The 71865-nt window shown below is 42.8% G+C and overlaps 3 protein-coding genes across 5 annotated transcripts; 1 reads left to right on the top strand and 2 right to left on the bottom strand.

Annotated features, from left to right (window-relative positions):
• The first annotated feature begins 8809 nt into the window (after positions 1-8809).
• Positions 8810-10269, top strand: LRRC10 (leucine rich repeat containing 10). Its single transcript, XM_058673418.1, has one exon. It carries the CDS (start codon positions 8870-8872, stop codon positions 9707-9709), a length of 840 nt encoding a protein of 279 aa, XP_058529401.1. The 5' UTR covers positions 8810-8869; the 3' UTR covers positions 9710-10269.
• Positions 10270-13726: 3457 nt separating this feature from the next.
• Positions 13727-29456, bottom strand: CCT2 (chaperonin containing TCP1 subunit 2). The gene is made up of 16 exons (XM_004583019.3): positions 29304-29456; positions 28666-28740; positions 28502-28567; positions 28102-28213; positions 27204-27280; positions 26941-27053; positions 25516-25718; positions 22633-22733; positions 22344-22471; positions 21750-21853; positions 19038-19157; positions 18675-18803; positions 18392-18495; positions 17204-17303; positions 15271-15412; positions 13727-13972 (listed from the first exon to the last, which is right to left on the bottom strand). The coding sequence occupies exons 1-16, from the start codon at positions 29304-29306 to the stop codon at positions 13942-13944; spliced, it is 1608 nt and encodes a 535-aa protein (XP_004583076.3). The 5' UTR covers positions 29307-29456; the 3' UTR covers positions 13727-13941.
• A 3087-nt stretch (positions 29457-32543) lies between these two features.
• On the bottom strand, positions 32544-70245 carry FRS2 (fibroblast growth factor receptor substrate 2). 3 transcript variants are annotated; one of them, XM_058673255.1, is made up of 10 exons: positions 70103-70245; positions 69184-69226; positions 49980-50074; positions 48333-48561; positions 42976-43067; positions 41842-42028; positions 41077-41235; positions 40571-40734; positions 37377-38280; positions 32544-32726 (listed from the first exon to the last, which is right to left on the bottom strand). In XM_058673255.1, the coding sequence occupies exons 4-10, from the start codon at positions 48340-48342 to the stop codon at positions 32665-32667; spliced, it is 1578 nt and encodes a 525-aa protein (XP_058529238.1). In that variant the 5' UTR covers positions 48343-48561; positions 49980-50074; positions 69184-69226; positions 70103-70245; the 3' UTR covers positions 32544-32664. The 3 variants fall into 3 exon arrangements, with proteins under 3 accessions (XP_058529238.1, XP_004583075.2, XP_058529239.1); XM_004583018.2 differs by lacking the exon at positions 48333-48561 and having other exon boundaries at positions 70103-70244; XM_058673256.1 differs by lacking the exon at positions 32544-32726 and having other exon boundaries at positions 37067-38280; positions 70103-70242.
• Positions 70246-71865: the final 1620 nt, after the last annotated feature.

Here is a 71865-nt window from a genome sequence, read left to right as displayed (position 1 = left end):
AGTGCCTATTTAGGATGTTGGTCCTTCAGGTGGAAGAATAGCCTATTGAGCCATTGCTCCAGGTCTTCATTCATATTCAGTTCAAACCAGCTACAAACACATGAAGCATGTCAGCAGGAGACAGGGAAGCCACTAGAAAGGGATCAATTGTCTGGACTTTGCAAGTCCAGCACTTGGAGTCATATTTGTGTGGGAAAGTGGCCTCCTGGGGCATCCTGGAGACATTGTCAGACAAGACTAGAGAAAGCAGATGGACGCTCACTGGTGCTGGCTGCAGTGCCCGTGCCCAGTTCCCTAGCCCACACATGTGTCCATGGGCCTCCTATCCACCTTATAACAATTTACTTTTCATTCAAACATCCAAAAGTTGTCATTTGTACTGTATTTAAGGCTCGCATCTTGAGAGCTTCACGTCAAAGCAGGCGAAGACCCAGTATGCTCATTGTAAAGCATCGCTCAAGCAAGCACTTGGTTGGAGGAGTCAGGTCCAAGCCAACAGCAGCAGATGGTCAGCCCCAGGCACTACAGGGCAGAACTGTGGCCAGGCTGTCCTGGGCAAGGTGCAGGTCGCTGCCTAGGGACACAAATCCCAGTCTGATTGGATGGATGGGACAGGACAGGGAGGTTCCTCTTCCCACAACAGACTTGAGCCCAGGGCATGAGGAGCACTGGGGAATCACTCCCCAGTGACATTTAAGATGCGGGTGATGGCTTAACCTGCTACACCACAAAATTGGCCTCTCTAGTTCTTTATCATCTGACATGGTTATACAGCATCCACACCTGCTTGAGCAATAGCATAGAGTCCCACACGTCCGTTGGGGTCACTCAAAGCTTGGGACCCTGATGGCTCCCTTTAAGTAATATGAACATCAATTCCCTCATAAGCACAACCTAAATTTGACATTATTTTATAAACTTATAATGCATTTTTACAATGCATTTTTTAGCGATTTGGCTAAAAATCCATTAAGATTCAGCTTTCAAGGCTCAGTTCTGGCAACAGAAAGCCACATGGATCCTTTACATAGGATACACACATTCTCTCTCTCTCTCTCTCTCTTCCATCAGCATATGATGTCAGCATCGTATAGCCAAGATATGCAGACTCAGCTTCTCCAGCTATTTGCACTTCCAAGATCCAACCTCATCTTACACAGTATTTAACTTCCACACGCTTTCTTTTTTATATACAATTTATTATTTTTAAAAATAATGATTACATGATTGATCAGGGTGGGAAGGATTAAGGTTTAGGGAAAATTGGGTAAATTCATTGCTTCCAAATTTGCCATTTCTTCTTGTTGTTCCTGGGGGAAGGGGAGAAACAAAGGGGAAAACCGCTCACGACCATCCACACATGCCAGCACCCAGTACCATTGGCTCCATTCACCAAAATTATTTGCTGTCATTTGTTTGGGGCAGTTGTCCAGTTCTGTTCTTCTTCTGCTGCAGCACCAAATGCGCTGCCTTATTCTTTTACAGCAGGGCTTGTGTCCACTGCTCCACCTTTTTCAGTAAGTAGGACATGTTTTGACAGGCAAGTCCAAGAAGCTAGGCCAGGTGTCCCCAGCTTCCTCACACTTTCTATCAGAATCCTTCAACCTTTTTCTCATGACCTATAACTTTCCTATCAAAAATCCTAGAAATCCTAGCAAAACCTTTAAACCTAGAAGATATTTAACAGGGGTCATCTCTGTTCAGATTAAGAAAAAAAAAAGCTTGATTGACAGTATAAAATTAACAGTTTTGAGCTGAACAATTATAGGAAACCTCTCATCTTAACATGAATATCAAGCAATTTAGTCCCTTTGTTACTGGTTGAAAATCCTTTCTTAGCATATTTCCATTTGTCCCTCGTCTACTCCTAACCCTAGACCCAGTCTCATCATACTATTTTGGCCCAGGAGAATAATCCCTCTCCCAGGTGCCGATAAACAGCAGCCCTCCGTGTGTTCTGATCCAGTCTGATCGTCACTTCCCCTTCAGGTCCCTCTGCTAAGGTGACCAAAGGTTCCTACCAGAACTCACTCATCATCAGAAGTCCAGAAGGTGGTTACCTTTCCTTTTCCCCACTGACATTCTCTCCGGAAATGTCCCCTCTTCCCTCACCTGGAGCATCCACATGTGGTTTCCAGAGCTCCCTGCAGCATTTCTCTCATAATCATTTGTGGGGATTTGAGAGAGATTCTCACAACTGCCTCTTCCACAGCGGAAAACGTGCCTTTTTTTTTTCCCACAAAAACCTTCTGCGCTTCCTTATCAGCTCCTGCATTGGATCTCATCTGCGCATCAGTCTTATGTAATTCTTCTGTGATATCAGGCCAGCTCCTCATCATAAAATTAACTTTTAAAAGCCGTGGTCCCACTGAGACAGAGCATTTTCTCTTTTGACCCTAGGTCTCTGTAAGAAAACAGAGGGCATGTCTCCACTTGCTGCTGCTGAATTCCAAATGCTCTGAGTGCTGAGCTCTGTTTGGTCTGAGTCCCTGGCATCGTTATTTTTCCACTCAGGACCAGCATTGTTCACCCTCCAAGATGCCCTGCCCAGGGGGATGTTTGTTGTCCCCCAAACGGCCAGGGCTGCCCCCACAATCATTCCTCTCTCCTCCCCACAATGGGGGAAGGGGGGTTTCATAAGTCTTTTAAAGGGGCCACAGTCTTTATTTTCTCATAACCCCCAAGTCCTGAACCTCCCGGTTCTTGTTCTGCTGCCCTTGTCCTCCACTCTGAGGGCCACAAGGAGACGGTGGACATAAGGGGTATTACATAGGGACAAACATAAGGGCTTTTACGTAGTGGCCAACTTCTTCACCCAGCGGGTATAATCCTGTGGGGTTTTTTTTTTTCAAGATTTATTTACTTTTATTGGAAAGTCAGATATACAGAGAGGGGAAGAGACAGAGAGGAAGATATTCCATCCACTGATTCACTCCCCAAGTGACAGCAATGGCCAGAGCGGAGCTGATCCGAAGCCAGGAGCCAGAAGCTTCCTCTCAGTCTTCCACGCAGGTGCAGTGTCCCAAGGCTTTGGGCCGTCCTCCACTGCTCTCCCAGGCCACAAACAGGGAGCTAGATGGGAAGAAGGGATGCCGGGATTAGAACTGGCGCCCATATGAGATCCCAGTGTGTGCCAGGCAAGGACTTAAGAAGCCACTAGGCTACTGTGCTCTGTCCAATCCTGTGTTTTTGCATATAGGAAAGGAGCTCTGTGGTTCACATAAAGAAATTAGACTCTGCCACATCTGCTCTTCAGTGAGTCAAAACTTGAACACAAGACTGAGGGGTCACGAACTGGATCCTTTTGAAGATGTATCTGGTTGGAAAGCAGAATTACACAGAGTCAAATTCCCACTTTCAGGCCCGGTGCAGTGGCCTAGCGGCTTAAGTCCTCGCCTTGAACACCCCGGGATTCCATATGGGCGTCGGTTCTAATCCCAGCAGCTCCACTTCCATCCAGCTCCCTGCTTGTGGCCTGGGAAAGCAGTCAAGGACGGCCCAATGCATTGGGACCCTGCACCTGCGTGGGAGACCTGGAAGAGGTTCCTGGTTCCCGGCTTCGGATAGGCGCAGCACCGGCCATTGCGCTCACTTGGGGAGTGAATCATCGGATGGAAAATCTTCCTTTCTGTCTCTCCTCCTCTCTGTATATCTGACTTTGTAATAAAATAAATAAATCTTAAAGAAAAACAAAAACAAAAAGAAATTACCACTTTCAACCTGCCTGTCTGTGTGAGATCCCCCATCATGCCCCACCCTAGTCCCCTAGCTCTAGTCATGAAGGTCTCCTGCACCCCCAGGAGCCACTTGGTTCATCTCAGGTCATTTCCCTGGAAAGAGAAGAAAGCACAGACCTGCTCAGTGAGAGCATTTGGCATTTAAATCATGCACACTCGTTCCCAGTCTTACCCAACCACCAAGGTGCAACTGAGTGGGTGTTCCTTGCTGTGGCCCATGCACAGTTGCCTGCTGGCCACCGTCTCTGCTTCCCTGTGTGCCGCCTCTGCTGTCTTCTTCATGCCTTTTCTGGCAAGACAGGCACCTGCACAAGACTGTCCACCCAAGATCGGTCAATCAGAATCCCATTCCACATCCACACAGATGCTGGTTTCTGGTCAGCTCCCAGACTTTGAGTAACAGCCCCACCCGTCCACTCAAAGCCTGGACTCTACAAGTGTCATGAAAGCCAGAATCTATTAGTGATCTCAGGAGGCCAGTGCTTGCCTGATAGACCAGTATTCCCAGGGCAGGTTCCAGTACTCACAAAAGGCCCTGTTCTGGCCTCTTGTTGGCCAAGGACCCACAGGGTCACAGTCTTCTTGGTGTTTGTCCCATGAACAGCCTGTTTGCCTCAGAACCTACAGATGCCTGCAGCCTAGCAGTTATGCCAATCGCTTGTCTCCTCACAGCTAATGGGCTTATGTTGAAACTGTACTCACAAGCCTGGTACGAAGGCTCTGTGGCTAAATCTTGACCTTGCAAGTGCCAGGATCCTATATGGGCACTGGTTTGCTCTACTTCCCATCCAGCTCCCTGCTTAGGGCCTGGAAGAAGCTCCTGGTTCCTGGCTTCAGATCAGTTGCAGCCATTTGGGAAGTGAACCAATGAATGGGAGATCTTTCTCTCTGTCTCTCATTCACTATCCAAATCTGCCTTTCCAATAAAATAAATAAATCTTAAAAACAAAACAAAACAAAACAAAAACCGGTGTGCTCACTTCTTCCATCAGGAGCCAGAATCCGTGGCTGCCTCCCAGGTACACCAGCGGGAGGCTGGATTGAAAGTGGAGGAGCCAGGACTTGACACAGGCCCTTTGATGAGGGATGCAGGTCACACAGCTGCAGCTTAACGTGCCGTGCCACAACACCCCCTTCTATCATATCTTAATTCAACTGCTTTCATGTTTCTACTTCTCAGAATTCTTTCTTACCCTTAGCTGCTTGCTCTCCCTCTCGTGGCAATCTGATGCTTTCGCAGAAGAGGTGGCACAGTGTGTGGGTCACCTGTGACGCAGTTTCTGAGTTTAGATCTTGGCTTTGCTACCTACTGGCTTGTTCGATTGCTCACAATGTCCTCCTGTATTGGACGGGGACACTAACCATCAGTCACGTTGGAGTACTTAGCACAATCCAATGAGCTGTGCTCTGCCCGGCACACCAGTGTCAGCAAACCCTCTGAAGTGTCATAACTGGTTTTCTCTTACTCTCTCTGTTGCTTTTGTTCCAAGATTTATCTTGCTGTGCCTGTCATGTAAAAGCCCGCTTCACATGTTTGTTGATTGTTATCTTGCCTTAGTATTAAAGTATCCAATGAAAGCTGTTTACACATTTCTTGTTTATTTATCTGAAAGGCAGAATGACAGAGACAGAGAGAGGGAAAGAAAGAGATCTTCTATCCACTCATTTCACTCCCCAAAATCCCACAACAGCTGGTCGGTCCAGGCGAAAGACAGGAACTCAACCCAGGTCATTCAGAGTGAGCCCCCACCTACTTCAGCCCTCACCTCTTTCCTCCCACACTGCATACTAAGAGGAAGCTACAACTGGAAGTAGAGCTGGAGTCTGGCCCAGCAAATGTAGGTTTCGCCAGCAGCATCTTGGCCACAGACGGCTTGTGGGTGGGGCCAAGTCTGGCCATGGGTGGGGCCTTATGGGAGGAGCCTGCCCCTCCCCACCAGACCGCCCCTACCGAGAGTTGGCAGATTCACTGTTAATTGCCAGTTTCCTTCATAAATATTTTGTGCCGTCTTTAAGCCTCCATGAGCGGGTCTTATCATGGGAAACCAGGGACTGATAAGGCATTGAAGAGAATACAGGCAAGCCACCTGGCACAATGTGTGCTAACAGGCGCTTGATGAATAACCTGGGGGGTAGCAGCATCATTAGCATTTTCATTTCTTGGGAGAGCACCAGTGCAGCTGCCTCATGACCATCTGTGGTCATTTCTGACCCTCCTAAAAATAGAGGCCGTGCCTGGCACCCGCTGAGAGGCTCCGTGCTAGAGTAGGAGTTAGAGGGCGCAAGATAACTCACCAGCCATGGGCACAGAGGCCTGGACGTTGGCTTCAGGCAGGAATCCATGAGGTGCAGGCGGATCCTGACACTGCCTTCATCCCCAAAGCCCTTGCAGCATCGCTCTCACTGAGTCAGGCCCCCTGGTGAGTCTCCCTGGCTGTTCTGGGAAGAGGCAATTGGGCAGGATGAGCATGGCACGAGGTCCAGTAGGGGGGTCAGGCCACATGCCACTCAGGATTCTTTCAATTATGCTCTTTAAAATAACACATATAGGGCCCGGCAGCGTGGCCTAGCGGCTAAAGTCCTTGCCTTGAATGCCCCGGGATCCCACATGGGCGCCAATTCTAGTCCCAGCAGCTCCACTTCCCATCCAGCTCCCTGCTTGTGGCCTGGGAAAGCAGGGAGGACAGCTTTGGGACCTTGCACCCATGTGGGAGACCCGGAAGAGGTTCCTGGTTCCTGGCGTTGGATCGGCGCACAACTGGCCGTTGTGGCTCACTTGGGGAGTGAATCATCGGATGGAAGATCTTCCTCTCTGTCTCTCCTCTCTGTATATCTGACTTTGTAATAAAAATAAATAAATCTTTAAAAAAAATAACACATATCAAGCCTGGCATAGTAGCCTAACGGCTAAAGTCTTCGCTTTGCACACACCAGGATCCCTTGTGGACTCCGGTTCTAATTCTGACAGCCCCACTTCCCATGCAGCTCCCTGCTTGTGGCCTGGGAAAGCAGTGGAGGACAGCCCAAAGTCTTGGGACCCTGCACCTGCGTGGGAGACCTGGAAGAAGCTCCTGGCTCCTGGCTTTGATCTGGCCCAGCGCTGGCTGCTGCAATTGTTTGGAAAGTAAACCACCAGATGGAAAAGATCTTTGTCTCTCTCCCCTATCCGTGTAACTACACATTTCAAGTAAATTCTTAAAATCTTAGGAGAACCAAGCAGAACAAAGTGGTCATCAGCCCAATCTCCCCAAGATTCCAGGTGACTCCAGAGCTACTACCAGTGGACTCCTGTCCTCAAAGGCACATATCGGGGTGATGGGAATACTTCTTCACACTGGGGGTCACAGATACTGCTATGAGCCTTGCTCAATGTCTCCCCAGGCTCTTCATCCTTCAGACCTTTCCAAATCAGCCTTCTTACACAACTGCTCCAGCCATCATAGCATGACATGGAACACAGGCCCCAGATCTCAATGACATCACATGATTAAAGTCCATTGCTTCCTCACATGAGTCCACTTGATGGTGGGGTAAAGGGAAGGGGCTTTCTGCACCAACACTGAATCAGGAACCCAAATGCCTGGCCAGCCTCAACCTGTGGCTTCCACCTATTCGGACTTGAAAAATGACCATGGGTGACAGCATGCAGCTGGAGATAGGAGCCCAGAGCTAGCAAGTGATCAAGGGACTGGGGGCTTGATGACAAGTAGTAATGTCTGAAGGTGACAACCAGTGCTCCGGACCACCTCCTGTTGGTCCAACTTGAAGACCCGCCTCCTTCTGGACTGGTACTAAAAACGTGTTGCTTACATAGCTGCTTCACTGTCACCACCTATGTGACCCAAGGCAAATCCCAAGCTGTGCTGGGCAGGCAGGCACACCTGCCACAGCGGCACACTAGTGATGCAACCACATTTACTGATGTTTGGAGGGCTGGCTTTTCTCTTCCTCTTGCTTTTCTAGTGATACAGACACAGTTTTAAACTATGGAAAGAAGGGTGGCTGTGGTTACAGTAGGTTAAGCCACTACCTGGGACACCACACCTCCATCCCCGTGCTGGTTCAAGCCCCATGTGATATGCTAATGTGCCTGGGGGCAGCAGAAGATGACCCAAGTTCTGCTGCTCAGGTGGGAGACCCGCATGGATGTCCTAGCTCCTACCTTTGGTGTGGCCCACCCCTGGTTAGTGTGCCCATTTGAGGCCTGAACCAAGGGATGGAAGATCTCTCTTTCTCTGTTGCTCTGCCTTAAAAAAAAAAAAAAAAAAAAAATATATATATATATATATATATATATATATATATATATATAAAAATCTTTAAAGGGAATGCATAAACACCTGTAACACCATGCAACTATGTCAATTATCTGTTATATTTAAAAAAAACCTTTTGAAATGGGAATTCTTTTTTCAAAATAAATCATATATCTATAAACCACGGCTGGAGGAGCTCACTCTCAAATGTTCATAATTCACCTTTATACTGTCTCAAAATGTTCTTTTTTAAAGATATATTTACTTTTTATTGCAAAGTCAGATATACAGAGAGGAGGAGAAACAGAGTGGAAGATCTTCTGTCCAATGATTCACTCCCCAAGTGACCGCAATGGCCAGTGCTGTGCCGATCTGAAGCCAGGATCCCAGATCCTCTTCAGGTCTCCCACGTGGGTGCAGGATCCCATGGCCTTGGGCTGTCCTCGACTGCTTTCCCAGGCTACAAGCAGGGAGCTGGATGGGAAGTGGAGCTGCTGGGATTAGAACCAGCGCCCATGTGGGATCCCGGGGCATTCAAGGCGAGGACTTTAGCTGCTAGGCCACTGCACCGGGCCCTCAAAATTTCTTAGTAGGGAGAAAAAAAAGAGCGAGACTATTTTCAGGCTGAATGTTTTTTAAACATAGATGAAGGGAGTTGGGACTTGGGTGATGAAAGGCAAGTGTGTGACTCAGACAGACCTCCAAGACCCCGCCCGTCAGTGGGGCCCATCACCCAACACTACAGCCGCAATCAGGAGCACTTCTATCTGTCAAAGCGCCTGGCTTTTGTCACACGATTCCCAGGTTATAACAGGAAGGCGCGACGGGGCGCCAGGCAGTCAGTGGGCTAGGGCTCACCACGCCTCCGGCCTCCTCATGGGGAACGCCATCAGGGCCCTGGTGGCCCTCATCCCTGCTGACCGCTGCCAGAAGTTCGTGGCGGGTGAGCTCCAGGAGATGCCCCTGGACAGGACGGTGGACCTCAGCGGGTGCCAGCTGCGCCGCTTTCCCCTGCACGTGTGCGCCTTTACGGAGTTGGTCAAGCTGTACCTGAGTGACAACCACCTGCACAGCCTGCCCCCGGAGCTGGGCCGCCTGCAGAACCTGCAGATCCTGGCCTTGGATTTCAACCACTTCCAGGCCCTGCCCCGGGTGGTATGCACTCTCAACCAGCTCTGTATCCTCTACCTGGGCAACAACAAGCTCCGCGACCTCCCCTGGGAGCTCAGCCTTCTCCAGAACCTCCGGACCCTGTGGATTGAAGCCAACCGCCTCCCCCGGCTGCCGGAAGTAGTCTGCGAGCTGCGCCTCCTCAGGACCCTGCACGCAGGCTCCAACGCCCTGCGCGGGCTGCCGGGCCAGCTCCAGCGCCTCTCGGAGCTCCGGACCATCTGGCTGTCAGGCAACCTACTGAGTGACTTCCCGCCGGTGCTGCTGCACATGCCTTCCCTGGAGGTGATTGACGTGGACCGGAACCACATCCAGCACTTCCCCAGCCTGGCCCACCTGTCAGGCCTGAAGCTGGTCATTTATGACCACAACCCCTGCAGGAACGCACCCAAGGTGGCCAAGGGTGTGCGCCGCGTGGGGAGGTGGGCGGAGGAGACGCCAGAGCCCAACCCCAGGAAAGCCAGGCGCTATGCTCTGGCCCAGGAGGAAAGCCAGGAGCCGCAGACACCTGCTCTCCCTCCTCCTCTCCTTCCTCCCGGCTCTTGAAGATTTGTCTTCCCGGAGCGAACACCAACCTGTCCTGGAGTCCTTGTTATTGGTGACCTGCCACCAGGGTTGAGGGAGAGTCAAGTGGACTGCCACAAATCCACATGGAGAACAACAAAAATCCCAAAGGGAAGTTACATGCTCTTGTCAACCCCGAGTAATCACATCTTCGACAGAAAACAGCTTCTCCAAGCAGGTATTTTGATACTGAGGGAGAAGGAATGGGTCACTCTGGCCTCCTGCACTTCCCAGGGGTGGCTGGCGCGAGGCTTGTAGGCCCCTCCCATACAGCATCTGCATGTTCAGGGGACTTGGCCCCGGCCCTCTCCTTTACAGACTTACTCTCTTTGCATGACCATGAATGGTATGGATGTATTGTGACTAACCCAGGTCACCAAAAGGACCTTTCTAACCGGTCAGACTCATAGCAAAGAGCTTCTGCTGTTGGGAAAACTCAGCATGCAAGATCGTCCGGCAGCTTAGTGCCAGCTGAAGCCACTGGTACAGACCAGCTCAGTGGACTCCAGCTGTATCCTCAATCCCGATTTAGCTCAACGCCCCTCCCCCCCAAAGAAAGGTCTGCTCCATACTTTAAAGAGGAATTGCTGCCAGTGGGTGATTTAACAATCCATCATTGCTGTGAGTCTTTAACAGAAAGAGGCACCAATGTTACCTGAAAATACCCTGTTGCGCTGAGATGGTTCTTTTCCCCTGGAAGCGTGTGAATATAGCAGTACAGTTATTAAACAACCTCAAAGAGCAGAGTAATTTTGTTTTCCTACCAGAAATGCTTCTTCCAGAACTAGAGGAAGAGACCTTCTTCTTGTCACCATCTGCCTGAAGAGGAAGCCCACTGTTCAGATGGCCAGAGGACCCCTTTACCCATACAACCTAACAGGTTTACATCGCAAGGGTCAAACAGGCTTATTTCTTTGCTAATGAGGTCACAGTCCTCACAGGAGTCTGTCCATTTCCTCTTTGCTAATGACTGAACCCACTCCGCTGACACTAGAAGCTTCCGCCAACATGATTTGCCTTCTGAAGTTTACCTAGCACAAGCCTCAGGAGTGGCTTTGACCCCTCTCCCCTCCCAAGGTTCATTCATGGTCCCACTGCTTGTGCTGTACACCTACAGCTCACTCGACAAACAGCTGAAGTTCTCAAGTCTCACAAGCTAACTGCCCCAGTGTCAAATGACTGCTCAGTCTGCTTCTTCTAAACCAATACACATTTCCAACAGCGCGGTTAAGGGATTCCCTACTGACTTTACTGTCCAATTTCGTTCTCCTTGTCAGCATCTACATGCATGTTTAAGTTGCCATACCATTCAGATGTTTTCTGGACATGTTCACTTAATGAGAAAGTAAAATAAAGAGAAAATGTTGAAGCACCAAATGTCGTATTTTCACTCCGGATTGTAAGTCTTGAACAAGCCAGGGCTAATGTATCAAAATCTCTTCCCTAAGATTAGACAGGATTTTAACCTCTAGGAGTTAGATAACAGCTAAAAATCGAATCTGGGTTCTAGGCAAACTAAGCAGCAAACAAATTCATTCTCTTTTGTCCCAACAAGCAAACGTCACACTTAAAAAGTAGGCCTGGGTCCTAATCATCAACTGTGTGCAAACAACTAGAAGTACAGGATAGGGACACAGGCAGAGGGGTACGAGATGAGGGTGTGGCTCTTCACACACCAGGGTTCCTTCCAATCAGTTACCACTTCAGCATAAAATAATGACCTTTTCCCTCCTGGGCATTGACATATTAAACCAGTTACTGTGTACAGTTTGCAAAGAACAGTGGTTGGCAGGTAATAATGGATACTTATACAACATGCTCTTCTGTTTTTGTTTTTTTAAAGATTTATTTTATTTTTATTACAAAGTCAGATATACTGAGGAGGAGAGAGAGGAAGTAGAGCTGCCGGGATTAGAACCAGCGGCCATATGGGATCAAGGTGAGGACCTTAGCCACTAGGCCACGCTGCCGAGCCCACAACATGTGCTTTTACTAACACCATGTGTGTACTGTTAAGCCCATGTTTGAACTAAAACAAAACATGTCAATGAGTCTTTTCTCTCAAGACTTTTAACCAAAGTTTCTGTGCTCTTCAATGTAATTTCCGGTTTGGTCAACTGCTCCTTGGCTTACCCGAACACAGAAACCTGCAACAATCCGTTACTAAAATTCTAATTAGTGTATTTGGCCTCGTTAGAGTCAGCACCACTGAAGCACTTGAGAACATGAGATGGCTCTTTGCCCCCAAGCCCATCTTACACAGGGCAGGTGAAGGCATGCTACCTGCGGCATACCTCAGCAGCCTCTTCTCACAGCAGTCTAATGCTCACGGGGGTGCACATGCCCTGGCTCAGGGTCTGCAAATTACTGTTCCCATATTTAGCTCAGAGCTAGAATTTCCAGCCCACAGCTTTCAGGGATTGGACAGTCTAGGTTAGACTTGATCTTGAAATTCAAGATTTACACATTTTATTAACTTAGGATTTTTCCAGGCCTAAGTCATCAATACCTCGTAGGGGCTTCAAATGGTATGAGATCCAAGAAGCAAAGAAGCTTGTGTATACCCTCAGCTTCAAGAGGTCTGTCTCTCCATTCCTACCCCTTTTTAGGTTGTTTTAGTAATTTTTGCTGGACCTTTTTTAGTCCTTAGGAAAATACACAGAACTTTCAGAATAAAATTTAGGCAAGATGACATCAAGATAAACTCGCTTGTTGCACTGAAACCTTCAGTGTGACGTAATACTCTCACCTGCTCTACCTACCTCCAATGTGGGGATGATAACCGATGTAAAACATAAAACTAATGACAAAGCAGGTGACAGTGCTACTAATGAGGCTAGTGTCAAAGAGTACCAGTGCTCTCTCTGATAGAGAATTTATCTTATGTGAACATTTAAGGACAGTTTCAGATACACAAGAAATTCCTATTTCAAGCTTGTACAAGGTAGTATGTATTAAGACATGTCTAGCTTCATGGTGTAGTGGGGTAAGGAATGGCTCGCAGTATAGGATCAAACATCAGCGATGGTGCAAGTCCTGGGTCTTTGTTTCTGACAAAGTTCCCTGCTAGTATGTTTTGGAGAGCAGTGGAAGATGGCCCAAGTACCTGGGCCCCTGTGAAGATCTAGATCTCTATGTTGTATAAAGAAAATCTTTTTGAAAATTCGGAGGATGGACGCTAGGACATAATGGGTTAAAGCTGCACCCCATGCTGGGAGAGCAGGTTTCAGCGTGGCTACAGCTTCCCACTGAAGCATCCCAGGAAGCAGCTGGATCCTTGCCACACTCAATGGAGTTTGGGATTCCTGGCCCAGCTCTGGTTATTGCACTTTGAGAACGAACCTGCAGATCTGTCTCCCTGCCTTTCAAACAAAAGCATATTAAAACACACACACACACAGAAAACATACGCCAAATTGTAAGTGCTTTTAAAACACCCTGTTGCAAAAATAAAACACCCTACTGCTTCTTTAAAGGACTATCCCCAGCATTTCAGGAAAAAGAAGATTCAGTGAAAAACCCTTCTGGTTGGGCCTTCTGTGTCTGTTATCTATTAATAACATTCAAATCAAAGCTTATTTTCATACCATTGAACTCAGAAAACACTCAGGCCCTGATACATCCACCATCAAGGAGCAGGTGGTATCCTGCTGACGCACCTGAGGCTGGATCCTGGCTTCAGCCTGGCCTACAGGCAGCTATTGTTGACATCTGGGGAGTAAACCATTGGATGAAGATCGGATGTCAAATAATGAGATAAAAACCTAAAATCTGCCAACAAGTAGCAATGCTTAAGTCTAACCACGTTCTTACACACACTGAAAAAGAACTTGAGAGGATTCTCAGAGCAGTCTGTACAACCAGTTTGATTTAGGTTGACATGAACCAAGTAATTATCTCATAAATGTGGAAGCTCAATTACTAAGCTAGAACACTATACAGGAAATACTATTCATTTCATTTCCAGACAGAATCTACACAAATCAATGAAAAACTCTGTACGCTGTGCAAATTTTTATTTAAATGTACTGCACGAGAAATGAAACAAAATAAATTAGACCTATGTTAAAATAGGTCAGCTAAATATTCAAACCAAAAAATCTAATGGGCACAGATACACATTAATTCCACAGTCTTCTTTACGAGGCTGAAATCTATCAAATACAACTCAGCTATGAACTGGTCCAGAGCCACTGCATACAATCATGGAATGCTCAGCAGGGATGGTGATCAGGGACACGTTTCCTATAGGAAAAGCACACATTTAAGAAAGTCAATAGTGAAAAAACAAAGTGCAATTTTACCTAACATGTCACAATAAATACAAGAACAACTATAATTCTAGCTCTATGGATGGGTCTGGTGTGATATCCCAGTGGCTAAAGTCCTTGCTTTGCATTCACTGGGATCCCATATAGGTGCCGCTTTGTACCCAAGCGCTCCATTTCCCTTCCAACTCCCAGATTATGGCCTGGGAAAGCAGCCCAAAGCCATGGGATCCTGCACCCATGTGGGAGACCCGGAAGAAACTCCTGGCTGACAACACAGGGAAGCAGCATGTAGATACTGCCAGGGAAGAAGGGCTGAGTAAGGGTATTTGTTAGATTTCTTATTTAGCATTCAGTCAAGAAGCTAAGGAATGAGAAATGGCGCTTCCAGAAGCAGCAAGTGTAACAGTTACGCAGCTGACAAAGCACACTCCTACTGCAGCATCATACAGGGACCACATAAGTGGCTTCTTAAACTTTCCAATTTGTGGCTTATGGGTAGCCAGGTACTCATCACAGTTTAAACAAAATAAAAACATCTTTCACCAAAGGACATGATCCAAAATATAAGACTTCTAGAGATTAATAGTGAGTACGAAAAAAAGCTTACGGCACAGAACGGCTGAATTAAAATTATCGCTTCTTCAGTGTAAATTAATTTCTAATAATTGTAATCTACATTAAGCCAAGTGAAGCATAATCACATGCATGCTTCAAGTATCATTCAAAGCAGAATTGAAAGATCTGAAGGAATGTGACCTTGCCCAGTCGGAAACTTGCAGCACTGCTTACTGCAACAGAATTTGTCAGCTTTTCCCAATTTCAAAGTAAAGACCACCCTCCATTACTCCACCCTCCAGATACCATCACCAGACCCCTGAGTGGTCAGCACCACAGCAGATTTTAACATCTCCATTTTTTGTCTCCACAGCCAAACCACTACTTTCTCCTCATGCTTTCCCGACAGCAGAGGAAAGCCAATGACATGAGAGCTGGGAGGGTCCGCACCGAGAAATTCCTGCTAACTGAGTTTCTAACAATGCCCATGCTTGCTTGCAGCTCCTGTGCCATCTAAATCAACTAGCACTGTGGCTCGCAACACCAGCCCACTGCGCTTCGCAGCTCCTCGGGGGACTGCTGCCTCTCGGCGTGTCACCCTCCCACCTCAACATGCTCAGTTTTCACAGCAAACCCATGCCCTCTCTTACCCCTCTTTCCTACTCCACAGTTCCCTTTTGTGGTGAGTGTTAGCAACTTCTGAGAATCACACAGTACCTTGGTGCCGCCTTGATGATGTTGTCCACACGCAGAATCACCTCTGCTGCTTCAGCTGCACTCAGAAGAACCTGTCGCTTCACTTGGAAACTTTCTGTTATACCAAGTACTGCCATATCACCAATAGTGCCTTCTTTCATATCTAGAAAGAAAAAGTGCTTATGAGGGCCTCATTCTAGAGCCTAGTGGCAAAGTCCTCGCCTTCCATGCACCAGGATCCCATATGCGTGCTGGTTTTAATCTCGGAAGTCCCGCTTCCCATCCAGCTCCCTGCCTGTGGCCTGGGAAAGCAGTCGAGGACAGCCCAAAGCCTTGGGACCCTGCACCCGTGTGGGAGACCGGGAAGAGGCTTTGGGCTTCTGGCTTTGGATGGGCTCAACTCTGGCCGTTGCAACCGTGTGGGGAGTGAATCAACGGACAGAAGATCTTCCTCTCCGTATATCTGACTTTCCAATAAAATTAAAAAATAGACCTTTAAAAAAAAAGTACTTATGAATGCATTTCAATGTATCAAAATGTCTCTAATTTGTTACAAATCAAACACATTCTCACAAAAAGTAAGATTACAACATGCATTATGATTGACACAGTATCTCAGCCTATAAAAGCACTCAATGCACATGGGAGAGCTCATGCTAGCCCAAGTAAATGACAGCCAGTTGGAGTTCCTGGCAACGGCTGGGTCCAGGACATGGATGCTCTAAGTACATGCAGGAGAGAAATCAACGGGTGAAAACAATTTTTCCCCCTCCTGTCAGTCTGCTTTTGAAATAAATAAATCTTAACAGAAATAATGCTAAAGGCCAGGAGCTGGTGCTTGACCTAACAGCTGGGAGCTGAGATGCCGACAACCCATTTACCAGTGCCTGGAGGATCGGGTCCCACTCCTGACTAGCCAGCCTCCTGCTCATGCCCACCTGGGAGATAGCAGGTGATAGCTTAAGTAGTTGTGTCCCTGTCACCCACCCACGTGGGGGATCTGAGCTGATTTCCCAGTTCTGGTTTTGGTTTGACACACCCAGGCCAAAGCATGCATTTGGGGAGTGAAGCAGCACTCCTGCTCTCTGCCTCTCAAATAATACAAATTCTAAGAAATACACATTTGTATTTTAAAGACTGGCTAATCACGAACTACTACAGGATCTTAATATTTCTCAGATTACTGCTGCTCGTTATGCATTGACAGGCCATCTACTCAGACTGTTGCTATAACACCCCACAAGTCATAAATTTATCAGAACTAAATCCACCTTGTTGGTCACTTCATATGGACTGCAGATCTGTGCTCAATAGTTATACTTATTTCGGGCCCAGTGTGGTAGTCTAGCAGCTTAAGTCCTCGACTTCCATGCACCAGGATCTCATATGGGTGCTGGTTCTAATCCCGACAGCTCCACTTCCCATCCAGCTCCCTGCTTGTGGCCTGGAAAAGCAGTCAAGGATGGCCCAAGGCCTTGGGACCTTACACCCGTGTGGGAGACCTGGAGGAAGTTCCTGGCTCCTGGCTTCGGATCGGCTCAGCACCAGCCGTTGCAGTCACTTGGGGAGTGAATCATCAGAGTGAAGATCTTCCTCTCTGTCTCTCCTCCTCTCTGTATATGACTTTACAATAAAAATAAATAAATCTTAAAAAAAAAAAAGTTACACTTATTTCAGAGTGTAAGTATGGTTTATACACTTCAATCCTATGGTCATTAGCATTCAACTAGGTATAAATTTTTCAATCACTTTTACGCCTCCTTTGGAATAATATTTGGCAGTGTTGAGAGCATGAAGTTAAACACATTTTTCTACTACTGTGTACAATGGTTACAAAGGCAGGGGCCATAAGAGTCTTTTACACAACTAGTTTGAAAACTCTTACCTTCCCACCAAAAAAGAACACTAGTTGGGTAAGTTATTTTTTACTGCCAAGTTCCATTTCATTTCTTACCCAGTCCAGCAGTAACATTGCCTTCACTGTGAGCAGCTCGGAGCTGTGCAACCAGATCTGCGCTGTCATAGCCTGCATTGTCAGCTATGATGGTTGGCAGCTATGAAATAAGGATAACAAATAATGATTAACAAACTCTATACAGATCTCTCCATCCTGGACTGGAAGTGGACCAGCTAGGACTCAACCAGCCCTCGATTCCACTTCCTACTATGTATATTGGGAGGTAGCAAAATATGACCACTGTCACCCGTGTGAGAGATCTAGACAGCAGTCCAGGCTACTGGCTCCAGCCACCTCCAGGCTCTGGCTGCTGTGGCCACTGGGAGTGAACCAGCAGATGAAAGAATCTCTCTCTCCACCTCTCTTTAATAGCACTTAACAAACTTTTAAAAAGTGAAATTGAAGATTTTAAAATATATTTTATCTTAATCATTATCATTAAGAGAATAAACTCCAGGAGCCCAGTGCAATCGCCTAGTGGTTAAATAATTGCCTTGCATGCACCGGTAACCCATAAATTAGCACCAGTTCATATCCTGGCTGCTCTACTTTCCATCCAGCTCCCTGCTCTGGCCTGGGAAAGCAGTCAAAAATGGCCCAAAGCCACGGGACCCTGCACCTGTGTGGAAGACATTCCTGGTTTCAGATCGGCTCAGCTCCAGCTGTTGTGGTCACTTGGGGAGTGAAGCAGCAGAGGGGAGACCTTCCTCTCTCTGTGTCAACTTGTGTCTGTCTCTGTTAATCTGACTTTCCAATAAAAGCCTTTCTGCACAGAAAAGTAAAATCTTCTGGGACAGTGCTGTGGCACAGCCAGTCAATCCTAGCTCTGCAACACCAGCATGCCATATGGGCACCAGTCCATGCCCTGGCTCTTCTACTTTCCATACAGCTCCTGCTAACAGCCTGAGAAAGCAGAGGACGACAACTCAAGTCCTTGAGGCCCTGGACTCACTTGGGAGACCTGCAGAAGTTCCAGGCTCCTGGCTCAATTCTGGCCCATTTCTGGACATTTTGGCCACTTGGGGAGTGAAACAGTAGGTGAAAACCTTCTCTAATTCTGCCTTTCAAATATACATACATAAATCTTCCACTAACTTCGCCAAGTTACACAAAACAAAACAAAGCTAAACAAAATCAACCTTCTGTATGCAAAAAACCTGAAGCTCAGGTCTCTTGCTAGCTTACCATTCTCAGCGCTTTAGCGTAAGACTCCATTGCAACAGCTTCTTTGCCTGGTGTTCTGTTGGCAAGCTGTGTCACAGCATGAGCCATCAGCATCTCAGAGCAGCCTGCATATTAAAGCCCCACGAAAACATGGTTATGCCCATTATTTGCAAAACACTAAACCACCAACTTTACATTATGTCAAACATTTAAAATTAACAACAAAGGCAATAATTAAGAATTAAAGTAATTTGACTCATATTAAACATTAATAAATTACATTCAGTATGTTCCTAATGCTCACCTCCTCCATAAACCGTTCTAGAATCCTTTACAGTTTGGGCAAGAACACACAGAGCATCATGCAAAGATCTTTCTGCTTCATCTAGAATTTGCTGAGTGGCACCACGCAAAACAATAGTGCAAGCCTCACCTGAAATTAAAACAAGGTATCATATGTGACAGGAACCACCAAATCACAAAAGCAGCTTGTGTTTCTACTATTACAATTCTTCTTCTTAATATGTTCATAGCAGTTCTAAATTACAGAGGAAAAAAATCTAAAGATAGACTCACTATTCACAAATGCGTGAATAATCTAGTGAAAGCAGTTAACCTATTTAGCAAGCATTTAGGCACCTTACCCAAGGTCCGTGTAAGTACTAACCAAGGGCAACTCCAGAAAAGTGAATAAGCTTATCTTCTCCAATCATGACTTCCTCAATAAGTTTGCAGCTTCCAAGCTTAACCAGTTCTGGGTGATCAAAGGTAGAGGCAATTTCACCACCTATGAACAAAAATAAACATTAATGAAATGTACACAAAGCGAGAAATCACTCATCCTCGAGTTCCCTCCCCAAACCCCTACAACAGAGAAGGCTGGCCATGGCAAGCCCAGCACAGGCTGAAGCTCCCCAAGCAGCACACACTCTGCAGGACAGCTCCAAGCAGTTAACACAAATGTCAACCAATGCTGTGAAATGTGACTGCTTCCCATATGCCAGGTACTATTAATCACTTTTTGTGCATCCATTATTTAAACTTCACAGTAATCCTATATGACTTCCCATATGGGCACCGGTTCACATCCCAGCGGCCTCACTTCCCATCCAGCTCCCTGCTTTGGCCTGGGAAAGCCTTGGGACCATGCACCCACATGGGAGACCCGGAAGAAGTTCCTGACTCCTGAGTTCAGCTCAGCTCCCGGCAGCTGTGCCACTTGGGGAGTGAATCATCAAAGATCTTCCTCTCCGTCTCTTCTCTCTCTGTATATCTGACTTACCAATAAAAATTTAAAAATATTAAAAAAAAAAAAAAAAAAAAGACTAAACTCTTTCCCTATTGCAAAATCTTTTTCTTCTGATCAGTCTTCTGGCTTATAACTTTCAATCAACCCTTCTTTTCCTACTTCTTGTGGTCAATCTGAGTGATTAATACTTTTTATTTTCCTTTATCAAAATTTATATAGTTTTTATTAATTTATTTTTATTTAAAAAGCTAGATTTCACACAGCCAGGAGCCAGGAACTTCTGGGTCTCCCAATGTGGGTACAGCGTGTCAAGAACTTAGGCAACCCCCGGCTGCTTTCCTAGGCCAAGAGCAGAGAAGTGGAATCGGTGCACCGGCGTGCAGGGGTGCCGGCATCACAGGGTAGAGGATTAGCCTGTAGCCACCGTGCCACTCCTAAATTCTTATTTTCTAAATTCACTTAGTGTTCTAAATCATTAAATTTAAACTCCTAATCTGTACAGCTTTTCTTTTTTTAAATTTTGGATGAGGGGCCAGTGCTGTGGTATAGTAGGTAAACCTGCTGTCTGGAATGCTGGTATTCCATGTGGGTGTCAGTTGAAGTCCCAGCTGCTCTACTTCCAACTCAGCTTCTTGTTAAGGCACCCAGAAAAAGAGACCCTTATGAGGGAGACCCAGAATAAATTTTTGGTTCCTAGTTTTGGTTTGGCCCAGCCCCAGTCATTGAGGCCAGAAGTGAACCAGATCTAATTCATTCAAGTGAGTAAATACCTAAAAAATATCCCCCAACTGCAAACCACTGGAAGTTTCTGGGATAGCTTTGTGTTCTGAATGTCAGAAAACCTAGCCAATTAAAGGAGGACATCTTTTCAAAACCCTGCACAACATTTCCAATAAGAAATTAGAAATATCACACCTTGAGAGCTAAACTTTCCAAGGACACAGCCATGAAGGATCAATTCCACAGCCTACACAGTGCTGTCACTAAAACTTCTCTTTTGGTTACATGTGGTAATTTTATGTTAATAAGTTTTTATATCAATTTATTCCACTGATGTGACATTCATATTTGTCTTTATTTTCTTGCTTTAAAGAATGTATTTAGGGCCCGGCAGCGTGGCCTAGTGGCTAAGGTCCTCGTCTTGAACACACCGGGATCCCATATGGGCGCCGGTTCTAATCCCGGCAGCTCCACTTCCCATCCAGCTCCCTGCTTGTGGCCTGGGAAAGCAGTCGAGGACGGCCCAGAGCACTGGGACCCTGCACCCACGTGGGAGACCCGGAAGAGGTTCCTGGATCCTGGCGTTGGATTGGTGCAGCACTGATCGTTGTGGTCACTTGGGGAGTGAATCATTGGACAGAAGATCTTCCTCTCTGTCTCTCCTCCTCTGTGTACATCTGACTTTGTAATCAAAATAAATAAATCTTTAAAAAAAAAAAAAGAAGAGAAAAGAACGTATTTAAGCTTTTAAGGAACTTGAACAGGTAAACCCATGTCCAAGTAATAAAAGAAAATGATCTCCTTTAGATAAAAGTGTATGTATGCCTCTCAAAAATTTCAAAGTGATTTAAGAAATCATTTGGGACAAGACCATGCATGCTCTCCAAATGCTGGTGATTTTAATTTCTTCTATTATGGCAGTTCCTTCTTGAATATGACAGAAATCAAAGTATTATTACTAGTGACTTCCTGTCTCAAAATCCACCAATCTCTTCAATTTTCAGATCTCATATAACTATCCAATTAACTTAGTGATGCTCAAAAATCTGAAAATCAGACATATGTCTTTAGACTTAATTTGTTGAAAACTACTTAGAGATAATTCTAAAGCCATTACTGGGGCAGGAATGCAGCCTGTAGGACTTCACACCCCTGGGCTCAAAACAGAGCTCCACTCCTGACTCGTTTTCTGCCAATGTAACCCAGCTAGGCTTAAGCACTTGGGTTTCTGCCACCCACAAGGGAGATTTTAAAGTTGAGATGGACTCCCCAAATCAGCCCCAGAGCAGGGGGCTTTACATTTAAATGAGCTGAAGATGAGAGGGAGATTTCTGTCTCTAAGTCTCTCTGTGCCTTTCAAGTCAATAAAAACAGATGAATGAGGATAAGATACAACAACACTTTCTGTACCTGTGACAAGAGCTAGGCGTTCCACCCCAGCGAAATCTGCATGTTCAATAGCCATGACACCAGCGGCACCAAAGAGCTGCTCAGGATAATTATAAATCAACTGCCTGAAGACAGAACACACAGAAAGATTATGTTCCAAGCTGTTACCTAACATACACTGTATAAGAGCAAAAAAACATTTTGCCTCCACAATAATTAAACGCCGTTCAGGACCACACTGCATCCATGAAAACCCTGAGTGACACCTTCGTGACTCCACTGCCAAGGGCTGCATGAACTGGTCCCTTCATTATGGAAAGCCAGTGTAAAGCACCAGACTTTATCTATGCTCAGATGCTTTTAACCCTAGGAGTTACAGCAATCAAATCTAAACTAAAAATGTAACAAAGCCATTTGTAAAAATTTTTACAATAAACTTGCCACTGACCTAAATGTCCACTGGTAGCATGTGTGAATCACTTATTGAATAAAATAAGAAAAATCCATAATTCTAAGGAAAAATATTGTACAGATTCTAAACAAATCACTAATAAAAAACTCATTAATTTCCATAAGAAAAATCCTTTTTTAGGTTGTAAATAACACAGCACAAACCTGTTAATAAAGCAATTGATCCCATGCTTAAGAATACGGTCAACTTTCTCCTTCATTTTTTCCTTTTCGGCATGCTCTATTTCTGCAACCTTTGCTGTAGAATCAACCCTTACTCGGGAACCAAATATCTGAAAGAAACACAAACAAAACATTACTCCTTTTAAGAAAATCCCATAGTGTATTTGAAACATTTTAATCAACATAGACAAGCAAAAGCATATATACAAGTGTGTATAATCATAAATTCAAACTAACTATAGCAATCAATTTCAACAAATTAGTCACATACCTTTATTTTGTCTGTATCCATTCCAGTATTTGCAATAAGAATTTTAGCATTTTCAATCCGCTTTGGTTGATTCACTCCAATTTTTTTATCCAAAAGAAAGCCTTAAGCATAAACATAGGTATTACATACCTCATCAAGTCTCCATTATAAACCTTATAAAGCTGTGCGTTTTATCAAATTATGTAAAAACATTTTATCAAGCTCCTCAGACCTACAATATTCCATTAAAAGAGTATTTACAAAAATCAGCAACGCATCATTTAAAATATACATGAAACAGAAAATCAAGAGCACAGCAAACAATAGCAGTGCTCTAGAACTGTTCTTACCACACGCAGAGGTGTATACTGAAAATAATACTGTTATCTCTACTTACAATGAAGTCAGACAAACCTAGCTCACATTAAGCTCTGATGTTTGTTGGCTACTAACCTGGATACTCATCTGTTCAACTGGAACATAACTGGATGCTGGTTACCAGTCTAGACTTACTGACTGCCAAATAGCACACGAACTGCATACAGTCTACCTTACTGCTCCAGACTCAGATGCAAGGAATGTTAAGCCACAGTTATTAAGCATTTTCAGCTCAATTTAGGTGAGCCAAAAAAAACCCATTAAGATAATGACCCAACTGGACCATTATCTTAAATGATTAATTCCTACTATAACATCTGGCACATAACAGACATTCAAACACGGTAGCTGGTCACATTACAGTCACCCATTTTAACCTTCTTCCCCAGATGCTGCCATCGCCTGCTTAAAAAAACAAAAAACAAAAACAAACAAAAAAACCACCCTGCTATACAGGGATTGGTGCTATGGCACAGCCACTATATGCAATGCTGGCATCACATATGGGTGTCAATTCTACTCCCAGATGTTCTATTTCCAATCCAGCCCCTGCACACGTGGGAGACCAAGGAGCTTCTAGTTCTGGACAGACTCAGCCTTGGCCACTGTGGCCATTTGCAAAGTGAACCAGCGGTCACAAGATCTTTCTCCCTCTTTTCGTAATTCTTGGAAACAAAATTTCACTTAATTCTTTTTTTTCTCTGTAAAGGAATGTCTACTTTTTTACAGACCATTTTGCAAACACAAAATAAAGATGCTTGAAAAGTTTATTTTGGAACAACAAAAATAGCTGGTATAATCCACGCATTTGGGAGGAATCCTCAAAAAGTTCATGAAAACACCTATCGGGAAAAACATTCTTTGCTCTATAAATAAAACATAACATTAAGGTTGTTAAGATTCATTTATATTTCTGGGCCCGGCGGCGTGGCCTAGCAGCTAAAGTCCTCGCCTTGAAAGCCCCGGGATCCCATATGGGTGCCGGTTCTAGTCCCGGCAGCTCCACTTCCCATCCAGCTCCCTGCTTGTGGCCTGGGAAAGCAGTCGAGGACGGCCCAATGCATTGGGACCCTGCACCCGCGTGGGAGACCTGGAGGAGGTTCCTGGTTCCCGGCATCGGATCGGCGCGCATCGGCCCGTTGCGGCTCACTTGGGGAGTGAAACATCGGATGGAAGATCTTCCTCTCTGTCTCTCCTCCTCTGTGTATATCTGGCTGTAATAAAATGAATAAATCTTTAAAAAAAAAAAAAATTCATTTATATTTCTAAACCTTAAAACATACACCTACCAGTCTACTTTTTAAAAGTTTAGATAATCTGACTTTCCCAGAGGGAAGGGTACGTCTGAAAAGTCCCTGAAATACTAATCTGAAACCTATGCACAAATTTTCTAGATCTGTCATACATACATTTCAATGTTTTGTGCACTCACATAAGTTTACCTTCTAATCCCCTGTTCCCCTCCCCCCTTTTTAAAAGATTTTATTTTTACTGGAAAGTCAGATAGAGGGGGAGAAGACAGAGAGGAAGATCTTCCGTCTGATGATTCACTCCTCAAGCGGCAACAACGGCTGGAGTTGAGCCCATGAGAAGCCAGGAGCCCAAAGCTGCTTCCAGGTCTCCCACACAGGTGCAGGGTTCCAAGGTTGTGGGCCGTCCTCCACTGCTTTCCCAGGCTACAAGCAGGGAGCTGTGCCCACATGGGATCTTGGCACGTTCAAGGTGAGGACTTTAACCGTTAGGAAGCATGACATTCACGGGGAATTGTCTTTTGAGAACACTTTACTTTTAGCTAAACAAAACTAGGATTTCAAGGCTGCCATTATAACACAGCAGGTTAAGCTGGTATACTAGCACCCCATATAGAAGTACTACTATTGGTTCTGACAGCACAGCTTCCTAACGCAACTGCCAAAGCAGAAGGTATCATTCCCCACTCCACCAGGGGAAACACAGATGGAGTCCCTGGTACTCTGCAGCCCTGGGTACTGTGGCTACCTGGCGGAATGGACCAGCAAGTATCACTTGTCTCTCAAGTACATAAAAACAACTACTCTCTATGCTGAAATGGTGTGTAAAGATGAAACACATGGATAAAACTACAAAATCGGTTGCTATATGTTTGTATTTCTGAAGAAAAGTTTTCTAACTTTGAAAAAAATCAGCAGTAGCCCAACCAGTTCTAACCCTCGCTGCTTCACTTCCCATCCAGCTCCCTGCTTGTGGCCTATAAAAGCAGTCAAGGACAGCCCAAAGCCTTGGGACCCTGCACCTACATGGGAGACCTGGAAGAGGCTCTTGGCCCTTAGCTTTGGATTGGCTCAGCTCCTGGCTGTTGCAGCCACTTGGAGAGTGGATTGGACGCGTAAGATCGTCCTCTCTGTCTCTCCTCCTCTCTGTATACCTGACGTGCCAATAAAAATAAATCTAAAGTGAAAGTGTCATCACTTTCATTTAGCCAAAGACAATACTCACTCAGTTTTGGCCCTCAACATCTGAACACATCTTCCCACATCACCCACTCACCTTCATCCAAGTACGAATCAGCCAGACTCCCTCCAAGCTTCTTAATGATGTGAATTGCCTCCAGGTTACCAGAGCCCTTCAGCCTGAGAACAGCCTCTACAGCGAGCTTAGTGAAGTGATCTTTGTGATGAGTAAGAAGTTTTGAGGATAATGTTGTTCCTGCAATATTCATCAAATCTTGACGGAATTTAACTTCATCAGAACTAAAGGGGTGGAGGGAACCAGAAAAGTAACTCATATCTATTCTCTAAGTCTACTTTTGCTTTTTAAAATTCATTTCAGATAATATGACTTGACATTTCTACCTAACTGGTTAGGATAAGACATGTGAAAAGTACTACACCTCACAATAACTAAAATGTAGACTGCGGCAGAAGTCCAGCAGGTAGGTCACATCTGGATGACCACATCACACACCACAGTGCCTGGATTCAGGTCTCAGCTCCTTGTTCCTGCTAGTAAGCACCCTGGAGGCAATAGTCATGGCTGACCTTCCCATGGCCGTGCTGCTCACGTGGAAGACCAGGGATGCAGTTCCCAGCTACACACAATACCAGCCTTGGCCCAGCATCAGCTACTGCGGGCATCTGGCATATGACCTGACAGATGCTGCACATCTCAGATCTCCAAATACTAAACAAATATTTGCAAAATTTCATTACATAACAATCCGAAACACAAAAACAATCTTACTTTTTAAACTTAAGACAATCTTTAAAATGGAGGCTGAAAATACTTTGTATAAGTGAAAACTTCACAGCCTAACAAGACAGAGCTGGCACTGTCAACAAACTACTGTCCCACACCTTACTCGGCACACCCACACCCTGTTCAACAAAACTGCTACCTGAGTTCAATCTTCTCAAAAGGACCACCCCCCAAAAGACCACGAAACTGTCCCACTGCAAAGCATGAAAGAGGGAACACAAATATAATCCAATGCTGTCAGAAACGTTATAAACAAGCACTGATACAGAGCTAGAGAGAATAAAAATTGTTTTTAGAGGTAATACATATACTTATTTTTTGGACCAATTATGTTTCTGGGAGCATTTTTGGGGTTCTAGGTTTATTACAACATTATGAAACTAACGACTGTTCAAACCACCAATGTCCAACTACAGTCTAATATTCAAATGCGTAACTATTAACACTAATGCTACAGCGACTATCAACACTGAAAACATTTATTATGCAACCTAATTAATATAGATGTTACCAAAGCACAAACACACTTTTCTTGCATTGCATATTTATAATGATGATTTATGCACAAAGACTGGAAATCCAAACTAATTTCAGTGACCATTTCTTGTGTACCAAACAAGTCTATTTCAGGGCTGCAGAGGTTGATAAGATTATGTAGAATGAACTGTCCCGAAAATACGAGCAACATCCAAAACATTAGTGCTATGGTGTACTAACCCATGATCGACTGCAGAGTTCAACAGGGCCTCTCTCGCAGCCTTTGTGGCTTCTCTCCAACCAGCAATGATGGTCTGTGGGTGAATCTTTCTTGCAATTAAAGTTTCTGCTTCCTACAAAAGCCACATTAAAACAGCAAATAAACACTTCTCAAAGCAAAATAAAAACAATGATCAACAATTCGATTAACTGTTATTCAAAACCACAGCATCAAAGGAAAAACCCAACCAAAGCATGAGGTAATAAAAATCAGTATCTCTTACCCTGAGCAATTCTGCTGCCAAAACAGTGACGGAAGTAGTACCATCACCAACTTCATCATCTTGAACCCTTGACATATCTAGGGAAAATAATTAACTCCAAATTATTTTTTTCCAAGTTAATTCCTCCTAAATATTCACACCCAATCTCGATCTTATTCATCTGTGTTCTGACTTGATAAATTCTTTGAAACTCTTGAGATCTAAGACAGCTTCATTACTGCCACGGTTCAAATCTGTCTCCCACAGTTCCCAAGCCAGTGTAGTGGCTCAGTAGGTAGAACCAGCGCCTGTGACACCAGCATCCCATATGAGCACCAGGTTGTTTCAGGTCACTCCACTTCTGATCCAGTTCCTTGTTAAAGTAGCTGAGAAAGTAGAAGACAGTCCAAACGCACAGGGCCCTGCACTCACATGGCATACCCGGATGAAGGTCCTGGCTTCCCAACGTGGCCTGCTGGGCATTAAACCAGTGTAAGAAAGCTCTCTGCTCTTCACTTTCAGACAGACAGAGCCAAGCAACTGCCAATGGTAGCAATGTTGAGGTAGGCCTCACTGTGGTCATCTCGTTACTGGGGTCGACACAGGAGCTCAGGTGCCCTCCTCCGTCTCCCTCCGTCTCACCCATGTGATACTTCCCATCACGTTCTGACACAAGAACAGAACACTCTGTCCTTACCAAATGTGATCCATGAATCTTGGACTTCTCAGCCTAAATCCGTTACTGTGAGCCACACTAACTTCTGATGCTCTAAATTCCCTCCTCTTCTGCTACTGTCAGCAGCAGCACAAAGAGGGGAAGACACCCACCAGTAATACACAGGACACCCATAGTTTTAACCATAAACCAAAATGCGTTAACAGTCAACACAGCATATCAAACAGTCCACAACAGACTCACCAACTAAGACTTTAGCAGCTGGGTTGTCAACACCGATGTTTTTCAGAATAGTGGCCCCGTCATTGGTTACCATAAGAGAGGATTCCCGTCCACTGCTCAGAAGAATCTTATCCTGAAGAGAACACACTGAGTTCTAATCTAACTGTGAACGCGCCCTGCAGAGCACAGCGATCCTTGAGTATTGTGTAAACAGCCTGCAGGACTATTGGCAGTGCACATGCCACAGCACCGCTCGCGGCACAGGCAGACACGGCTGTCCAGGTAAGCCTTCCCAGGTAACGGGCACTGCTTCCCCACCGGCGAGTACCCCAGGACGCCCATCCATCTGATGTTTCTCACTGAAAACTCCTGGACGTGAAGAGGTAAAAGCTTGCAACAACACAGTGCCCGCTTCTCTTACCATGCCCTTGGGTCCTAAGGTGCTCTTCACCAGGTCTCCAATGGCGATGGCTCCGACGAAAGACGACTGTTTTAAAAGGCAAGGAGATGGTCCCCATTAACTTTAGTCTTCCAAGGTGCCATTTTACCTCTGTAAAGAGCAACGCGGCGGCGGTGGCGGCTTACCAGACGCGCGGTCTCCGCTCTCTCTTCATCCGCTCCAGCCTTGAAGATGTTCACGGGCGCCAGGGACAGGGAAGCCTTCACACGGGAACCAAGAGGCACACTGTCAGACTGGGGCGTGATCGATGGGTTGCACACGTGAATAACGGACGAGAGCCGCACCCCGGGAGCCACCGGCTGAGGGGCACAGCGGACCCGGGTCCCGGGGGCCGATCACCGAGGAGCCACCGGCCGAGGGGCACAGGGGACCCGGGTCCCGACAGCCGCCTCCTGAGGACCACGGGCGACCCGGGCCCCGGGGGCCGAACCGCCTCCATCTTCCCCCGCCGGCGGCTCCCGGCCAGACCCCGCCCCGCCGCCGAGGGCGGGGCCGCGACGCGCTAGAAGCTTCTCTGGCGGAGCTGAGGTCCCGGACCCGCGGCTACGGGACGGGCCCACCCGAGGAGGGAGACCCGGGACTCACGGGCCCTCCGGCCGGCCCCGTACAGGCCACACGCCGTAGCCCGCGCCATGTGCCCGGGAGGCCGGCACGACGAGCTCGCGGCGCCGGAGAAGCAGAGGCCTCCCGGGGGTCAGGAAGAAGCCGTGAGGGGGGTCGGCCCGCAGGGGCTGGGCACAGCCGGCATCCAGCTCGGACTCACCATGGTGTCGAGGCGTTCGTTCGGGACACACGCGAGGCCCACACCACTCGTGGCCGGAGCCAGCCGCAAAGAGGAAGCCGGAAGTGACGCCACGCGCTCCGCCGCAGAGGGCAGGGCCCCGGCCCTCCGAGGCCGGAAACGAGCCCTACGCGGAGGGGCGGGGCGTAGGCCCGGCGGATGGGCAGGGCCGACGAGGCTCCACCCCCTGGGGTTGTCATGGGAATGGGCCCTCCTCTCTGAGGGAGACACTGAGGAGTGTTCAGCCCCGGAGCCAGAGGCCAAGGATACACATCTGTGGAAATGAAATAAAAACCAGGGATCCCATCAGATGCAGCGTGTGGTATACAATAAGGCACGAGAAAAGGACAAAAGGATTGGTGGTTCCCAATGCCCAATGAACCTTGTTAAACACAAGATTAACACCCACATTTGGTGTTAATGTTTCTCACTGTTGTATAGCTTTTGGTTTAGCATACTTATCTTTTTGAACTACATAGGATTTCACTTTTAAAATCATATTGTATTTAGGTTTCTCTTAGTAGAAAGAAATTGTTCAAATGCATGACATTTTATTGTTTATGACATCTGACACAAAATGGAACTTAAAATTACTTCTTAAACTATGCGTGCAAGCAAAACCTAGAATCATCTGGGGATTTTGTGAAAAATGCAGATTCTTAGAGCCCTCTGAAATCCCAATTAAATCAATTATTTAGAAAAACATGTGAAAGACAAGAGGAAAGTGTTCTCCAGGCATCCTACATGGGCACGGGTTCATGTCCTGGCTGCTCCAGGTCTGCTCCAGCTCCCTGCTTATTACCTGGGAAAGCAGCAAAAGATGCCCCAAATTCCTGGGACCCTGCACCCACATGAGAGACGTGGAAGAAACTCCTGGCTCCTGGCTTCAAATCAGCTCAACTCTGGCCATTGTAGTCATCTGGGGAGTGAACCATTGGATAGAAGAGCTTTTTCCTCTGTAAATCTTCCTTTTAAGTGAACAAAATAAATATTACAAAGAAAAAAACAGTTTTCTGTTCTCTCTGATTTGGCCCTTTGAGATCTATAACTAAACTCGATGCTTTAAGAGACAACTCCCTAGTCTTCTATCATCCGCTGCTAAACGTTGGTCATTTTGCAGACTCCTGCGTGTTTGACAAATGCTCATGTTGACCACTATTTTCAACTTCCATACACATTCTAAGGTTGGCAAGCCTTGGATAGTCAAATCCAGCTGGCCGGGTCTGGCGCAGTAGCTGGCAGCTGAAGTTCTCACTTTGTATGTGCCAGGATCCCCTATGGGCGCCAACCCTGCTTCCCATTCAGTTCCCTGCTTGTGGCCTGAAAAAGCAGTTGAGGACGGCCCAGAACCTTGGGACCCTGCACCAGTGCTGGAGGCTTGGAAGAGGCTCCTGGCTTCTGATCAGACTGACTTAGCTCCTGCCGCTGGGGCCACTTGGGGAGTGAATCATCGGACGGAAGATCTTCCTCTGTCTCTCCTTCAGATATACAGAGAGGAGGAGACAGAGAGGAGAGACAGAGAGGAAGATCTTCCGTCCGATGATTCACTCCCCAAGTGAGAGCAACGGCTGGAGCTGAGCCCATCCGAAGCCAGGAGCCAGGAGCCAGGTGCAGGGAGCTTCTTCCAGGTTTCCCATATGGGTGCAGGGTCCCAAGGCTTTGGGCCGTCCTTGACTGCTTTCCCAGGCCACAGGCAGGGAGCTGGATGGGAAGTGGAGCTGCCGGGATTAGAACCGGGGCCCCTACACTATTGTGCCAGACCCTACAAAGATTGCAATCTTTATGACTAACAATAGGCCCAGCACATAATGATTCATTTTTAAAAAGTATGCTAACTCGGGACCGAAAACAGAACCAACACAGCAATTGAAACCACCAGCTGATCGGGGTGATGGACTGTGCCGGGCCCTGTGCTTGCTAGAACATACAAGAAACTAATCTGGGAATACCTCAAAGTTTCTTTGGAGATCTCCCCAATCGAACTGCTGGACTCAGAACTCTAACCAAGAAAAGACAGAAGACAGAACGGGTCAATCATTCATCTCAGCTATATGTTGGCAGCGAAATATGGGGCAAACAGAGACTTTATGATGGACCATATCAATCAGTGGACGACCTCATCGAGCGAAACTGGCAGCGATTCATAACTGGAGAACTATTAAAACCACTTGAGCAAATATCTCAGAGCATGCCCCACATCCGGGACTTGGGGTGGGTGGGAAACCGGGTGGGGCTTCTCCCTCAATATCCCCCTTTACCTCAGATACACGATGGAAACAATATGGACATAATAGTATTACATACTTCCCTATACCCCCTGAACCTTTTTTTGTTAACCATAATTAACTATGTAAAGATTGTCAACAATACAATAAAATAAATTTTTAAAAAAGTATGCTAAAAGCTACTGTCTTCAAAAGAGCCTCGAAGCAAAAATTCCTCAGTAACCTAAAAAAGTCTTCAAACTCAGAATAAATGCCCAGGTTTTCTAAGATTAGAATTTCACCCACCACATCTTAACCAATTTATGTTTTCTCTTGTGTCTGGCACCTGGTGAACACCCAGTCAATTGTGGAACTGTCTTTCCCCTTTATTGTCAAGGTAATTATATTTCGAGCCAAATTCAAACAGGCTTTGCAATATCACGCATTGGAAATCTGAGAGCTGAGAGCTCCTAGTTTGGATGACCCCCCGCCCCCCAACAAACTGTCGTAAAGACTGTGAAAGACTTAAACACATAATCTGTAACTCCCACGTTCTCCTAAAAAATGGAGGCCATTCGGTTTTATAGTGCATACTTAAGTCTGTGGACACATCGCAGTTGACACAGACTGCTAATGGGCCTTAGAAAGACCCTCTCACCTCTCAAGGAAGCCAACAACTTCTCGGAACAATCAAACCCATTCAGGGAAAATCCTGGGGACCCTAAGGTGATATCAAATGCCTGTCTCCGTCTGGTTAACTGATGGAGACTGGCCTCAAGGAGTGGTGCTCCCCCCTGCGACAAAGGAAGGAAAGCGGAAACATTTCACCCACCTTCCCCACACCACACCTGCTTGACTGTAAAAGCAGGTACACATGGGTCTGCAATCCCCTCACCTTTGTAATAAATACTATTAAAACTATCTTAACTAGGAGGCAATGATGTAAGACTAGGAAATGAAAGCTGTACCGTAAGGTTTCAGGTAACGTGTGGAATACAAATACAGTCAGAGTTTTAAGTATTTTTCAAAGAACTTTTATTGAGGTTTTATTGCAATCTACTTTTGGCAATACGAGGAAAGTGACCATAAGAAAAACTCAGATAAGATTTTATTCAACAGAGCAGTTTTTCATGAATGCTTCAGGTCAGTGTATAGTCAGCTTCCAGTATCAACTTGAGTACCTCATCACGGATATCTAGGCCTGAATGACAAGAGTAAGGCATTGCACAATGCTCAATCATCAATGATTAAACTGCATTTTACAAATCATAATTTTGAGGACAGTAAAGTATGCTAATACTCTACAATAAATAAGGATTTTAAAAAACGTGTTGCTTAGCCCTTGTTGAACAAAATTCAATTATTAGCTTATTCGTTGAGTACTCCAGTTAATAAAGGCTTGATTGTACTTCAAGAACTCTGACTTTTCCAAATATAAAAAAAAATCAGTTCTTACTTGTTATGACAAAAATTAAGCTTAAAAGCACATTCACACTTGTCCCTCAAAGCACATTTTCATCACGTATGAGACAACTTCTCATGCCTGATAACATGGCTTATATGGCAAAAAGAGTTGTATACAAAGGACAGCTAGAGTAATCTTCCCATCCCCACTTCCTCCAAAACGTCACACTCGGCCTCCGTGTAAAAGTCGTATTTTATTGCCATGCTACAAAATGTATGAAGTTGGCACTGATAGGGAGAAACAGAAAACAAAGGGCGGGAGGGACAGAGAGAGAACGATGCTGTTACATATACAATAAGGTTTTGTTTTAATTAACAGTGGTTAAGTTTTGCCAGTACCAAAAAATGCAAACCAAAATTTAAAATGCTGATATTAAACAGCATTAAAATACAATTTATGCATAGTACAGTATCACCTATTAGAGGAATATGGAATGTTTATAAAAGAAATTAACTATGGGGTAAAATTCATATTTCATATACAATTTGGCAATGGTAGTTCCACTGTTAGACAATTTTTTATAAAAGAAAAATTAAAATCTAATAAGCTACCTTTATACAAAGTTGCTATATTTATGCCTTTATGTAGGAAAGAAACATTTATAATGCAAATTAGGACATACAATAATCTTACAATATTATACAATGCAATGAAAAACATAACACAAAGTTTTTCCTTTATAAAATGTATAGTTTGCATTTACTAATGCAAATGTGGCACACTGGTGTCTACTGTACTATTAGTAACAGCCTGTTTCCATGCTATTTATTGTCCAATTATTATAGAGTTGCAATCATTTCAATGCTACCAAAAAATTATTATAATTCCCCAAAACTGAGGAAATAGGGCAATAGGTGTGTACAGAGCAGGGTAGATGGACAGGATGCTGTTTGGGCAGAATACACCGTGGGATGTTCTAAAATATTTGTTAACTTTTCAAGCCAAAACATTTCTATACATTCTATCATTTCGTACCAATGCCTTTATTCAAATTTGGCAAACATCAAGGAAAAGTTCATTAGTACCTTATACCTCACATATCAGAAATATGATTGGGATGGCAATACATCAGTTACTTGTGGATCACGTCTCTGATGGTATCTCTATTTTGAGAATATATATATATTTACAAACAAATACTACACATTGCACAAAATATTTGGGTATTAAGGGTTAGGAAAAGCAGAGAAGCAATGGGAAAGTACTTTTCAGCTTGCTAAAACCTTTATCTTAAGACAGATCTATGGCGGCACATTGTTGGGAAACTGAAAACATAAGGCCCCTGTCCCATTCGTAATAGAACATTACTGAGGTACATCTTTATATGCTGTGCCACAGATTTTGGTGGGGAATGAGGAGGGTGGAAAATGAAACAAATACCAGCTTGATTTATTTTTCTAACATTGAACTGGGCAGGAGGGGTTGACATTAATATCTACAAAAGTAAAGATCGCTTGGCAAATTTTCATCAGTCCCAAATGTGATCTCTTCTGGATATGCCGGGAAGTGAAAAGCTTTTTGCTGAGTCTTCAAGAGTAAAGTGCATATCTCATCACTCCACAGCAGCAGAAAATAAAAGGAACCATTTGCCAATCTTCCTGGAGCTAGGGAAGGCACCATATTTTCAGTTTTAAGGGAAGATGACACCGGGAAGCAAAACACACTATGAAAAACCATACCAGTTTCCAACCTTGGCCTTGGATAAATGTTGTTACGCTCTATGTGGATATGAGAGGATTATCTTTGGGGAAAAATATGTGAACAAGTGTATTTCTAAAATCTAAAAGTGAGATCACATGGTCTATCAAGAGAACTGAATATCTAAATTACGCCCGTCTCAGAAAACCTGAGACATATGGCCACAATTATATGCCAATAAAACATCTCACTGTATAACATACCTAGGAAAAGGTATATTCTTCCAGGACACAGCTTAATGCCCATTACTATACAACTGCAAAGGACAAGCTGGATTCTAAATGACTTTTTATTTAAACAGGATCACAGGTGATTTCCAGAAAACATCCAGAAATTAACACCAGTTCTATGAGTCTTCCCAATTTCTTTTAAGAGTACCTAAAACCAAATTCTTAGCAGACAAACTGGTCCCACTTTTCATTTTTAAAGCACAATGTATTTAAAGCGTAAACTGTAATGATTATGTTAGCATTACCTAAAATATATATATATGTATATATATTTATATATAAATGTAAAAACTAGTTAGAACCTGGAGGAAAGAAAATGACTAGGATGAGGGAAAGATTGAAGTACTTGATCCTTAGAATGAACAGACCGTTCAGCCCTTTCATCTGGAGAATAGTGTTCTGCTTTGATGGCCTGCTTCAAAGGAAGCAAGTCCACCGGCTCTATCATGATGCTTACTCCACATTACAGAGACCATTACAGAAATTTGGCACAATTAGCAACCTACTTAGCAGAAAGGATACATGGGATAATATATTAAAAATGGAAACTGCACACCTATACCACTGCTCTTTTGAAGAGAACAGTGAACACTTTAGTCAGCACCAAGTTCACAGGGAAAAAAAAAATAAATAAAACCAGAAACTCCTGCTATGCGCAAAAACCAGTGGCACTGAAAATAATAAAGACACCTGTTATAATTTATTTTCTTTACAGTGGCCCAACTCTATCATTCTGATCAGGTTATTTGTTGGAGAAGCTGAATGCCATGATACATGTTTTTCATGCTTAGTGAACCTTAGTTTTAACTGGCAGATCCAGAGCATAATTTCAAACTACCTGATTATTTAGAGAAAACAAAAATATTTTGTAAGGTTATCTAACCTTTCTACCTTCTCTCACATTCTCTAGCGCTGGGGAAACTGGAATGCTCTTGATTTTCCAAGAATTTTCACTTATGGACTCTCATCAGTTTATATATACACTTCAGCTCATTTTAAATCCTAAATTATGATGCAATTTCATTACTACACAATTTCTACTGTATCTGCTATGCTGGCAACAATATTAACACTCCATGAATCCAAAGGATAACCCAAGATCCGGCTGCAAGGAAAAGGCCAGCACAGCTGAGGAACACGGGAGGGGACACGGAGCAACTGCAGCCAGCTGTGTGCCAGGGGATCATGGCTAAAGTGCTGGGGGTGCCTGCTGAGAACACAGTACCTTTGGGGAACTTTGTATGTTAAAAGTTCTTATTTTTTCTCAGCTGCTAAAGGGATCACCTATGGACACAAGTGAAATTTTCAACTGAGACAATGTTTTTTCTTTTTATCAACTTAAAAAGTAAACAGCGTATAAATAAATACTGGACAAAGGCAACCCTGTTATAGAATAACAGTTAAATTCCACATGAACCTTCAAAACCATAATTTGACAAAAATGCAAACTAAGTAACAATGAAAACATAATCCAATTTCGAAACTATATACAAACTCAAACATTTTTTAAAACTGAAGAAGACATTAAGCAACGAAATAAGACGTCCCAAACACCAAGGGAAAAACTGAGGACACATGGGAATCCAATGGCACAAATGCCTCCAGAAAACAACGTGCTGTCACCAAGCTCTAGGAGAGAACTGCCAAGGTACCGTGGTTCAGATTTTCAAATGTTTCTGGGTGAAGTGACCTGAGACTGGTTCTTGAGCCTACTCTAATTCTGAACATGGTGTCTGGACACAGCCAGTAAATGACATCATGAGATGAGTAAACTAATCTCGTCTCCTTCTCACCTTTCAGTACACCAACAGCAAATCACATTCATGGACACAGACTCTGTCTAGTAACTCTGAGGGTGAGGGGCCTGACTCGCAGAAAAGGACGTGTGGTACATCTGTTCCTTTACACGTTCTGGCTCAAGGCAAAATGCCTTTATTGACTGAAATTCAGGACTCCTCAGGTTACATGTTAGAGGCCACGCACTGTGAACAGTGAATCAAAAGTTTTACTTCCGAAGCCTAGAGTTATCTGTTAGCAATGCACATTACCAAGAGGCTTTATAAAAATTTTTCAACGCCAACCATGGCTTACACATGAAAGCCATGTGTAAGTCTAGAATAATGAATAAAAAAAAAATCAACCAGCATATCATTCACCTCAACTCTCATTTTATATAGGCACTGTGAAAATGGGAATGCTGCTGTACAATGAGTAGTTAATAATGACATTAAGTGTTCTTTAAGGAGTACCTGCTCTACATTAATTCCCTTTAAAGATGTACATGAAAATTTCAGAAAAAAAATCTGTATCAGTCTATAAAAGGAGTTAGTGTTTAGAAGCAAAAATGAAGCACTTGCATCTTCATTTTTAAAAACTTCACCAAGGTGCAAACAACATAATGCTCTGCAGGCTCACATGGGCAGATCAGTACTGTTATGTCTGGTTTTTCTAGACGTACCATCGTCTCGGGGCAGTGCTTTCTGCAAATTTGACATAGCAGCAGTTCTCTCAATGTCTATGACAGCATACAGCTCTGTGCGCCTGGTAGGGGTTTGAGGCAGGGGGGTGGTGGGTGTTTTTGGAGTCTGAGGGTTGTCCGAGTCACTGCCACCTTCCAAGTCAACCTGTATGTAATTGAGCTGCCGGTGTTCTAGACTTGGGCGTCTGAGATCAAAGTTAAAGACTGTTGGCGTGCAGTCCCGACGCCTAGAATACTCTATTTTGTGAGCACTTGCCGGCACAGTTACATTCTCCGTATTTACATAGTTATGCATTGGATCGAGATTATTATGGTAGCCATTTAGAGATGGGGTCTTTGGTCCTAAACAGTCATCTTCATCCCTACTTAGCTTGCGCGCTTCCCAAACAGGAGGCAAAGATGGTAAATTTTCATAGTTCAATAATGCAGTTCTTCTCTGAGCTGAGTTGTTGATATTCTGGGTATCTGAGGTACTTGTGGATGTTAGACGACCTCTCCTGACCCCTGAGGCACTAGGGATGGACAGCCCATTTATATTTTCGTACACCAGTTTGTTAGCAGAGGGTGCATCTCTCCGTTCATCACTGTCATAGCCAGTGTCCCATTCTGTGGTATTCGCACCACTTCCACTAACTTGATCTCTTCCAAGTTGCTCCAGTTTCTCTTTTTCCATTAACTGCTTCTGAACAGGTGTTGGTCCTAAAACAAACTTCACTCCTTCAGGTTCCAGAAGAATCTGAGGGTCCCTGTCATCAATACCACTTGGCTCTTCTTTTGGTGTGTTGCTTTCAGCATTGGAAACTCTTGCCTCCAATGGGACATGCACACTGGTGCGGTTTTTCCGCTCTTCTTGCACACCCGTAGTGTTGACATAGGTGTGTACCTAAGGAAAAAACAGTCCATCAACAACATTTAAGGAACAAAGCAGAGTTGACTGACCATATCAATTAATGTTATTAACATTCTCTCTTAAAAAAAAAAAAAAAGACCCAACTTTCTTTAAACTTTTGTGTCTACAGCAGAGAATGTCAACTGCCTGATCAGCGGATGGAGAGCAGAACAGGCTGGACTACTCTCCTGGGTAGGCTTTCCAACCTGTTCCTGGGCCTGTGGATACACTAAGGTGGACTTGGTCAGCCTACAGACCTTGGAAAGATTTTCTTAACTCTGGTGCAATGAAGCTGACAACATCTCTGAACTATCAAAAGCACTCAAGTAACACCCTCAGAACATTCTTCCTCCACGTCAAGGTCTCTAAGGCTTTGTCAAGTGACTGTCCCCCATTCCTGGGTGCTGATGTAGTGTGACAGCAGGCAGTGATCCCCTTCATGTCCCCTGCTGTGAACACAGGAGTGAAAAAACACTGAACCATTTTTCCTGTCCACCCTTCTCCATCCCTTGATCCTTCCCACACCAATTGGAGACCTACATACATCTCTCTCAATTATGTGAACAATTAAAAAAAAAAGTTTGTATCGCTTCTCGGCCTTTTGGCTAAGATCAAGTGTAAAAAAAAAGTTTGTGCCTATTTTTTTTAACAAATAAAAAGATGGGGGAAGGGAGAGAAATAGATATCTTCCTAATTTGATTTAAAAATAGTTTAAAAAACACACAGCATTATACATGACAGTGAAATATAAAAAGCATTCTGTGGGGAAAAAAGGAAAACAATGAAAGATTTTTCATTTTGCTGTTGTTCTAGAAATCTTCAACAATACATAAAAATGTTATTCAAAAGAAATAACACAGGGTCAAGGGCTACAGAAAAGGGGGTATACGACCATTTAAAACAGAAACTTTTATCAGTACCTTCTATTCGCACTATACAAAGAGTCAAACCCCACTACAGTCATACAACACACGTAGATATAAAATAAGCATCACCAAGCATGAAATTACTTAGAAAAACTCAATGTTATTTTGAGAAGATAATAAAAATCTCTAAGTCTATACATAAAATTCTTTTTAAAGATTTAAAAATGAAATGCAGGGGTTGGTGCTATGGCATGGTACACTAAGGTCCTACCTGTGGTGTCAGGATCCCATATGGGCACTGGTTCTATCCCAGTATGTTCCACATCCAATCCAGCTCCCTGCTTATGACCCACAGGGCAGAAGAGGATGGCCCAAGTACTTGGGTCTCTTAACTCAAGTGGGAGACCAAGAGGTAGCTCCTGACTTCAGATCAGCCCAGTTCTGGCCACTGCAGCCATTTGGGGAATGAACCAGTGGATGTAACACCTCTCTCTCTCTCTGTCTTTCTCTCTCCCTCTCTCTAATTCTGTCTTTCAAACAAATAAATAAATCCTTAAAAACCCCACTGTAAATCTCTTAATGATAAATAAATGATTTACAAAGAAAAGCATGATTTAATATATACACTTAATATACACATAACCTGCAACTAGAAACTTCATTCTACTACTGAAAGCTAATCAGAAACACTACATAGATCTAGAACAATGGCAATAACAAAACCAATCTTTTGGCCAGGCACGACAGCCTAGCAGCTAAAGTCCTTGCTGTGCACACTCCAGGATCTCATATGGGCACCGGTTCTAATCCCAGCGGCCCAAATTCCCACCCAGCTCCCTGCTTGTGGCCTGGGAAAGCAGTCAAGGATGGTCCAAGGCCTTGGAACCCCTGCACCCGTGTGGGAGACCTGGAAGAAGCTCCTGGCTCCTGGCTTTGGATTGGCACAGTACCGGCCATTGCGGCCGCTTGAGGGGTGAATCATTGGACAGAAGATCTTCCTCTCTGTCTCTCCCCCTCTTTGTATATCTGACTTTCCAACAAAATAAATCTTTGACAAAAAAAAAAACTAACTTTCTACCCATAATTCACTGATAATACAGCCTATATACAGCAGCATAAATTTCTAACCCATTGCAAATTACTAGTGGTAATGGGAGCTGACTATTAATGGTCTTTCTTTACAGATGCACCTTTGTTATGAATCCACCAATTACTGTAATTCTAAGTTTCCCTGAGTGCCTGTACAAATTTAAGCACATCCTAGCAAACACTTGCTATTTTCCTGACTATGCACTACAGAAGTAATTTATTAACAGTGAGAGTTAACATTAAAATCTGATAAAATCTTTATGCATCAGCACAGCAACCCCTGAATTCTACACAGCCATTACTGCTGTCAAACAGTGATGCACACTTACTTGCTCCTCAGCCACAAGCAGAGGATGTGTGGACTCTTCCCCCACCGAGGGCAGGCGAGCACTTCCCACGGAAGGATGTCTGCTCGAAGGATGGGAGGAAGCATCTCCAAACGAGGGGTACCGGGGATAGCCGTTCGGTAAGTTCTGAGTGGCAAATCCTGGCGCTGGGGTTCGAGTTATTTGTGTAAAAAGACAAGACAGGATGTGGAGGCAGGATGGAGAAAATAAAGACACATGAGAATTCAATCTGTACTGACCATTAAGGAAAGTGCGTCTGGCAAGACCCAGCAGAAATCTGGGCAAATGCCACCAGCAGGGGTAGAATGGAATACTTCATATTTTCACTTAAAAACATTTATAACTATAACTAACAGTTCTTGAAAACTGATAAGCATTGTGCTTTTGATAAGCCAATGGTGATTTCCAGTGTGCGTCAGATGAAGTGTAGATAATCTTCAGGATATAATGTCTGTTACTCAGGACATGGGAGGGCGAACAGTACTTACTTGTAGGTGTTCGAGGTGTTCTGGGGACTTCCAACTCTGTCTGATGATTATTTCTTTCTACAACTGGTTCTTCCACCACATTTATACTATTATTTTGCATAATCTCTTGCAACATGTTAAACAACTCTTCTGCACGGGCACACTTAAAGGCAAAGATTCCTACAAATATAAACCAAAAAGGAAAAATAGTAGCCATGTCTTTTAAAAATCCATAGGAACACTTATCAAAGAACAACATTACAAAGCAAATGTTCTACATACCAATAGCAAGAAAGTTAAACACATGACAAATTAATCATATTCCTTATTTCAACAGCAGGGGGGGCCCAAGTCTCTGTGATCAAGGTGACCATTTAGCAAGCCCCTTGCTCTTTTTCTAAAATTCAACAGAGGCTATGTGATTTTTCCAAGGCCATTAAAGCAACAGGTAGCAAACAAACAAACAAAAATTTAAAAAATATTCTGTCTGACTCAGAAGTTAAAATTCTGGCCCCAGTGAGTTATAGTGATGACACTCGGTCAGTTCAGTGGGACTAATCATTGATTGAAAATTTTAGTTAAAGTTAATCAAATTGTCTCACAAAAAACTGTGCCTAATAAATGATTGCAAGGTTTATTATATATTTTCTAAACAATCCATTTACTTTAAGAACCTTTTTGTAAATTAAGAGCTTTTTTTCAAATGCTATACTAGTATATAGAATAACTGAAAGCACATTTCAAATATGATAATATTTGGATAAAACGAAGGCTAGATCTGCCTACCTTGTCCAGTTTGACACCTTCGACCACTTTCAAAAGAAAAAAGATTGGAGTCGTAGCCATAGCGTCGCAGGCAGAGGTAGTGCCATTTGACTGAGTCCCGTTTGCGAGTATATAAGATCAGTTCTGTGTCGGTAAGTTCCATTATGCCAGAGCCTAACTCATTCCCATCATCATCCACATTAATAACCTGAAAAAGAATGGGACAATCACACAAATATTTCATCAAACTTCTAGAAAATGTAGCACATTGTTGCAGACATCATCTCAGGCGAGACTTTCACTGAAGTGGGGCATGATTTAACTTCCATAGGAAATGAAATCAGGTGAAACCTGGTGAGTTAGAAAATTGTGGGATGCATGACACAGATGCAATGCTGAAACAGAACTGAGAAGGTACTGTTTAGAAAGACCAGAATAAGATCAGCAGAGTCCATGTAAAGAAAGCTCTTTTCCTGCTGAACTGGAAAATAACAATGCCCAAACAAGACTTAAGGACAACAGATAACATTTATGGAGAAGTAACTACTCCCCTGGGACTGAATAAAGCATTTTACATATGTTTCCTTCATTTAATCCTTTTGACAACCCTAGACTGTAGGTCCAGGGTTAAATAACAATGGAATTAATTTTAGTGACAATATAACCTGCCCAAGGTTGCAAAGCTAGGAAGCAATGGGGTGAGTTACACCTAAGTTTGTGTCCGCATAGGCTGCAATTCAGAGCAGACTCACTAAAGAAGTGCTAGCAAATAAGTCAGTGAAGGATGGAAGAGGATGATTAATTTTATGACAACTTTGGGATGGATCACAGAGCAACTGGAGGTGAAGTCCAGGTAGGAAGTCACTCAACTGTACCTGGAGATCATGACTGAAACGTTGTGATGAGCAGCTGTAAAATGGCATGTCAAAGAAAGTAATACTGGAACTGCAGCTAGTTCAACAAGGAGGAGCCAAGGGAAAATAAAAAATTCCAAACTATCAGAAAGAAAATACTGTCACCATTTATTAAAACAAGAAAAGGCAGATGGAAAAATGGATCTGGTGAGAGCAGGAAGGAAGAAAAAAATGTACCAGGTGAAGACAGAAACAAATTAAACTAGATAGTAAGATATGAAACTCCATCAGTTATACCGACCTTAAACTTGTTCCGATGGTTATCTGGGACAGTGTCTTTATCTGGACAGCTACAGCAGCTACCCATGGCTTCTTCAGAAGACCATGTGAGCACTATATAAAAAACAATTGGAATAAAACATCAAATGTAGGTTCAGAAAGTATGGAAAAGGACCACAAGCATCACCTAACAAAGCACTGTCCTAATGCAGACAATGTAGCCCCTCCGAGGGATACAGCTGACGCTAGATTTCACCACTATCAGTCAGTCAGTTTCACTCAGGGACAAGAGAATAAAATCTGTGAAGAAGGCATTATAGAAATCTGAAATTTTCATTGTAACTTACAAGAGTCTACCGAACCTTATGTTACCTAAAATACAAATCAATTTAAGGTCTCACGTTTGAGATCAACTAATAGTAAATTTATGCTTCTTTAACAAAGAGTTACTCATGGGATTAAACCTTAAAGGCTTTTCAGGAATTTCACATCTCTTAAAAGAGTTGACACAGGGATGCCAGACACCCAGATTAAGAGTCTTTTTTTTTTTTAAATATTCTGTTACTCATTGTAGTATCTTTTATGTACCCCACAAGGTACAAATCATCGGTAAGGGTAGACGTTGAGCTATAGCCAATCAAGCCCCCACATGCAATGCATGCATCCCATATTGGAGTGCTGGGTTGGGTCCTGGCAACTCTGCCCGGGAAGGCAGCAAACAAGGCACAAGTCCTTCTGAGGCCCTGCAACCCATGCGGGGATCAGGATGAAGTCCTGGCTTCTGCCTGGCCCAGCTCCGGCTGTCACAAGCTGGTGAGGAATGTGTCATCAGACAGAAGATTTCTCTTTCTCTCGCTCATTCAAATAAATAATCTTTACATTGGCAAATAAGGCAAAAACATCAAAAGAAACTTAAGCAGGAATGTAATAATATTGGTGAAAACATTTTGGCATTTCTATTTAATCTTCTTTCCCACAGAAAGTGGGAGATAAAGGGTTATGAAGGTGACATTAAATGTTCAAGAACATTCAAAGTGAATATAAAGGAAAGAAGTCAAAATGATTGTGACAATATTTGACAAAGGCAAGGGATTGAGCACAAAAGCTACAAAACATTATAAACATGAAACAATTGAAACTTGCTTAAAATTTGGAAGTGGCTCTCCACTGCTTTTAAGATAAAAACCTTTTCCTCGTGGCAGGACATTAGGTCAGTCTGTGCCCCCTGCTCTGTGCCTGAGACCCATCCTCAAGTGCAGTCAGCCAGTACAGACTGTAGTTTCCCAAAGCACATGGCTCCCTCACGCACTTCTATCTGCTGTCCACCTTCTTTGGCTTCCTAAAAATCAAGGCGACGCCTTGAGGAAGCCTTCCATCACTCCCATCAAATAGGGGTTATCCATCTGCTGTAGCCTCTGCACAAACCCCCCTGAGCTTCCCAAACCACAATGTGTAGCGCACATCACACAGAGCAGACACTGTGACCACCTGTCTGTTGATGCATCCTTCTCACACCACTGTGTGTGCTTCCCCAGCAGCCCTGGACCTACTGCCTGCTGCCTGACACAACCCTGAGCACAGAGCAGTGCTCTTGCCTCACTGTGGATTGCCTGGTCTACACCAGCAAAAGGTGAAGAATGCCTGGCCAGTTTAACTATTAAGATTTTTTAAAGTACACCAGTGTGTAAAATAAAAGAAATAAGTAAAACAATAGAGCCAATGAAGATTCTGGACATCCGGCATTTGGCCCTAACTAATAAGGCATGCATCACCGAACAAAGATGATTAAGTCATTAGACATGCATTTATAAGGGGAGGAGCAGATGTAAACAGATAACACACTATAATCAGCTGTGTACTAGAATATGAGAAAATTATTGTTAGTATAGAAGGCAGCAAATGCCTTGCTGGGTTAGGCAGAGCAGGAGCACTTTAAAACGGTGTGTAGAAAAAAATACACTGTGCAAAAAGCAGAAATCGGTGCTTCAGACAGAGAAAAGCACAAGCAAAGTCTCAACCGGCCACACTGCACTCGGCACATGTGACACACAGTGGGGCCACACCCTAACGCACTCTGGACAGCGGATCTCTCAAATACAAGCCAGCCTGCCTCTCACGCCACAAGCAGGGAGCGAGATCTGAGGTGGAGCAGCTGGGACAGGAAGAAGCACCCAAAGGGATGCCAATGCTTGCAGGCAGAGGATTAGCCAGTTGAGCCACTGACCCCTAAAGAAGGTAATCTTGTCTGCTTCATTTCCCAGGGCACCGAGTATACTGCTTAACATACATGTGTTCTAAACCTTAAATTAAAAAAATCAATAATAACTATTTACTAGATTATAAGAAGAGTAGTTTAAATATTTAAAGGGACACTTGATAAACATTTTCAAAAAGGCTTCTTAAAATTACACATTGATTTCCCCCCCCTTACATCTACTCCTTTATAAATATGAAGAGGTAAAGGTTACTATATTATGGTTTCTGCCTCAAAAAAAAAAAAAAACCCACACTTTTTTTCAAAGACGAACAGTTGCATTTAATTTATTTAATACTCCTTTATTTATTTGAAAAGCAAGAATTACAGAGAGATGTTTCATCTAATAGCTCACTCCCCGATGGCCATCACAGCCAGGGCTGGGCCAGGCCAAAGCCAGAAGTTTCGTCCGAATTTCTACCTGGGTGAATGGGGTCCATGGACTTGGCTCACTGTCTGATGCTTTTGAGCTGCATCATCAGGGAGCTGGACTGAAAATGGAGTGCCAGGACTCACACTAACGCCAACAGGGACACTGCAGCTACAGGAGACGGATTCACTTGCTACTCAACACTGATCCCACAAAGAAATATTTTAAAACTATTTCTTAGTTTAAGTCACCATCTGCAATTCTGGCATCCCATAAGAGGGTAGGTAAGTCCTGGCTGTTCTCTTCTCTTCTTTTTCTTTCTCTCCTTTTTTTTTTTTTTTTAAGAATTACTTATTTTAATTGGAAAGTCAGATTTACAGAGAAGAGAGACAGAGACGAAAATCTTCTGTCTGCTGGTTCACTTCCCAAGTGGTCGCAATGGCCGGAGCTGAGCCCATGAGAAGCCAGGAGCCAGGAGCTTCCCCCGAGTCTCCCACACGGATGAAGGATTCCAAGGCTTTGGGCTGTCCTCAACTACTTCCCCAACCCACAAACAGGGAGCTGGATGGGAAGTGGAGTAGCTGGGACATGAACCGGTGCCCATATTGGATCCTGATGCATGCAAGGCGAGGACTCCAGCCACCAGGCTATCATGCTGGGCCCAACTCTCACTATTTCTTAAACAGAGCAGCAAAAGCATCCTTCTTGCTGCCTTTCTTGATGATCTGTCAAGCAGAGCTACCCATATTAGCACATGTATGTGAGAGAGACAGTACAGCCTAGTTGATAACATACTACATTCCAAATGTCCTTTAATGATAACGGTAACTAATAAAACGTATGATAGATGGAATAGAAGCCTTGACTCCCATGCCAGAGAGAACTTTACCCTGCACATGCTAAAAATCCACTAATGTCATTTATGCAAGAAAGTGAGATAGTCAGATCTTTTTTTTTTTTTTTTAAGATTTTTTTAAGATGGGGAGAGACAGAGAGGAAGATTTTCCACCCGATGATTCATCCCCAAGTGACCGCAACGGCTGGAGCTGAGCCGATCCAAAGCCAAGAGCCAGGAGCCGGGAGCTTCTTCCAGGTCTCCCATATGGGTGCAGGGTCCCAAGGCTTTGGGCTGTCCTTGACTGCTTTTATAGGCCACAGGCAGGGAGCTGGATGGAAGCGGGGTCGCTGGGATTAGAACCTGCACCCATATGGGATTCTGGAGTGCTCAAGGTAAGGACTTTAACCGCTATGCTATCGCACCAGACCCAAGGTAGTCAGATCGTAGCTTTTTCATCAGCAGGATAAATTTAACCAGAAGTTTAACTCAGAGGAAAAGAAATCACTTTGGAACTTCTTAAAAATGAAAAATGATAAAGACTTAAAGTCGGAACACCAATAGTACAAATAAAGAATACATGAATTTATTTAAGAACAATGTTGGAAGAAAAGTCAGCAATAGCAAGTGGTTTTCCTGGCAAAATGGAAGAAGAGGCAGCTTACAATCACGACAGGAGGAAGGTGAATGCCAAAGGATTGGTACCCAGAAAGCTAAGTGAGGATGATAAGTTCAGTTTTAGTTGTACTGAGCTGAGATTCTAGAAACCAGCCAAGTGAGATATGCAGCAGACTTGAGTATATGAGTATGGGCCTGAGGGAAGACAAAAACTAGCAGAAAACACGTAGCATCTGAGGCTACAAAACATGACACTACTCAGGGACAACATGAGAAGAAGGTCTGTGGTTGAAATACTGGGAGGAATATAAATGTATTTAAGTATAGGAATAGGGAGAAGCCAATGAAAAAGGATGGGAAGAATCGAAACGCACAATAAGAAAGCTGTCTCCCGAGGATAAGAACTGTCCGGTGAAGTACTGGCTGACATAACAAAGAGTGGAGTAAAGGTGTGCACACGTAAGAGTTTAAAATAAAATATGCCAAAGCCAACATTGTGATGAAATGGGTTAAGCCACTGGCTGCAGCACCAGCATCCCAGATAGGCTTTGGTTTGAGTTCCAACTGCTCCACTTCCACTTCATTCCCTGCTGATGTACCTAGGGAAGCAGTGGAAGATGGCCCAAGTGCAGGGGCGGTCTGGATGGAGCTGCAGGCTGGCCCAGTCCTGGCTGCTGCAACCTTCCAGGAGTGAAGCAGTGAATGCAAGTGTGCTCACTTGCTGTTTTCTCATTTGCTCTCTCTTTCATTTCTCCCCGTTACTCTGCTTTCAAATAATAAAAAAAACTTTTTTAAAGAAATATGACAGGGCCGGCACAGCAGCTCAACAGGCTAATCCTCCACCTGCAAGCGCCAAGATCCCATATGGCCACCGGTTTGTGTCCTGGTTGCTCCATTTCCAATTCACCTCCTGTTTATTGCCTGGGAAGGCAGTAGAGGATGGTTCAAGTCCTTAGGATCCTGAACCCATGTGGGAGACTGGAAGAAACTCTTGGTTTCTAGCCTCAGATCAGCTCAGCTCCGGCTGCTGAGGCCATTTGAGGCCTGAACCAGTGGATGGAAGATTTTTCTCACTCTCTCTTCTTCTCTCAGTAAACCTGCCTTTCAAATAAAAATAAATCTTAAAAATGCCATGAATTTATTATTTTAATAAAATAAAAATTTAAGCAATTTTCATTAGGTCAGAAAACATCGAAAATACAGGAAAAAAAAAGAGTGAGCTAGTTAATGGCTCAAGGAGAAGGGGAGGACTGTCTTGTCCTCCGGGGTAGGGACAGAGCAAGTGAAGTAGAGAAGACCTACCGTCTAACATGTCCTTCGTACACAGAAGGCAAAGCTTGCAGTATGAGGGACTTGAGGAGCATGCGCACTAGGCACCAAGGCACTACCCAGGAAAAGACAGCAGGGTGAGTGAGCAGGCTGAGATGAGTCGACGGAGGCTGCAGAGCCAGCCTGTGGTATTCTGCCAGGAGCGCTCAGCAGTCCAGATGGTGCACAGCTCAGGGTCAGAGGATAAGGAGATGAAAGGATGCTGGCGACACCAGGGTTTCATAATCATTAGGTCCAGTCAGGAAAGAAAGAAGAGTGTTAACAGAATTAGCAATACAGGCAAAAAAGTGGGAGGCTTAGCTCAAGTCGGGGCTGAAATAGGTGAAAAGCAGGGAATTCAATCTTCCAACTCTGAAAGAGACTTCCAGGAAAAAAAAAAAATTCATTAAAACAAATTCTATTTTTTCTGGAAGGCGGGTTTTACAGAAACAAAGTCTTCCATCCACCGGTTCACTCCCTGAATTGCCACAATGGCCAGTTCTTAACCAATCCAAACCTAGGCGTTGGGCTTCTTCCAGGATTCCTGTGTGGATGCAGGGTCCCCAGGATTGGGGCCATTCTCCACTGCCTTTCCAGATCATAAGAAGGAAGCTGGATGGGAAGTGGAGCAGCTGGGACATGAACTAGCATTCATTCATATAGGATGCTGGCACCATACAGTGACTAGTCTTGGTGCCACTGTGCTAGCCCCCATCAAAAAAATATTTCCTTATTTATTTATTTTTACTGCAAAGTCAGATATACAGGAGGAGGACAGAGAGGAAGATCTTCCATCCGATGATTTACTCTCCAAGCGGCTGCAACAACTGGAGCTGAGCCAATCCAAAGCCAAGAGCCAGGAGCCTCTTCTGGGTCTTACATGTGGGCGCAGGATCCCTAGGCTCTGGGCCGTCCTTGACTGCTTTCCCAGGCCAAAAGCAGGGAGCTGGATGGGAATTTGGGCTACCGGCATTAGAACTGGTGCCCATATGGGATCCTGGCGTGTTCAACGTGAGGACTTTAGCCGCTAGACTACTGCGACATGCCCATATTTCCTTAATTATTTGAAAGGCAGAGAGAAAGTGACACAATAGCTGGGGTTGAGTCAGACCAATCAATCCAGATCTCCCAAGGAGGTTGTAGGAACCCAGCTCCTTCAGCCATGCTATGGAGCCTCCCAGGCTATACATTAGCAGGAAGCCAGGAATGGAAGCGCAGCAAGGACTTAAACCCAAGCCCATTGATCTGGAAGGCAGGGATCCCCAGAGACATTTGAACTGCTGTCCAAGCACTCAGCCCAGGAGACACTTTCAGTGGGGAGTTCTCACCCACATCTTTACGTGCAAGCTCCTATGCAAGGAAGTAGGCTAGACACTAGGTATTCTCTGTTATGACTATCAGCCTAATAGTTAGAGATCACATCTGACTTACACGAGATTTAATAATATGCATTAATACTGCACCATCGGAGGACAAGTCATGAAATCCCATGCTTCATGCACACAGCAACACACAAAAGTCACCCAGGTGCACTCAAGAAACAAAAAGTAGCTTTGGTTTAGGCAAAGAAAAAGTTTACTGAATATTTTCAATTAATTGACACTGTTTTCAATTTGTGCATTTTTAAAGATGTCAACTTACCTAGATCTGGCCATTAATATTCTTAGCCTCTGCTGCAGCATTAGGAGTTGAATCATACTTCAAAATACCATGTTTCCTTTGTTTGCTGACTTAACCTAGAAATAGAGCCAAAAACGATTGATAATTTCCTCTTTTTATTGTAATAATGTTTCTATCAGCAGCCTGGTTAGTTCAATCACCTGATTTACACAAACGCAAAAGCCTAAAAACTTGATTAAAAAAGAAAAAAACACTGATACATATGATTAATCACTTCTTTGCAAAAGAAAAAGTAAAAATGCAATAGTCTAAGTTATATGAAATTTCTGGCTTCTCCACTCCAGCTTCGACAGCGCACAAGTCATTTCTCTATACTTATCTCCTCGGCCGTGAAATGAGGGGTTGGATGAAACCACCTCCAAGGTTTTTTTCAGCTCTCAAACCCCAGTTTAGCCAGTGATACATGAATTCTCCAGCCCTGGTGACTCTTCCTAAACTTCACTGTTACTCCTGCCTTAGAGCTGTTTCTCTTTAGAATTCACTCTGTGTCATGCTATTCCACAAGAATCCCCAGAACCAATTCAAAGAAGTAGGTCAATTAAAAAAAAAAAAAAAAGAGTAGGAACAAGCAGGCCAAAGTCATCATAGTGATGCTGCAGTGATAAATTAGTCAAGATGCAATCTACTTTTGAAATTTTTCTAGCTAATTTTTTTCATGTTTCTATATAGAGGGAAAAAAAGACCCACTCAAATAGGAGCACTAATACTTAGTGAATACCTATGCTACAATGCATGTGGCATTATGTTAAAGACTATAGGAATAGTTTCATTTAAACTTACATATTAATTAGAGTTAACATGATAGATATCCAAAATGAGTATTTCTAAGCCTAACCGCATGTACACACACACACAATCAACAATTTCAGCTCTTGTTTCCAATGCCCTCTATAAAACCAGCATGTCAGGCATTTGCTTCTGCCCCTTGTGAGTTGCTGTATCATCTCCCTTAAGATAGGCAGCAAGGCAACCAGCATGGTAGCTTAGTGCCTAAAGTCCTTGTCTTGCACACGCAGGATTACATATGGGTACCAGTTCTAATCCCAGCAGTCCTGCTTCCCATCCAGCTCTCTGCTTGTGGCCTGGGAAAGCAGTTGGGGAGATGGTCCAAAGCCTTGGGACCTTGCACCCGCATGGGAGACCCGGAGGAGGCTCCTGGCTCCTGGCTCCTGGCTTCGGATCGACTCAGCTCTGGCCATTGTGGCCACTTGGGGAGCGAATTATCCCAGGGAAGATCTTCCTCTCTGTCTGTCCTCCCCTCTGTATGTCTGACTTTCCAATCAAATTAAATAAATCTTAAAAAAAAAAAAAAGGCAGCAAGCTAATGTCTCATCTCTGGTGTTCCCTTTTTTGCTCTGGAAGCTCAACATTCTCACACTTTGTCCTTGACTTATACAATTGCCCAGAGCTGAGTTAATTCTACCACAAACCACTTATTTTCTGTGAATATATATGACATTGTCTGATTTTTCTTTTCTAAGAGACTTGAACCAATTAATTCAAGAAAATCTTGGTGCACTCCACATGTAAGCTTTTCCCACTCCCACCCTGAACCAGGTTTAGCAAATAAAATGAGACTGATTTACAAATAGTTTAGTGATAACTTTAAGCATATGAAAAAAATCATTGTGCCAACATATAAAGCTCTTTAAAGTACTATAAAGTTGTCATTTGAAGCTGTGGAAATGTTACTATGATCTCTTTGTGAGGACTGACACTTCTTCAGTCCATCACTGAGTCTGATAATGTATTGTAGAGCTTTTGCTGGCTTTTACTCTTTTTCAGTGTAATTATCCAACATGCCAGGTACTTTCCATCAGAAAACAAGCTGTAAGTGCTAAATGACAGACTGTCAAAGCCCTCCTGGATGAAAAGAACCCAATGAACCACGTCTGTCCCACTTCCAACTTTGGGATACTGATGCCTCACACATTCTCCATACCTCTTTCCCCCCAGCTTTTTTTGTTTGTTTGTTTGTTTGTTAAGATTTACTTATTTATTTGAAAGTCAAAGAGAGGAGAGACAGAGATCCTCCAGCTGCGAGTTCACTGAGCCAAGCCGAAGTCAGGAGCTTCTTCTGGGTTTCCCACAGGGGTGCAAGGACCCAGGAACTTGAGCCATTCTTTGTTTGCTTTCCCAGGTGCACCGCTGAGGAGAAGCATCAAAGGTGGAGTAGCACAGACTCAAACCAGTGCCCTCAGGGGATGCCAGTGCGGAAGGTGGTAGCTTTACTTGATAACACCACAATGCCAGTCCCTCTCTATAACTCTTCAACTCACTTTGGGTTCTCTCCAACCAATGGACAACTGAAAAGTGAAAGATAATTGGGAACTAGTGACAAGTAAGATGTATTATAGACACTATATGGACATATAATCTTACTTTGTTACATGCATGCTTTTTCTGTAATGCTGTTATAGACAAGAGCATCAGCTAGTTCAGTGATATAGCAAGCTAATCCTCTCACTGTTGCACTGACATTCCATATGGGTGCCAGTTTGTGTCCCGGTTGTTCCACTTTTGATCCAGCTCTCTGCCTGGGAAAGCAAAGGAGGATGGCTCAAGTCCTTGGACCCCTGAGCCCATGTGGAAAACCCAACGGAAAATGCTGGCTCCTGGCTCTTGGCTTTGGATTGGCTCAGCTCCAACCATTATGACCTTGTGGGGAGTGAGCCAGCAGTTGAAGATCTCTTTTCTCTGTCTCTTCTTTCTGTAAATCTACCTTTCAAATACAAATAAATAAATATTATAAAAGAAAATAGCATCAGCTATGACTCTTGCTCAAAAAGATAAAATGATTTTACCAAGAAAATTATGTGGAAGCTAAAAGGTACACTAAGAACTAGCTACTAGCACCCTATTTTGATATAGCAAGCTGGTTTTAAAGCCCATACCATATTGCCAGAAGGCAGGCATTTGGATGATCTAATTTGATCCAAGGACTCATCCTGTAAACAGGTGTTGCCATTTTTCTCATCCTTGAAGTGACAAAGCTGAGGCTTAAAAAGGCTAAAATAGTCACATTTCCCAAGGTCAATACTTGGAAACTACCTGATTCCAAAGTCCAAGCTCTTATGAAGTAAATGAGGCATCAGTGCAATGAAGTGATTAACGCACATAAAAACTCAAGACCCTAAGCGCATATACTAAGCATTCAGTGTTAACTACTGAAGTAACAATAATTTATTACACAACAATGCTGCATACCTTTGGTATAGTTAACCCATATGCACTTAAATTTTCTTACTTATAAGACTAGGATACACTCATAGAATTATTGTGCAAAACAAATAAATTCTGCATATAGAGATATTTAGAAAACCATATAGTGTTATAAAAGACAAGGCACTGTTACATTACCACTGCAGGTAAAATTCTGTCTACTATATAACAAAGGAGCATTTTATAAGTGTTATACTAATATACTTAGTAAAAGTGTCTTAAATTATTTTAATATGATTCCTGCAGAATGACCAGGAAAGAGAACACTGAATTCTATTCACAAGTGTTAAATATAAATATAGTGCTTAAAAAGGTACATTTGGTCTTTTCAGGAGGCTAGCACTAAGGGTGAATTTGGCTAATACTACAGTAGTTCTGTTCAAATACAGCTGGGACAGAATACCAAGAGTTAGAAGTATAGCACATAACTCTAAATTTTGAACAGGCTGTCGCATTTAATTACATTAAAACAATCAAGAGAATGATGTTCAAAGATTATGTTGCACCAATGACCTAGCTGTTATTTTTTTTAACTGCTGGGTAGGTGTTCTTTCATTATACACATAAGCTTTCTTTTTATTCCTAACACCCAACAGGATTTTTTACTGTTTATTCTGAATAAAAAAGGTTTTTCTAAAAAGCTGAGATTCAGTATATTCTGCTAGTTACGGGCCCAGGGCCGTGATGGGAAAAACCAAGGAAATGGGAAAAACCTTGTTAGCTGACGATTTAAAGAACACACGGGCACATACACCTACGAAGGTACAGAATTCTAAAGTATCACAGGCGTTTTATTCTAACGGCAGTGTTAATGAATTCCCTCACAATTTGCAACTGTCCACCTTCACCTCTTTTACTCCGTGTTGCAAATATCAATTACATTACCCACAAATCACTTCAATATCTGATCATGAAAGATTAAGCACACATACATATGTATCTTTAAAAACTCTCAATCTATTTTTTTCTGTGGACAAATCTAAAACATTAACAAAGGGGCATGTAACTTGCATTAAGACAACAAAATATCACTCAATAGATCTGTAGAAAAGTATCAGTATTACAGAGCCTAAAAAAAAATGAGTCCATTCATTTCTCCAGAAATCCACACATTGAAGCATTCAAAAAGTGGTTTCTGAGTACCTACTTTCTGCCATGGAGTGAACTAAACACTAGAAATAAGGACCCATGACCTGATTCTAATGAGCTTACCTAGTGAGATACGATTACCCCACCCTCCAAACTTCACTCCTTTCAACAAAACCTCACAACAAACACAGGGGCAGAGCCCTGGATCCTTATGTTGCACCATGCATAAGAACACTCAGCCATTTAACTCAGAGCAGAAGGAAAGACAACACAACGTCCTGGAAATGCTGATCCTGAAGTTCAGTCTAAAAAGGTAGGCAGAAGCTAGCGAAGAAGGCATGGAAAAGTAAGCCGAGATCCAAGGAGAGAACCAAGTCTACTCCAGAAACAAACCTGCAGTTTCTTGAGGGTGGAACACAGAGGTGGCATCAGAAACACTCCGGGATCTGTGCAGAGGTACGGTCACTCTGCATCACCAAGGGCAACTAACATTTTCCCTTACAGTTTTACACATTACTAACGTACCACAAAAAGTTTTCCTCTGGAGGAAGAAAACTGAATTACATTTGCAAGAGTTTAACTTAAAATTGTTAAAAAAAATTTTTATGGTGTTTTCCTGTGTGTGATACTGTCTAACCTTCAACTCATAGCATACATCTAGAAACATAAGTTCTCCTCAGACTCAACAGAGCCTAGACACCCAGTGGCTGTCACTGTAGGATCTGACCTTGGATCGCCTCCTTCCTTCCAGACCTGGGAAAGTCACCCTGGATCTCAAAAGGAATCTGACAAAGTCACTTTCAATTTTGCATTTCTTTTTGATAGAAATAATTTTCTGTATTTAGTAAATACTAAGAAAATGTTGTTAAAATGCCTTGCTAAAAGTAAAGCAAGAAAAAGCCTAAATGCCAGTTTTAGTAAGACTGGTGGTAACACAATTATGGAGATATCCCAACCTTGTGACGTACTTATACCCAGACGCTGGTATGAAACTTGTCCAATTCCATTTGAGTGTCCACCATCTCGTCCCTGAGCTATACACAAACCCACAAGCTGAGTCACTCTAGCTCAGTTAAACCAGAAATGTCATCAGCGGCAAGCACAACAATCCCAGCACCCTCAATCACAGGGGGAAAAATCACCAGCCTTCAGAATTCTCAAACTCTTAGCTTAGAACTTTATACACAGCAACATAACCTATGTTCAGCAAAAGCAAATATTGTTCCACAGCAACATCAAAAGGATGAACACTTATATAAGGGATCATGCAGCTGTCCCCACTAAAATTTCACCAATTACAACACAGAAGACAGAGAACTACAAAGCAGCAGTGAGAAAGTAACACAGGCATGCTCCAGAAAGCAGTTATTATTAACTTTGAAAATTTAAATGAATACAGTTGATCTTAGAGATAGTGCATTCAGTTTTATGTAAGCAGAATATTTCTTATTTCTATTCTCCAACTCAGTGATCTGTACTTACTTTTTAAAAAAGATTTATTTGCTTATTTGTTTTTTTTTAAAGATTTATTCATTTTATTACAGCCAGATATACACAGAGGAGGAGAAACAGAGAGGAAGATCCTCCGTCCGATGATTCACTCCCCAAGTGACCCGCAATGGGCCGATGGGCGCCGATCCGAAGCCGGGAACCTGGAACTTCTTCCCGGTCTCCCACGTGGGTGCAGTGTCCCAATGCATTGGGCCGTCCTCGACTGCTTTCCCAGGCCACAAGCAGGGAGCTGGATGGGAAGTGGAGCTGCCAGATTAGAACCGGCGCCCATATGGGATCCCGGGGCTTTCAAGGCGAGGACTTTAGCCGCTAGGCCACGCCACCGGGCCCTATTTGTTTATTTGTTAAGAAGAGATAGAATCTTCCATCTGCTGGTTTACTCCATAAATGGTTGTCCAGACAGAAGCCAAGAGCCAGGAATTCCCCAGGGTCTCCCAATGCACAGCAGGGGCTCTCTTCTTCCATCTTCCCAGGCACATTTGCAGGAAATGGACTGGAAGCAGAATCTTTGGGAATCTGAAGCATTACTCTAATATGGGATCCCAGTAACACACGCAACAGGTAAATTAGCTGTACCACAATGCCGGCCTTGTCTATTCATTCTCAAAAGGTGTCAAATCAACAAATGAATGCTTAATTCTCATAATAAACCTCAAGCTTAGAAATTGACCAACAGGCCTGCAATTACGGTACAGCATATTAAGCCATCACCTGTGATACTAGGATCACATATGGTTGCAAGTTCAAGCCATGGCTGTACCATTTCAAATCTAGTTCCCTGCTAATCTGCAGCAAAAGATGGTCTAAGAAGCTGGGCGCTGCACCCACATGGGAGACTCAGTACAAGTTCCTAGCTCCTGGCTCAGAACTGGCAGCTGTTCTGAGAACAGGCCAGAGGAATGAAGATTCTTTCTTTGTGTCTTTCCTCCTAATTCTTTCAAATAAACTTAGAAAAATCTTCTAAAAAATTTATTAATATACATTATCTGGCAGGGATTTAATTGTACAGCATAATAAGTATGGAGCTTACACAAAAACAAACCAAAAAAAACCCACACGTTAATCTTTAACTCTACGGTGATTTGTCAAAAAAAAAGTAAAATTTTAGTGAACAGTCACTGTCCAAATAAATGTCATATTCGTACTATGATCAATGAGTAACTTATATCATTCCTCTACTGCTATTCCAGCTTCCTGCTAACATGCCTGGGATGACACAGGTACTTGGGCTCCTGCCACCCATGTGGGAGACCTGGGTGGAATTCCCAGTGCCTGGACCAACTGCAATTGTTGAAGGTATCTGAGGAGTAAACTAGCAAATGAAAAATCTTGCTCTACTTTTCTTTCTGCCATGACCTTTCAAATAAATAAGCACATTAAATACACACACACACACACACACACACGCCTTTCTTATTTATTTTTTACTTTTAAAATGATACATTTGGGTCTGGTGCCATGGCAAAGCATGTTAAACTTCTGCCTATAGTGCCAGCATCCCATATGGGCACCAGTTTGATTTTGGGATGTCCTACTTCCATTCCTGATTTCTATTGATGTGCCTGGAAAAGCAGTGAAGAATGGCTCAAGTGCTTGGGCCCCTGTACCCAATAGGGAGACGTGGAAGAAGCTCCAGGTTCTTGGCTTCAGATCAGCCTCTGGCTATATAATCATTTGGGAAGTAAAATAACAGATGGAAGATATCTCTCTCCTTTTCTCTCTGTTTTAAACACAGTTCTCTTGCTCTCTTTCAAATAAAAATCAATACCCCACTAATAAAATTGTTTGCTAAAACAGATACATGCATTTTTACATATATATATGTTCCTCACCCTTATACATGCCTAAAAGAAATATTTCAATCATAAGTACAACCAGTTAATTAACTTTCATGGGGCTACTAATAAGCACTATTCAAAAAATATTTACTAACAAAAAAAATCACAATATAAAGTAGATAAAGAAGCTATGCCGATCTGAAGCCAGGATCCAGGAACTTCTTCCAGGTCTCCCACATGGGTGCAGGAACCCAAGGCTTTGGGCTGTCCTTGACTGCTTTCCCAGGCCACAAGCAGGGAGCTGGATGGGAAGCGGGGCTGCTGGGATTAGAACCGGTGCCCATATGGGAGCCCGGGGCTTTCAAGGCAAGGACTTTAGCTGCTAGGCCACTGCGCTGGGCCCCCCATTCTCTCTTGCACTGACCATTAGGGCCACCCAGGAGCCCCAAAATAGCTCAGATCTCTGACTACTTAAATATAATTTGAATACTACATATTTATCATTTATCCTTAGTATCTAAAATAAAAGGCTTTATTTTAGTAGTGTAAACTTCCCTCATACAAAGCAGTATCAATCTCCAGTAACAGCAGTGTGATATGATGAAAATAAGGGATTCGGGAATACTGAGGTCCAAGTTCTTTCATAACTTTTCTGAAACTGTATTTCCCCTGGGGTGAAATAAAAATACCTCCCACCACTACCACTTCCTATCTCATCACTACAGATTTGAGGCTGTTTCAGCAGGAACTGTGCAGGTCAAATGAGGGAAGCCCAACAATGAAGATGGAGAAAGGTCCTAGACGAGAGCAATACTTAAGAACCTGCGTCAACAATACGATTAACTGGGCAGAAAATGGCAGCCCAAAGAAAACGCCTACATTTTCATATAAGTGACAGAGAAATGCAGGAAAACACAGGAAAAATATCAGGTTTAGAGAGAAGCACTTCAGCTCCGTTCTGAGTGTACTGTAAGGGCTCTCAGACACCCGGGTAGAGACACTCAACAAGCAGATATACGCAAGGAAATGGGAGAAATATCTGGGAATCAGCTTATGAGTGCAATGCAGGCAACAAGACACGACTAGCCCAGGGAGAAGAAAGCAAAGACCTATAGAAACTCAGAAACACCAACATTTACAAGGAATGCGCAGGAGGAACTCACAGAAAGCCTGGGCGTTTGCAGTCCAAGAAGCTAAAGGAAAACGCCAACGTGCCATGGCGTCAGAAGCCTTGAGTCAAGGTGAGACGGCGTAGAGAGAACAGTCACACCCTTCAGAGAAGGCTGCGGAAAAGAGTTTGGAGAATACAATGTTTGACAGTCTGGAAGAGGAGAAAAGAGATGACAGCAGTCTTCAAATTTTTACCTTATAAAATAATGTATTTGTTTTGCCTCTAAAACAGAAGTTGCACAAAACCACAAAAGCCTAAAGGAATAAAACAAACTTTCACCTACCAAAGACCTTGGGACCTTTAAATGCTGAGTCTCCAATCACTAAAAGCATGTCAGTAGATTCAATTTTAGAAATGATTAAGAAGTTGAATTAGGTAACTTGAGTTTTAGACTCAATAAAATACACTTTAAGGGCTATACTAAATCTGAGCTACTCTGCAATAAAAGGAACAAACAGAAAAATACAAAACAGCCTTTAAATATTTAGAAATAATAGTCTGTGTAGTTTTAAAAATCACGTTCAATTAATTCTAAGTAAAACACAATAAAGATAAAGGCAATTTTAACTTCATGAGTACAAAGTAAAACATTTAATGTGATATAAAAACTTAAGTGCATACCAATTTTATAGTTGGCTTTTAGCTACAATAATTTTGTTTTAATATCATTAAAATTTACTCAACTGAGTTTTCGTAACATTCTACTGTTAAAAGAATTATGTTCTTTTTTTCCTTTTTTAAAGTTCAAGCACATAAGTGTGTTTGTGGCCTTGATGACAGATTGTAAAAGATATTTGTAAATGGTGGGTACTTTCCACTGGACCCTCCAGAGCCATTCTCTTACCTTCTTCACATTCCCATGTGTACCTAGAGAACTTGGCCTGATAGGGACAAAACTAATATGCCCACTGCTCCATTCCTTACTGAGGTACTGAATTTTCAATACAGAAGTTACACACTGCACTAGAGCCAGTGAACAAAACAAAGGATCTACCACCAGTTTCAACATTTCTTCTTTTTTTTTTTTAATGATGTGTTTACTTTTATTACAGTCAGAAATACGGAGAGGAGGAGAGACAGAGAGGAAGATCCTCCGTCCGATGATTCACTCCCCAAGTGAGCTGCAACGGGCTGGTGCGCGCCGATCCGAAGCCGGGAACCAGGAACCTCTTCCAGGTCTCCACAAGGGTGCAGAGTCCCAGTGGTCTGGGCCGTCCTCGACTGCTTTCCCAGGCCACAAACAGGGAGCTGGATGGGAAGTGGAGCTGCCGGGATTAGAACCGGTGCCCATATGGGATCCCGGGGCTTTCAAGGCGAGCACTTTAGCCACTAGGCCACTGCGCCAGGCCCATAAAAAAATAAATAAATTTTTAAGAAAAGAAATGATTATTCAATGTTATCCTGACTAAACTATATAAATATTTGGGAAAAAAAAAACCAAAACTCTGGGCACGCACCGAATGTAACTAGAAATGAGCAGATTTGGGGCTTGGTGTGGTAGCCACTAGGCTGAAGTCCTCACCTCACATCTAACGGGATCTCATATGGGTGTCGGTTTGTATCCCAGTGGGTGTCCCCACTTCCCATGCAGCTTCCTGCTTGTGGTCTGGGAAAGCAGTGTAGGTTGGCTCGAAGGCTTTCAAATCCTGCATCTGCATGGGAGACCCGGAAAAGACTCCAGGCCCCTGGTTTCAGATCAGCTCAGCTCCAGCCGTTGTTGCTTAGAGAATAAATCAACAGACAGAAGAGCTTCCTCTCTGTTAATCTAACTTACCAACAAAAACATAAAATACATCTTTAAAAAATGAGCAGAGTTTAATAATCATTTCAGATAACTTTTGGTATTCTTTCATACCACTTTACCTAACAAACAGCTTTGTGAAATTACTTACAAAGTGCAATCTAAAACCACATTAATAAGCTTTTCATGATTTATTATACTGAAATCCATTACCAAATCTGATTCAAGGTAAATTAAATACAAATAGTCTTTTTAAAAATTCCATTAGTAATCAAAAATATCTTCCCACAAAAAATTCCAGATCCAGGTGGCTCTGCAGATGAATTCTGTTAAACACTCAAAAAAGAAGCAATTTTAGACAAATTATTCCAGAGAATAAAGCTTTCTTTTCCAAAAGTATTGCCATAACATTGACACCAAACCCAAAAAGGACTGCAATGCCCAGCACAATAGACTACAATTACAGATAGATTCCTTCATTGATATTTCAAACTTCAAGTACCTTACTAGCAAACTGATTCCAACAGAATCAATACCTCATGACTTTGATGGAGTTATATAAGAATCAAGGGTTGGTTTCATACCAGAAAAAAACAAAAAAATTCTCCGCAATTATGGACTAAGGAAGAGAAACTTATACAAGAATCAATTTGGAAAGTAGGTATCTTTTCAGAAGTTTCTCCCAATAGAAAAGATAAAACTATAAGGTTATTTTAGGAAATTCAGTTACTTTAAAAAGACTTAGCTCCCCAGACACAAAGAAAAATCCAAGCTGCAGTACTCAAAGAAAGGGGAAGCCTTTCAACATGACCAATGTGCCACAGTATCACTGTTTCTAAAAGGAAAGGTCCAAGAATCCTAGAATCCTGACCAGTTTTTTAATACATAATTCATGTTAACACAGTCATGCTTGGTGTATCTTCACATATTTGCTCTGACTACCACAAATCTGTTACAACAATCAGTTTATAAGTCCTAGAACTCTGCCCTGGACTTATTACCCTTATCTGCATTAAAAGTGAGATGAATGGGGGAAAAGCAGGTTAAGCCTTCGACTGCGAGGTCCTGTCCAGCATCCAACAGGCTATTGTTGCACTTCCAATCTGGTTCCCTGCTAGTCCACCTGGGAAAGCAGCTGAAGATAGCCCAGTGCTTAGGCCCCTGCACGAATGTGGGAGACTTGGAAGAAACTTCTGGTTCTGTCTGGGCCAGCAACAGCCATTGCGTTCATCTAGGGAATGAAACAATGGATGGAAGATGTCTTTGTCTCTGCCTCTGTCTCTCTCGTTGTCCTTGCACCTCTCCCTCTTATTCTTAAAAAAAAAAAAAAAAAATTTAGAAAAAGATTTATTTATTTTCATTGCAAAGTCAGATATACAGAGAGGAGGAGAGACAGAGAGGAAGATCTTCCGTCTGATGATTCACTCCCCAAGTAACCGCAACAGCTGGAACTGTGCCAATCCAAAGCCAGGAGCCAGGAACTTCTTCCAGGTCTCCCATGCAGGTGCAGGGTCCCAAAGCTTTGAGCCAACCTCCACTGACTTCCCAGGCCACAAGCAGGGAGCTGGATGGGAAGAGGGGCTGCCGGGATTAGAGCCGACGCCCATATGGGATCCTGGCGCATTCAAGGCGAAGACTTTAACCACTACGGTATTGTGCCAAGCCCCAAAAACAACTTTCTACCTTCACCCTCATTCACCACAAATGTGAAAAGCTACAGAAAGTGACTCTTTAAGATCTCATACACTACTTTGAGAACTGCCACCTGTGGCTAGCAAGCAACACTGGCACCCCAAATGAGTGGCCATTCAAGCCCCAACTACTCCATTTATGCTGCAGCTTCCCACTGGAGCACATGAGAAGGCACTGGGATAATGGCCCAAATACTGGAGTCCCTGCTACCTCTGTGAGAGACTCGGTTGGAGTTCCTGGCTCCTGGCTTCAGCTTAGTCAAGACCTAGTTGTTAACTGCTTATAGTGCTGGTCTCCTACAACAGAGTGCTGATTTCAGGCCCAGCCATCTCCCTGCTAATACAACCAGAGAGCAGTGGGTGATGGCTAGATAGATAGATAAAATTAAATAAATAAAATGGAAAATATATCTGTCTCTCACTTTACCACTTTCTCTGTCACTCTACCTTTCAAATAAACAAATCTTCTAAAAAAATTATGTAACTTAAAATTAGGCAAACACTTCTAAATAATTCATAGGACAAAGTAAGATCTATTTTTAAAAAGAGCCAAGAACTACGTGTCAATTGATACGTATTGATACTACGTGTCAATACTTGGGCAGCTAAGGTTGTATCAAGAAGCAATTAAAAGTCAATAATCAAAACTGAAGTTTTAAAAAGAAGAGGGAGAAAAATCCTAGGAACTCTAAGAAAATAGAAATAATATAGCAAAAACAACGAACAGAAAACATTTATAATAAAAATAACTAGAAGAGCTAATACGTCATCCTTTAAGAGAATAATCAATACACTTCTACAACAGTAATGAGAATGAAAAGGCAAAAGCTTGAGAGATACTGTAGAGATTCAACAAATTAAAATTTCAGATTTTGGAGCCCAGCACAATGCCAAATGGCTGAATCTTTGCTGTAAATGTGTCAGGGACCCACATAGACACCAGCTTGTATCCATCTGCTCCACTTCCCATCCAGCTCCCTGCTTGTGGCCTGAGAAAGCAGCAGAGGACGGCCCAAGCCCTTGGGATCCTGCACCCACATAGGAGACCTGTAAGAGGCTCCTGGCTTCAGATCAGTTTAGCTCCAGCCATTGCAGCCATTTGGGGGGTGAACCAGTAGATGGAAGATCTTCCTCTCTGTATTTCCTTCTCTCTAAGTACCTTCCTTTCCAATGAAAACAAATGAATTTTTAAATAAAGTAAAAAAAAAAAAAAATTCAGCTTTTGGGAAAAAACTACAAATACACACTATTAAAAAATAATTTGGGCCTGGCGGCGTGGCCTAGTGGCTAAAGTCCTCGCCTTGAATGCCCCGGGATCCCATATGGGTGCCGGTTCTAATCCCGGTGCTCCACTTCCCATCCAGCTTCCTGCTTGTGGCCTGGGAAAGCAGTTGAGGACGGCCCAATGCATTGGGACACTGCACCCGCGTGGGAGACCTGGAAGAGGTTCCAGGTTTCCGGCATCAGATCGGCATAGCACCGGCCCGTTGCTGCTCACTTGGGGAGTGAATCATCGGACGGAAGATCTTCCTCTCTGTCTCTCCTCCTCTCTGTATATCTGACTTTGTAATAAAAATAAATCTTAAAAAAAAAATTCAAAAACAAAAAACAGTTCTTCGTTTTTTTAAAATTTCCAAACTTACTACAAAGCTGCCGTCAACAAGCATTAAATCATGATGTGTGAAAACAGGTGAGGATCCATAAATTCATTCACTTTTATGACATGAATGAATGGTCTTTTGACAAAGGTCCCAAGACAACTCAATGTGGAAGGCCATTTTTCCTCAGCTTTCCCCAGGCCATTAGCAGAGAGCTAAGATCAGAAGTGAAGCAGACGAACGGGGCTCAAATTAGGTACTCTTACGGGATGCTGGGCAGCTCCTTTCCTGGCTGCATTACAACACTTGCCCCTTTGTGAGCTTTTTAAAGACATGTGGAATGCATGCATTTAAAACATTTTGAATCAAAATGAAAATGGCCAGTGAGCTTTCTGAAGTGCTTTTTTACATTTAACAACAAAATTAAAGAATGCTATGAGGCACACTCATATGGAAACCATTATACTTTTGACTGCCATCAAAAGTTATCAATGTGTTCATGAAAGGTGACAAGCAAATGAATTAATAAATCAAACTATTGTGGTCCTTTAATTTCCCCCTCCATCATTTAGCAAATTAATTAAAAAGCCATCATGTGAAAGCAAGTAGACAATCAGAAAAGAAAGAACAATATGAGCCAAGTGTTCGGCACAGCAGTTAAAATGCTTCTTGGGACAGCTGCAACACATATTGCTGAGCTTGGGTTAAATCCACCTCTCCTCTTTCTTTTTTTTTTAAAGATGTAATTACTTTCAAAGCCAGATATACAGAGAGGAGGAGAGACAGAGAGGAAGATCCTCCGTCTGATGATTCACTCCCCAATTGGCCTCAACGGCCGGAGCTGCGTCGATCCAAAGCCAGGAGCCTCCTCTGGGTCTCCCACGCGAGTGCAGGGTCCCAAGGCCTTGGGCCATCCTTGACTGCTTTCCCAACACACAAGTGGGGCAGCTGGGACTAGAAACAGTGTCCATATGGGATCCCAGCATGTTCAAGGCAAGAATTCTAGCCACTAGGCCACTGTGCCAGGCCCCCACCTGTCCTCTTCATACAAACCTCCTATTAACACACACCCTGGGAGGCAGCAGGTAATGGCTCAAGGAACTGGCTGCCTTCCACCCAGAGACTGAGTTCTGGGCTTCTGGTTAAGATCCAGCCTAGTCCTGGCTGTTGTTCGCATTTGGGGAATGAATCGGTAGATGAGAAATATTTCTGTGCCATTCAAATATAAACACATAATATATATATTTTTTGTTCTGGGTCTCCCATGTGGGCGGCAAGGATCCAAGCACTCAGGTTGTCTTCCACTGCCTCCTAGGACAGGGAGCTGGACTGAAACCACCGCAGCCAAGCCTGGAGCCAGCATTCGTATAATTGTATATGGACAACCCAAGCCGCACCTTAACATGCTGCACCACAATGCTGACCACAAAAATAAAATACTTGAAAAAATATGAAACTGGCACAATATAAGACTAACATTATTTCAACAAATTTATGCCTTCATAAATGTACTTTTTTAAGATGAACACATTACTATAAAATATGGAAGCAAGAATAAAGAAGAAAAACAACCAATGGCTCAATGAGTGTCTTATCAATTCCTGTATCTGGATCTGATTTTAAGCCTTAGCAATGATGCCCATGATAAACTCTACATATTTGTATACCCTTCTCACTGTCCTTGAATTATGACTTTTTTTAAAAGATTTATTTATTTTTATTACAAAGTCAGATATACAGAGGAGGAGAGACAGAGAGAGGAAGACCGTCCGTCGATGATTTACTCCCCAAGTGACCACAACGGCCGGTGCTGTACCGATCCAACGCCAGGAACCAGGAACTTCTTCCGGGTCTCCCACGCGGGTGCAGGGTCCCAAAGCTTTGGGCCGTCCTCAACTGCTTTCCCAGGCCACAAGCAGGGAGCTGGATGGGAAGTGGAGCTGCTGGGATTAGAACTGGTGCTCATATGGAATTCCGGTGCATTCAAGGCAAAGACTTTAGCCACTAGGCAATGCCGCCAGGTCCCTGAATTATGACTTTTCCAAAACGGGCTAGTTACTCAACAAAAATAATGCCAGAATCTCTGTTTGGATGCTTCAGGGAATATTTATTGTGTAAGATGCAATAGCATTTACCTTATTAAGAATAAAACAAAGAAGATTCACCAAGCAGGAAACATATGTTTAGCACTTTCCAATAATTCTGGAATTAATATGTCAAAGAAATATAAACAATTACAAAGACACATCATTCGTACACTTAGAAGAACCCTGAAAAGGATGAGTTGGGAAGAGATTAATGTTTAAATAAAGCACTTTTTAAGAATGAACACATGTGCCCATTAAGCAAAAGAAATTTTCTTTTTATCCAGCATCAAAGAATGCCCCCTTCACCTCAAACACACACATACAGACAAGGTACACATTTTCCTCCAAACTGTAAGCCTCTAGCTCAATGAAAACAGGATCATTTCAACCACACACAAGCTCTAGCACTAAATTTGTAGTTTCTACATGCTGCCCACATAGCACTTTGTGAGCATGTGATTAACAGGAATGATGCACAATCACACCACATTCTTTCCCTCAACTCACACATCAAGAGCTGCCCTCTCAGCTGCATTCTTCTCCCAACTGCCACGGTCACCTTAGCAACCCCATGCTCCTAATATGGACAGCTGGGCCATTTAAAGTCAGTCCCTCTTGGCAGGAAAAATGCTTGTTCTTCAAATTAGGGGAGAGAGGAGAGGTTTTTCCTTTCAATACACATTATAGGGGTTGATTTAACTTGATCAGCACTTTTGTTCTGTGGCAGCAATTTGTGTGCAGCTTCAATGTATTTAGAGTTTTGTATATATATTTTTTCCATAACCTAAAAGCAAGTGGCTGAAAAAATAAAATTAAGCCATCTCACATGGAAAGCTAAGAGTAGAACTTCAAAAATAAGTATCTAGCATAACGGCATTCGTCTATAAAACTACCTACGTTTTTATGGAGGAAGGTCCACTTTACTTACACTGAACTATAAAACAAGGGGTCCTAACATAAAATCAGAGTCAGAGGCCTACAGTCTTTTAAAATCATTACCTATTTTTCCAGAACAAAATCACTGTTAAAATTTAAAGTTCATACTCCAAGACATTAAATCTCTTAATCTCTGATCTGCATTCCTTTATTCCACTACCCAAAGAAAAAATCTCTCAAAATCCTTCTACAAGCTCAAATGTGAACAAAGTACTGAAACCAAGCAGTTAGGATATCTGAAGACCCTCCACACCTACAATAACAATGGATTACTCAAACACTGGATGATCTTTGCATGAACCATTAACACAGAGTGTCATACACAGGTTCCAGGACCTATTGATACTCTCTTAGAAGTAAATGCAAAAAGCAGGGAAAAGAAGCTTTACAAAAAACCCAGGAAGGAAAAAACATCTTGGTGATTTGCTTTCCCCACATCCTCGGCCAGCGGGTTCCTTCATTTTAATACTTTATTTCCAGGACCAGAATAAAAATGTGCATGATGAATCTATAGCAGTTTCAAAATCAGAAGGAAAAGATGTATCTAAGAAAACAATGTTGCCTTTAAGATATGTGCTATCCAAAAAGAACAATAAAAAGGGAATCGAGTCACTAATCTGAATAGTGTATTTTATAAGCATTTCCAGTCGATAATTATCCTTTAGTGATCACTACTACCTATTCCAAAATATTCCTTTAAAATTTCAAATAATGTTTTTAATAATAACAACAACAAAAGTTTTTTTCAAAGAGTTACACAGAGAGAGAGGAAGACAGAGAGAACAAGATCTTCAATCCCTGGTTCACTCCTCACATGGTTCCAAAGGCCAGCACCAGGCCAAGCAAAAACCACTTTCTTTTTAATCTCCCACATATGGGACATCTGCTGCTGCTTTTCCCAGGCGCATCAGCAGGGAGCTGGATCAGAAATGGGAGCAGCAAGCACTTCAACTGCTACCCATGTGGGATGCTGGTGTCACAACAAATCACAACGCCACCCCAACCCCACACTCAAAGTAACTTCTTCAGGTTGATAAATGTTTTCTTGTTATAATACAGTAAATAAACCAATACGAAGATCCTCTTTATTTTAATTTTTAAGTTTCACACAGAAACAGAGCTCCTATTCATAGGTTTACTCCCCAAATGTCCACAATGGCTGGAGTTGGAGACAGGCCAAAGCTGGGAGCTGGGAGCTCAATCAAGATCTTCCACAGGGTGAAAGGAACCCAATTACTTGACCCATCACAGCTGCCTCCTAGCAGGAAGAAGGAGTCAGGATGCACAGCCACGTGCTAACCTAGATGCTCCAATGTGGATACAGGCATCTTAACTACCAGGTGAAAGTCTACCTAGATTTTATAGCTACACACCTGAACACTTTATACTTCAGAAGTCTAAAAGAATATAACAGAAATCAACGGCTACAAAAACGCCACTGAAAAGTGTTCATGGATTTAATTTATTCATATTAAACTTAATCTTTTACTGTCTACTTAGTATGAAGCATTCCCCTTTCTAAAGTACACAAAGGAATTGTATAATTTCCATTGGACAACAAAAAAAAAAGAAAAAAAAAATAAAACAAAAAACAAAAAATAAAAAAAATAAAAATAAAAATTAAAAAAAAGAAAAAAAAAAGAAAAAATAAAAAAAAAAAAAAATAAATAAATTTCCATTGGACAGAAGATAACTAAACAATTTGCTTTAATTTGCAGCCGCTAAGATAATTTCTACCCGAACCAGTTAGCTAATTTCCCTTTGTAAAAGAAACATGATCATCACCAAAAGAAAGCAACACTTTTTTTTCTTTAAAGAGAAAAATCTCACTCTTAAGGATGCTAGGTGTAAGCCTTTTGAGTTTCAGAGACAGCTTCTTCCTGTTACATCCTTTTATCTTTAACTTCAAACAAGATCAGGTGCTTCACTAGCAAACTTTAGGATGTTAAAAAAAAGTGCCTACAAACCTGAGAGGGCCTCCCTAAGAGGCCGTTGAACTTGAACTGGACAACTGGGATGCTGGACTCTGTATGGTGTAAACTTTTAATTAGGGAACCTCAACGGAACTTGAGCTGTGGTTATGCATCAAGGTGAAGGAATTCATGATGGGGGAAGGGTTTGGGGTGAAGGGGGGGAATCCCAGTACCTATGAAATTGTGTCATGTAATGCAATGTAATTAATGAATAAATGAATATTAAAAAATTTTTTTAAAAAGTGGCTAATTTTTAAAAATCTTCTAATAATCAAGAAAAATGAAATAATTTAAGATTCTCAAAAATTAAGAACGAGTAAATCTGTATCCAACTATATTTGCTTTACTATTATAAACAATTTCTTACCTTGTGGAGTTCTCTTCTGGGAAAAATAGATACAATTTTGCCCCTAAAAAATTTTCAGGTAGAGAAGTTGGAATGTTAGTTTCAAAACAGTCTCTTCAAAACGAAGTTATAAGATGCTAGCATAGCACATTCAGAATATTATGATACTTGATAAAACCCAAGAGACTGGTCTCCAATAATGACTTTTAATATTTTTTAAAAAATGCTTATTCTATTAACTAAGCAGCAAACCATTTTTACTAGGTACAATCTGTAATGATGTTATATATAAAATAAATATAAAACATTTATAATATAAAGTATATATAAACTAATTATGTGTTAATCTCTCCAAGAGTAGGTATTTTTGAAGGATACTTATTTTCCTAGATACTACAAAATGTGTTCCTTTAAATAGTGGTTTTAACATTTCTGCAGTTTCATATCCATCAGCTCTACCTAATTCCAGAATATTTGCATCACCCCAGTAAGAAACCCCACACAGAATGGTATAGTTCTAATTCCAACAAGACATTCGAAACAAATTTGATTTCTAAAGATGTGCAAGAAGTATGTTTCTTTCTAACACCATGATTAAAATTAAATTTTATACAATATGTGGAACAAAGCCTGGAAGGAAAAGCAAATATTCTAAAGTTAATATAGTAACTATTTGGATATTACAATGGGTCTTTTCCACACATTTCTACCTGAAGCTGTGATTCTATCTTTCCACCTTTATGATTCTATCATATGAACTTTATGATTCTTAAAAAGGCACAGAACACACATATTTTATAAGTAGCACATCTGTTAGGATTTGCAATACAAAGTGAAAACTAAAATACAAGTTAATATCACACTTTATACTAAATTTTTTTCAAAACAGATGAAAATATCTGTAAAGTCTGAAGAACAAAAAAGATCTGATCACACTTACTAATCTGGTTGAAAAGCCACGGCTGCATCTTACTTTGTGACAAATGGTTTGCTTCATCACTTTTTCATCTGTGTGTCTACTTCCTCATGGTCATTTCTGAAATAAAGGTACAGTTATTAAGAATGCAATTTTTGAACATATTCTGACTAAAATCGTAAAAGTCTAGATAATTAAACTACATTAATGACAAGCAACTTTCTAATACAAATATTACTAATGGCTGTGAATGAGGTAGGAGGAAGAGCAAACGGGCTGCTCACTCAGAATAAGATCTCTCCAATCCTCAACGCCTTTCAGCCACCCAGGCCTTCCAATTCTTGAGTATGCTCTATAAAGCCGACAAAGAAAAAAAGACAGGCATAGATGGGAAGCCCAAAGATTGTACATTTTCAACACAACAAATTATTCTATTTGTTTGTTGTCTACATCTCCCTAGAATGTAAATACCAGAATAGGATTTTGTCAGTTTTATTAATATTTTCAAGCAACTAAAAATTACCATCATGCTGAATAAGTACTGAATAAGAAAGCTACTGAAAGAATGGTAATGGGTATGTGTAATGGATATAATGGATATAAAGGATGTAATGGATATAATACTCCAGATTAAGCTATTGCTTGCACTGCTGGCAATCAGAGTGCTCGTTTTAGTTGCAGCTACCCAGCTTCCAACCCAACTCCCTACTAATGCACCTAAGACAGCAGTGGAAGATGGCCCAGGTTCTTAACTTCTTTTTTTTTTTTTTTACATTTTATTATTATTAATATTTTTATGATACAGTTCCATAGGCTCCTGGCATTTCTCTTATCCCCTCCCCAATTCCCTCGCCCCACCTAGTTCCTCTATATCTTTACTAAAATATAGTTCTTCATACACAGTCATATGTCCATCATTGCGGGCATGGACAATGGCAGAGAGTCCAGCATCCCACTGTCAAGATACAGTGAACAGTTTCATTGTAAGTTCATCTTTGTCTGGAAGCAGAAATGCATACTACATTGTATCCTCACATCTGGATACGACAGTCTCCATTTCACAGCTACTGTACATCCCCTCAAATGAAAAGTCATAATACAAAATCAACAATAGAAAGAAAAATAGAAATTTACAATGCCATGAAGTTAAATGACATGTTACTAGATATGACAGTCTCCATTACACAGCTACTATACATCCCCTTAAATGAAAAGCCACAAAACAAAATCAACATCAGGAAGAAAAAAGAAACTAACAACACCATAAAGTTAAATAACATGCTACTAAATGCCATTCGTATGAGAGATCAGGATGGAGTTCCTGACTCCTGGCTTCTGCCTCAACCAGTCTGGCCATTAGGGAGCAAACTAGCTCTCTTTTGCTCTCTTTCCAATGCACTTTCAAATAAATAAATACATCTTTAAGAAATGCATTCAGTGGTGTATATGAAGTCTCAATGATATGAGACGGACTGGACCAGCCCAGTCCACCACTGCACATGCTGGCAGGCACTGGAATCAGAGATGGGGGTCGTCCCAGTGAGGGTTATTGGGGGTCCCTCTGACTGGATTGCAGCTCTCCCTGTTGTACGTGAGGGCTGAACATGCATGGAGCAGGGCTGGACCGGGCCGCAGCACCATTGGCTTACAAATGCAAGAGGGCAGAACAAACTGATCAACTGTCCAGTGAAGCCTGACAAAAAATTTCTGGGTGAATGGAGACTCAGAGGTGGACTATGACAGCAAACTGACCTTAGAAGGATTTCCTCATCCTTGCAGCGGCACTA

This window comes from Ochotona princeps, chromosome 15 (genome assembly GCF_030435755.1).
Source record: "Ochotona princeps isolate mOchPri1 chromosome 15, mOchPri1.hap1, whole genome shotgun sequence".
In the NCBI taxonomy this organism is placed as follows: Eukaryota; Metazoa; Chordata; class Mammalia; order Lagomorpha; family Ochotonidae; genus Ochotona; species Ochotona princeps.
The sequence above is the reverse complement of the archived record's forward strand: the minus strand, read 5'-3'. Positions and strand labels throughout refer to the sequence as shown.

Coding starts and splice junctions, on each gene's coding strand:
- LRRC10 (XM_058673418.1), top strand. CDS start 8,870: ATGGGGAACGCCATCAGGGCCCTGGTGGCCCTCATCCCTGCTGACCGC.
- CCT2 (XM_004583019.3), bottom strand. Junction 18,496..18,674: donor TAGAACGGTTTATGGAGGAG/GTGAGCATTAGG, acceptor TTTAATATGCAG/GCTGCTCTGAGATGCTGATG. Junction 15,413..17,203: donor CAATGTTACTGCTGGACTGG/GTAAGAAATGAA, acceptor TTTTCTTTCTAG/ATATGAAAGAAGGCACTATT.
- FRS2 (XM_058673255.1), bottom strand. Junction 42,029..42,975: donor ACCATCGGAACAAGTTTAAG/GTCGGTATAACT, acceptor ATTCTTTTTCAG/GTTATTAATGTGGATGATGA. Junction 38,281..40,570: donor TGCTTGTGGCTGAGGAGCAA/GTAAGTGTGCAT, acceptor TTTTTTCCTTAG/GTACACACCTATGTCAACAC.